Raw genomic sequence first — 72,089 nt, forward strand, 5'->3', positions numbered from 1 at the left:
CACTTTACGCCATTTGGGCACGAAAGCTCTTCGGCAGCTCCTCTCCCTGTACAACGAATCGTGGCAGAGAGGGCGCCTTGAGCCCAACTGGAAAATCGCCCGGATCTTAGCAGTCCTTAAACCAGGCAAGCCGGCAACAGATACAGATTCATACCGGCCAATTGCACTTTTATGTTTTATTGGCAAAGTGATGGAGAAGATGGTATTAGAACAGCTTGCTTGGTACCTTGAAGATAGAGGCGTTTAATCACAAATGTCCGTATTCAGGAGAAGACAAAACAGCATAAACAATATACTTTCCTTGGCGGCGGATATCTCCCGACAAAAGAAGGTGGGTGTATCACTATCGCTGTATTTTTAGACGTTAAGGCAGCGTTTGACAGCGTGGCACACAAAGCTATCCGAACAGAGATCACGTTCGTAGGGCTGCGAGAACTTATGTTCAAGTGGCTCGGCGATTACCTACAACATCCGTACGTTTATATGGTCACCAGTGATGGCTCAAGGACGAAGCATCCTGTCACACATGAAGTTCCTCAAGGCGGCATCTTGAGTCCGACTCTTTTCAGCATACGCCTTATAAGCCTGCCAATGGTTCTTCCCCAGGGTGTCAATATTTCGCTGTACGTAGATGACATTTGCATCTGGGGCACAGGTAGAAACCGCCGAAACATTCGCGCCACACTTCGGAGAGGGATCCCGGCGATGCGAAAGAACCTCAGATGTTGCGGGTTGATCTTCTCCCCTCAGAAGTGTGCAGTGGTTGCGTTCCCAAGGCGTCACATCTCGCGATATACGCTCAGTGTAGAAGGTACGCAGATACCCTATGTCAAACACCAGAAATTTCTCGGTGTCACCTTTGACCGCTCGATGTCTTGGACTCCCCATATTCGGCAGTTGAAAGAGAGGCTTTTGCCTTTCATATGCAGTACCAGTAAGACAAAGGAAGAATACGCCGTTTTTTATATTACTTTTTCTTCTTCCTCTTTATTGGATGCATCGAGTTGAGTTAACGAATTTTCTTCTAACCAATATTTCTGAATCACAAATGAGCTGCTAAAGCCGCTTCGGTATTAAGGATAGGCGGCGGACGAGATACATTAAAATTAGACCCATTGGTTACAACTGAAGCATAAATTAGTAAAACAAAGTTTCCTTGGAAATTCGCCTAAATTTTTGGTATTTCAATTTTTTTTACTTTCGTCGCTGGTACCAGTAATGTCCGATTTCAAGCAGAAAGTGGTTGTTCGCGTCTAATTTTTTCATAGTGTTTACGGTATACAGAAAATAAAAATTTAATCAAATTGCCCTTCTTATTTTATTTTTTCTAGAGGCATGGTTGATATTAGGAACAGCTCTTTCAAGCCCCATATAAGAACACAGAAGATCGCATTTGTTGTTAAAAAATGAGACTGCTTGTTGGTAGACGTAAGGTGCTTAATGCCTTCTAAAACTTTGATGAAGCCCGAGAACCTAACTCGTGACTGATATTAACAACGATAGAGGCTAGTCTAATGAAACTACTGCACAGTAGGTGTTGAGTATAATGTTCCCGGTCCTTTGCCGGGGCATCTAGGGCTTTGAGAGTCGTAGGCGCAACAACTTCTCGACATAATGACCATCCCGTTCAGAGGTATGGTGGCAGTCATATTCGTCGTTGGGGCACACTTTTTGAGCATCAAAATAGTAGGAGAAATACAGCATAGATCAACCAGATTAACCGGAAAACCGTACAGGCGTGCTCCATATACTCTACTACCTTGACGTCACCACAATGCCTAGACTGGGCGCCCGTAGCCACACCTTCTAACCATGACGTCCAAGGTGTCCCTCCAGCAGTGCTTCAGTTTGATACCTCCTGCTGTATTACCCCAATGTATTTCTATACTTTTCATAAAATTAACAAACCTTGATTTTATTTGATTTGATTTGATGGCGTCGCAAATGAGTGCACCACTCAACCATAGCAGCAGGTGGAGGGCCATCCCTGGCGATGAAAATGCTCTTCGCATTTGACACCTCCGCGTGTTGTCACCCTTGCCGTAGTTGACGAAACGCCTTTAAAAATGACGGACAAGCAATGATATATATTGTGCTATACACTACACACAGATTTTTAGGACGCCTTTCGAGAATGCCTGGCAAAAAACCACCCAATGCCACACGCTAAAATGTATTCGTACTTTGGTGTCACGCCTCCAAGAAAATAAGCACAAATCCTGCAGCATGGAAACTCCACTGGCAGCAGGACGGCACAAGAGACGGCTCTTGAGAGCCCTTCTTAAAGAAAGTTGAGAAAAGCGTCAAAGCTGGAAGTTTGATCTACTTTCCCTGAAAGTAAGTGTAATCGATCGACAACCCTTCGAAGACCAAAATCGGAAACCGAAAATGAACCCATGCCACAATTTTTCGCGAAATAAGTAAACGCATCTACGAAAAATGTAAATGTAATCGATACGTGGTTTAAGAGATAAAGGTGTGAAATTGTACTCTTTCTTCATGATCGATGCGTGCATTGTCGTGTCTCTAACTGTTCCTTTTTTGCGATTCTAAAAAGTAACCGTTTTTACAAAATCAAAGACCGGTTTCACGCACGAGTACTGTGTCCAGAGATTTTATCAGAGCTTTCCGGTCGACCAACTGGTCTATGGGAAAGTGCATTGCTTTTTTGACAGAATGACATTGGTCCCACTAAGAAAGCTTCCGCATCAAAAGTTACCACCACACAAACGGCTTAGGCAGCTCTTCATTAAGGCGTGGCTCAATACCCACTTAGTAAAATAGCGGAGAGACTTGCGCAAGCCACGGGGAGATAGATGCTCCAGATATTTATGCCAGGGCGAAGCTCTACTAATCAGCTTGTTTGCAGCCCTCAGATAATGTTTACGAAACCAACGAAAGCCCATTTCATAGTTTACACAACAGGCAAATAGTTATTGCACGTGATGACAGGTAGGCGTACTAAATACCATGGACCTTCAGCTAACATTTTACTCCAATAAACCAAATTAAGAACACCGCGTTAAATGTGATGCACCGGTGGAAGCGGAACACACAATCTGGCCGTGCCATAATTTTATGAGAAAATTTATGACAAAGTTTTACTTTCTTTGAGACTACTCAGGCATCGACAGCCCCGAGATTTAAGTCCACTGTTCGCGCGCCACGCAAGACCGAGGAGGCACTGCGAACATTCGTCGCTTTCGCTTCCCATCCTGACGGGACAAACCAAATTTTCCTTGGATCGACTGTTCCCTCAACCTGTTCTCTACCCTTACTTCTTCCCTCAAGCTTTTTTCCCCGTATGGCGCAAGCCTATATACAAGTCAAAGAGTTTCAACCGAGCAAATCAACAAATGACCGCCTGGCCTTGACTAGAAGTGGCACGAAAAAATATGGTGTCTAGGGAAATAGAAAAGCAAAGCACCTACCAGAAAAAACGACTTTTTAGGGACCGGCTGCCTCCTAAAGAGGGGCGTTTTGTCACCACCTACTTACTATTTTGGCGTAGCGCCGTTTTCAATCGCAAGGTACAGGGATCGCCTGTTCGCACACGTCATTTTAAAATTGGTACTCAGTATTTGGTACTCGTCGCTTATAGTCTCCTGCTCTAAACGTTTGAATAGGGCGTAGTGCCTCGCCTCCAGCGCAACCAAATAAACCGGTGCAGCAGAATTGGCGCATAAATGAAACAAATACCAACAACCCTAAAAAAGCAGCGTAGTAAGTAAAGCACCCGTTATCCAATTTTTTTTTGTGTGTGCACGCTAGGTCAATCCAGGAAGACGGGGTGTTTTATCCGAAGCAATATTTCGGGGAACCATTTTATTAGATGTGATGTGATAGCGATAGGACTGAGATGGCTATACGCTAGAGGAAACGTGTTATCAATTAAAGATTAACACAGTTGACACAATTCTTCGCATCCCCGTAGTCACTGTATGCGTCATCGTCCTACAGTCCTTCCCATCACGATCGTTGTCATCGGGGTAGCCGTAATCGCTATTCTAATTCCCACTACTTGCTCTACGTACCAACTACAGGTCGGTAACCCATCATAATTAAATACACAACTGCCATGGTTACCACATTATACTCCCCCAGGGACTTTCAAAACTGCAGGATGACGACGTCTGCTAAATACGTCCACTCACTTCTGTCTCGCGCTGTAGAGTACAGTCGGTAAATCGCTTGTCTATAACAGCGATTTCAACTTCAACCAGCTACATCCGAAAACTGCCGAAACATACTCGTTCCAAACATGTCGGAGGCAAAAGCGAAAGGCTAAGACTTCAGAATTCCGCAGTAGTTTTATTTAAATCCCCCACCGGCGGGGCAGGATAGGGCTGAGAGTACGAAAGCTGTGTTATAGACAAGCCTTTTACCGGCTTTACCTTCGCTATGCTCCCATTCTCTATTTATCCAATCCATCCACCTATTTTTTACACTTGTCTGGTTTACCAAATTACTACTTTCCTTGTCTATTTTTTGCGTTAGAGAGCGTGAACATATCCAACAGTTTTTTTTAGCTTGACGCCGAATATCCGATGCCTGCGTTCAATCAGGCAAGCTCCAGACCACTTCGTGTCTATATCTAAGCATGTACTCAACATTATTTGCTCCATTGTATCGTCAGTTGATGTATATTTTTTCGACTGTTCTTCCCCCTTTTTTCAAATTTTATTGAACTGTTTGTAAATGTACAAAAAATTAGTAAAACTGTTTCCCTGGCATAGTAGGTCGCAGATGTGTGTGTAGATGCATATATACCTTCGTTTTGCGTACTTTCAATGGAAGGTTCACCATCCGGATGCGTGCCCCTCAGCACCAATTATTTGCAAAGTTTATTTTGCCGGTCTTAGGTTTGATTGAGAGAATAGGTGCCATCTGTTATCTCTCTGCAAAGAATCTCTGTTCCCGACTCAGCGTAGCGTTTCGTGCAACAGGGGTCAAAGGTACGAATAAAAAGGTGTTTTTCTTTGCGGGGTCCCCCTCCGCAATTTTACACTTTCGCTGTCATCCCTCAGCGTACCGTCGACATTGCAAAAACTGGAGTATTCTCTGTTGCCTGGGTCACCCTATCAATTCCAGGGCAAAATTCATATATTTGAAAGCATGCCAGATACAAAACAGAGTAACTGTTTATAAATGAAATTGTTGCTGGCACATTCGCTGGTATGAATTCACCTTAATAGGCTCACGGGACCGACCGCTTTGGTAAGCAATATGAAATACGAAAATTGCGCTAACTGGAGATACAGAGGAAGGAAGACGAAGAATGCTCTTTGTTTGTCTTCCTTCCTCTGTATGGCTAGTTAGCGCAATTTTCGTAATTTATAATGTACCAACTAGCCAAACAGCACATTTTGGTAAGCAAGTTTGCCTCATCGATGATAAAGCTAGTATTCTACAAATAAAACACAATCTGGTGTGCTTCACTGTTAAACTTGGCAAGGAGGCATTGTTGGCGAGGAGAGACACTAATGTTGGAGCGTCTTCTATCCCTTACCTGAAAAAGCCGCATGAGGCGGCAGTGTCTTTGACCTATAAAGTCTGCTGTGCAGATAATTTGATTTCCCCTTGACACCAGATATCCCTCGCAATCGGGGCCAGAAAACGTGTGCTCATCGATTCAGTAAGTCCTTGAAAGTTCTTCGTAAAAGCCTTTGCGTGCAATGGAGAGGCCAAAGACTACTCCGGAGCAAGCAGTTGCCATCACGGGAGCAGACATGCTATCGAAATGAAATCTGTCGGCGTGTACTTATGTGTTTTTCACCATAGTAGCTAAGGCGCCAAACCTCAATGTTAAGGCACGCGGCGTAATGAGATTGGAAGCGGCTGTTCCAAAGGACGTGTAGAAAGCAAGCGGATAGAATGGTACGGCAATTAAGGAACTTGTGCAACACATCAGCGAAATGCTGGCTGCCGCCTTTTTCTATACAGTAGGTCATGATTTACCCTAAAATAAGTGTTTTGGTCATTCACTTAGCGAGAGATGCTACAGCCATAGCGCCCGGATCTTTAAACTGGTTAAATGCAAAATTATTTTAAAAATTACACTCCTCGGCGGTTCTTGAAAAGACGCAAGCATGTCGCCCCTCTCTCGCGTGAACTTGAGGCTCAGCATTACGTTAAGGCAATGCTCTCTCATCCTGTTTAGCTCCCTGCACGGGCTTCAATATCCGTTCCGTAGCGCCTGCAAGGGCGGGGAAAGTCACGGCACTCGTCAAGAAGCGCAGAGAAAGGTGGTGCGCCGCGCTTCGACTTGAGGCCACTCTGGCCACATAAGTAGAGTAGCGGAGGCCCCTCTTTCCCTTCTCCTGTTCCATGCCCTTCTATCCCTCGCTGTGTTGACAAATAAAGGGTTTCTGAGGAGCCACCCGGAAATTTTGCTGACGTGACCATTCTATTGGTCTCGGTAGAATAAAAACAGCAAACCAGTCACGGTGGGATATCACAAATATTTCGCACTATCTGACCCTGCTCGTTCACTCCAAGCTGGCAATTACCCCGTTTTTATGCAAATTGATTTTTTGCTTGTTTCACAGGCAGAGGCAAAAGCGGAAAATCAAGTAGGAAGCTTCCATACCAGCGTGCTATATTTTTAGCAGTATTGCTACATAATGCGCAAAACAAATATTGCAGCTTTTTAAATAATAATGTTTCCTGTTAGTAGTCCTGACTTTGTGACCGTGATATACTAATGAAATGCTCATATCCTGTTCATGCCCAGTTTTTTTATCCAGAAAGATGGTGAAGTTCGTAGAGAAAGCTGTCTGCATCCGCGACGCACGTTCCTACACTGTAACGCAGGAGCTGCATGATCGCCTACTGCTGGATTTTATCAGAATAACCCAACTACTCATGTTAATACGATAACCTTTTTTACCAGAGATGCATAATCGTCACCCTCGCCTTCTTCCATGCAGCAAAATAAGCGCTTAGGAAGGAATATGTTTTAGACGCAATATAGAGTAATACACTTCCCCATTGTTAACATATAACACTATGAATCGAATGTGTGCCACTGCGCCTTCGTTATTTCGGACGCCTAAACTGCATCTACATGGCTCTCGTTCCTTACTGAACAACGCTCAATAGTAAGGGTGATATGAGGTATGCACTGCGATGTTATCAACATGCAGTCCTTGCGATGTGGAATTATAATTTTCTTAGTACATTGGTGTGTTCAGTCTTGTTGTGGCATTTTCACAGCAAAAAAAAAATCCCGGGCCATCTCCACTGACGTGAACCTGGGGAGGGCGAAGCATGCAGTGTATAAGTGAATTCTTGGCTCCTTGGTATTTTCGCCAACTAAGATGAAATCCTTGGGGGTAGGGGCATACAGCTTTGCTGTAAAGGTCTCTTCTCTTTGAAGCACGAAGCTCTCCAGCGCAAGGCGTGGACGAGTGTCCCGGTGTTTTTAGAACGCGTTACGTACTAGCGCGAGGCGTAAGCGAGCTTCCCGGTGTTTTAGTACCGTGACTTTAGTAGGACCGTGAATTTACTACCGTGTCTTTAGTAAAATACGCCAACAGCCCCTGCCTCAAAGAGGCTTCACCCCTAACACTACTTTAGCGACAGTGCTAGCTCTTCTAAACACCTTTATAGCAGACTTGAGATTTACATCCTGCTAGAATACAAATTTTAAATGCGGGGTACTTGTCTCTTAATGTTATGCTTTCGTTCATAGTTTCTCCATATAGAAAAAAACAGGGGTAAATATAGCTATTCCCACTACTGCCTAAGCTCGAGTGCTTACGTGGGTAGCCGCAAACACGCGGTGTTTGTGACAGCTTGGTGTGCCTACCACGCTCTACGCTTATTCTAGAGCGTGCATTACGGCCCGCTAATCTTCAAGCTTCTGATTGCACCGTAGGCTGCACCGACGTGGTTCATCAGAGGGCGTGCGTAAGATAAGGCGCCCCAAATCCGATTCGCCTTATAAGCTGAGGTGTTACTCGCGTATCGCCCTCGGATTCCGAAAACAGTGCGTCATCTGACCACGTGCATGCATCAGGGGGCTGAAATGGAGGCTTGCGAAAATAAGAAAGCAAACGTCAGTGCTGAACCCGCACCTGGGTGAATGAAGGCAAGTTTCGCAAGAAGAATTAGGGTGACCAGAAGCAGAAATGTCGCCGTTTTGAAGTCGTTAGAATGTGAAGTTCGTAACTGTTAGTCAATGGCTCGTGAGGGATTTGTAGTTTGCTAAAATTTGTTCCAAGCATTTATGCGAGACAATAAATATTTATAAAACGCAATTCACAGCATTGCATTGAAGATACCCGGCGTTACACAGAATAACTGCTAGAAATGCACTTTCACCGAAGGAGTGTTAAATTACACTATGTATAAAGCTGCGGTCTCAGTTACTTATGGGAGAAAAATGACGTTGCATTGTTTAGTGAAATGCAGAATCGCTCAACTCAGTCGAGTTAAAAATTTACGAGGAATCCTAAGCTAATTCCAAGCATAACATAACGCTGCGAGAATATCCCTTGCGCCGGTACCGCTCATTACGGCAATAATGCTCAAAGGAAGGAATCATAACGAGGATACAATTTGAGATTTTATGCTGCCCACACTGCGATAAACAAAGGACAACCCGTTGCATGACGCAGGTTGCCATCAAATACGTTACCTTACCCCGCCCTGTAGGACCGCAAATACCCCGATAACAACTAGAGAGGAAATCGCAGGGGGTTCGAAATTAGAGCAGGCACTTTAGAACACATGATTTGCCACTGTCCCAGTTTATTGATTGATTGATTGTGGTGTTTAATGCGGTGACGCTACGCAGGCGATGAGGCGCGCCGTAGTGGAGGGCTCTGGAATAATTTTGGCCACCTAGGGATATTTAACGGTCGCCGAAATCTCGTCCAGATGGGTGTTTTTGCTTTTCGTTGCCATCAGAAAAGCTGCCCCCACGGGCGAGAATAGAACGCGTGTCCTCGTGCTCAGCGGCACGGTCCCAGTTTATTCGCCTGGTGTGTATTGCATTGTCTGTTTAAGTGTCCTCATTAGTGTCCTCACTGGATTCATCTAGTGCCCTCACTGCTACTGTACGCCAACACGCCCAGCAGGAAAGCAACTTCCTTAATGTATGATAAATGATCTTGGGTGACGCCAAAGAAAACATGCTCCCCGTGGCCGAAATCGAACGTGGGCCCTTCGCGTTATGACGTTGGCATCTATCCGATTGCTCAATTTTGACGTGGTCGACGCGGTTTGAAAAACTTCGACGACAAACAAAAAATCCGTCACGAGACGAATGACGTGCTATGCGTGCCGTAAGGCTGTCATCCACGAGACATTAGGCTTAGCTTCCCATTTTGATGTTTAGAACGTGCGTCCTAACGCCAAACCTTGGGGTTTAACACGACAAACCATCACCCACTCAAAAACCTTTTATCGCTCAACACCAAGCAGCTGGTACTGAATAACGCCGTCCAGCCCAAACCCGAACGTTGGGCCTACAGAGTGCACACCCAAGAGCTGCTGTGGGTATTTAGAAAAGTGGTGCGTATTTCCCGAGAAGCACGTTCTCGCAGTGCGGGATTGAGCCAACCAAGGAATCCATCACGAGAAAGCTTCGCGTTCAACCTTCGCCGTCGTTAAACGGAGGGGTGCATGGATTTTGTGTGTGTTCTTAATTGGGTGGCCAATCAGGAAAGTAATCTTATTGGTGTTTTCGCGTTCTCCCAAGTGCTTCGCGGGTTATACGTTGTTATGTATGTTTTTACAGATTTTTTTCCGTCTGCGTAGACTGTATAAGCACGCTTTTTTTATACCATTGCACTGTCAATTGCGTTTTGGCTATTGTGATGTGCTATTTTAGTGGTCGATGTTTGTGCGATCTACTGGGCTACCCCGTCCCTATACAAGCACTTTCGAATGCTTCTTTGGGAAGTCAAAGAAGCTGTGCTGCATACGTAAGCGAAATAAATTCAACGTCAATGTCAATTTTATAGTTAATGTCAATGTCAACCACAAGCCTTTGAGCAAGGCATACATGTAAGTAATGAGCAGTGGGTGGCTGCATTGCTCAGCTTTTCCCGGTGGGCAAGCTGATCTCGTAAATCTGGCAGAAAACGCCATCAGGGGCCACGTATTCCTGGCTCCGTCTGATGGCATGAAGATACGAGACATTACCGCACGGTGGATTCGCTTTAAAAGGGATGACATTAATGTCTGTTCTTTCGTTCTAGCTTCGAGTGATACGACTGGGGCTACTAAATTTAAGAGACTGTTGCTAAGTCTGCAACCAGAAAAAGGTTTTCTGTAGCCGTATATAAGAGTATTGTATATTGACTGCAGTCAGAAGCTGGTTTGTCGCCTTGACGTCGTTGAATGAGCCGCGGATCGGCCCCATAGAAATCTATGCCGAAAGCCGTGACGCGTCGCAGGATAATACACTGACAAAATCTTCCGCATGGCGTGATGTGAAGCAATATTTGCTTCTTCACAAACGGGAACGTCTGCTTTTTCATTTTGAGCGTAGCGCCGGTCTTATCGACAGGTCGGCAGGACGTAAATAATAACGCCCTGACAGCACAGATCATGAAAGGCACACGTAGAGTCCCGCGTTTATCCTCTAGATTCTTTGCCACTGTATATGTGTGCATTATGCCGTCCCAGTTTCAGCAAAATCTGATAGTACGAGGCAAAGCTTCTTTTAAGAATACTGGCTGCTCTATCATGCGTTCAGTGCATTCAATAGGATGTCTGCCGCCACCATCAACATGTCTTGGTCCGCCAGACTTCAGTACGGTTTTCTCAATTGACCGAAGAAGACAGCCGTTTTTTGTTTGAAATTTGTTCAGTCCCATTTAGATACTCTACGTCTGCGTCTTATCCAGTGATAAAGAAAGAAGGCGTTTAGCACAGGCATACGACTATTTTCTCGGTGCAGACGGTTGCGAAGTTTCCTTAGAGGGAAAGTGTCTGCATTGAGTGTCGACGAGCAAGCACTTCTCGGCTCCCAGATCTGATACGACACACAAGCCCGCTTTGTTCCGTAAACCAGAGGCCCAAATGAGGGCAAAGGGCTTGAAATTATAGCTTTTCTATTTTGTTGTGCATGCAATGTTTTTGAAAGAAACCTAGGTCTTTCAGGCATCGTTTTCGGATCGTTATGTTGCTTAAACCGAACTTAACTTATGGGCGCGAATAACAGGTGTGTGTTTGTAAAAAGAACCTTATAATTCTTCGGCCTTATAAATGGGCTAAAGGCACTTTTAACTATTTCGTGTCACCAGAAAAACTCTTAATGATTTACAAGTGCTTAAGCCAGCGGATATGAATATTGTTACTACCGTTGGTTGAAAATGGAAATAACTGCTCGCCCTCCGCTTCATAACGATATGTTGTAGGTGGGAAACAAAAGCCCACGCTAATTGTTATCTAGTTACTTTTACACGAATTGGGTCGTGTTTCGTGGCTACAATTTTTAAATAATCGTTTCAAATCTGCCTCCGTATAAACAAAATACCTACAGCCAAATTTGAAAGGCCGTATTCCTTTCACAGAATGTGGAGTGACACTAACCTTCTTTGAAATTACAAAGGAATTAGGGGCAGGAGATGTCTGCAAAACATTCGTAGGTCTTGAAGAAATACCCTCACGCATGAAAAATTACTGGCCACCCAGCAGCTAGAGGTAACGCATATTCTAGCCAAATAAGTAGCCGGTTTTCTTTAAAAAGGCCTTTCACCACCGTCACAAGAAGCGTTTGGTGGTACTTTTCGTGATGAAGTCACGCATTCTGCTGTGGGAAGTTTTACACAAAGCAGTGGTACTTGAAAGACGGGCTTTTAAAGAATATACTGCTATGCCTCGGATTATCCGGTTTACTACAAGTGACAGACAGATAGACAATGAACTTTATTGAAAGCCTGAGGAGCCCTACCGACGTTCAGGGCGGCAGCGCTGCGGGCCGCTCCCACGTGGGGACGGGGAGGCTGAGCCTCACCGCCGCGTCGTGGGCCCTCTGGACGGCCCTTAGCTGGTGTAGTAGATCGGGGCTCTCCAAGTGAGAGCGCGACTCTTCCTCAGTTATGCGTTGAGCGCCCTGAAGTGAGGGACACCGCCCGAGCATATGATCTAAATTGCTACGTTCGCCAAAATCCGGGCAGTCCGGTTCAAAAGCGTCCGTGTAGAAGCTGAGAGTGGATAGAGTAGAATAAGACCTAGTCTGCAACATTCGGAGCGTGGCTGCCAGCGGCCTGGAGAGTTTCTCATGCGGAAGAGGAACGTTCGCCTGCCCAGCTTACAGTGCTAAATAATCTCGTTGAACGTGAATAAAGTGCCTCTGAAGACCTCCCAACCAAGCCCGAGGAACCGCCTCCATCCGACCCGGTGCGGTGGATTATCTCGCGCGCGCGGGCGTGGGAGACAAATAAAATTTCACTCACCACAAGTACACTACACGATTCAGTCAGTTATTTGAGCAACCAAACAGGAACTCCTCAGAATTTTTTTATTGCCAGATTAATATCTAGCGAACTACATTTTAGTCTGAATGTTGTTTGTTTCTGTTTTCGGTTTGTTATTTGCGAGCCCGCATAAAATGAATTTATTTCTTTAGAGCACATGAACATATTGTAACGAATAGATTTGGGCGGTGTGCTTGGAAAGTTGATCCGCAGAGAATTTACGTTGACAAAAAAGAATTTTTACCTGTTACTTTGAGCATAACCTAAAGGCGAGTTAAGTAATATATTTTGGGAACTAACGAAAAGATCATGCACCCCTCCGTATAACCACGACGATTGTTGAACGCGAAGCTTTCTCGTTAGGAATTCTTTGGTTGTCGTCTGAGTTGACCGCTTCGACCATGTCGAAATGGAGCACTCGGTTAGACGCCGGCTTCATAACACGAGAGACGCAGGTTCGTTTCCTTCCACAGGAAGCGTTCTTTTTTTTAGATGCAGAGCATCTGATTTACTCGCCTTGTCCCTCCGGCGTCGTCGTCGTCGTTGTCATCGGCGTTGTCCACCCCTCCCCCATTCTCCTAGCCGCGCCAGCTGCGCTCTCCGCCGCTCACCCCCTCTCCTCTCCGATAGCGAACACTCTCTCGCGAGGGGCATTGGATTGGATTCGATTGTATTGGCTTGGCTTGGATTGGATTGGATTGGCTTGGCTTGGCTTGGCTTGGCTTGGCTTGGCTTGGCTTGGCTTGGATTGGATTGGATTGGATTGGATTGGATTGGGATTGGGCTGGATTAAAGTGGATTGTTTTGGATTGTGTTGCGTCATAGCCGCGGCAGACGCGCTGGGGCCGGCGCATGTGCAGTACTCTCTCTTCCGCGGTTTCCTCTCCTTCGGGCGCGCTGCGCATATAACCGGTGTGCCGTTCTCCGGCGAAGCAACATCCACGCTTGGCTCAAACACCTAGAGTCCACGCCGCTTTACAAGTACGCCAACGTCGTCATCGACTGGAACTGGCTTACGCAGTCCCCTCAACGTTATGCGCGCTATAAAACGCGGTCCTTCACCGCTCCGCCTATGCGTCGCATCTACACAGGGGTTCCCGCGAGGGGAGGTGGGAGTTTTTTACGATGGGTGAAATAGTTATTTTCAAAATACCTCTACTTGGTGAAATATTAAGACACCAACAAATAAGCAATATTACAATTGCCAATGATGGCGGAATGTATATTTTTTCTGGTGTATCTCGCATCTAATGTTCGTAACTGACGAAATTTGCGATAAATGATTTCAGAGGCAAGTGAGAATATTTCAGGCGTAAATACTATCTACGTATTAAGCAGACTCAGGAATAAATAGCAGAAATGTTAAAATTAGAACTTAGTATATAACAAAGGATAGTATTGAAAGCTTCACAAAACTTCATAATAACGAGAAGCAATATGAGAAGACTCCGCTGATAATATGGGCACTGGGCTATTTGTGAATCAAGAAGAAAACCAAAACAAACCCAAACAAAACCATAAACAAACCAAACCAAAACAAAAAAAAAAACTCGTCGTCTTATAAAACTTTGTCTTTTTATATATACCAGCGTGTCTTGTCCCTCCCTCCTCCCTAAAAAAAGACCATTCGAAAACAAACCACAATATCGGAGAACATTGACATATACTCCTTGAGGTGTTGCGCAATGTGTTATATTTGAAACAGGTTAACCTTCACATTATTTAATTGCATCATCTCCAAAAAAACCCATTTAAAAAGTCTAATATTGCCGTAGACATATCAGACAACCGTAAGATAGAAAACATTTAATCAAAGGAGCGCTCATGATTCAAACGGCAATAAAAATGTACAATGGCAAGTTTTCTGTGTTCCTTTTACAAGTGGTTTTTTTTAGCCCTTGAGTTAAGTCTTTCTTCTACTGTAGTCAAGGACGTATAGCAACACGGTACACAAATGGTTAGGCGAAAAATGCGGTTGAATGTGAAAGCAATAAATCGCTGATCGATCAAAAATCTACCGGTTCAGAAACGTAACGGATCAATTCCTAATGGCTCTAAGAAACGCGGCTCATAATTTGACATTGGCTACGAATAACTTCCTATTGGCTCGGAATGCAACAACAAAATTTATTGGCAAAGCCCTTGTTCTCATCGGCGTCTTTGCCAGACAATCTCAATTGAGACCTTGATTTGAGCACAATAGAGGGACAGGAGAAGTGGGTTTTGGACGGCAGGACTTTGGGCCGCATGTTATGCTTTGAGATGTTACTTCGTAGACCGATCCGCGCAGCCTGATGTACAATGAGTATTACGTCTGGATGTCATTGGCCTGAATCTTAAGGCCAACCTCTTAAGCTTTCACGAGTTCTTCTCCAAGACATTTCTTAACCCTGGAAATTCTCTTGTCTTCATAACATCGCTTGGCTAGAGGTCACGCGTATACATTTCGTATTGATACGCAGTCATTCCTGGTGGTTTGGAGGTGCCTTACTCTGTACCAGTTCCTTCAATCCAGGCCACGCGAAGATGGAGCATAATGTGCTTACTGAGTCATCACAAGCCTTAGTCTTCTCGTCAAGGGCCAATAGGGTGGTGGATAAACAGCTTGGATTTGTCTCATTGTGGATAAATGGGCTGTTTGCTCAAACCCCCAAATCAGTAGACCTCGGTGCTTCTTGCATCAAGCCAGTTTTTTTTTTCGGAAATTTCTTCCAGAAAACAAAAACTTCTAGTGTCCCCATACGGCATTTCGAAATTGTTCTATTCGTAAAATGCATTTCTGTTCACAAAATGTTATGCGTCATTGTCGCTGTCAAGAGTAACGGAGTAACGGTACTATGCCTTTTTCGCGAATATGATACTTATTCAGCATGCCAGTAGGACGGACATGCTTATGTCGCTCGAACTATAAACCACAACACATCGACTCTTTCTCTCACTGCGTCCCCAGCAGCAGTTTGACAAAAATGGGTGGTAGCCTGCCAATGATTTACGTCATAGAAGTGTTGCCAGTTTGGTCTTTTGAACGTGCGACAAATTCGTAGCAGGCAAGTAGTAGTAGCAGTAGTAGAAACTTTTAATGTGCCCGTGATTTAATTAAAAACAAAAGAGACGAGTGAGAAGGTGGTGTCTTCCACTGGTCTTCCTCCCCTCTTCCTCAGTCGTCAGCCAGAAGCCCTTGGACTCTGGCGGCGGCCTTGGTTATCCGGACGACCCGAAGTTCCACTTCGGGGTTGAGGCTGAGCAAAGCGGTCTCCCATTACTCCATTTTCGTTACACTAAACGAGTTGCTCCTAGCCTTTGCTGCAGCATTTTGATTCTGTCTTGCGTGGCATGACCATATCATGCGGAAGAGGTCCGCCTGACCCGCTCGTAGCTTACAATTTCCTGAGTATATTTCGGGACAGCAGCGACTAAGCACAACCGGGGTTCGAAAGGTGTTCCTCTGTAACTGCCTCCACCATACCGAGTCCCGTTTAGTGAGGCTGCGGTGCGCGGCGGGATACTTCCGTCTTGCCAATCTGTAATGATCTATGATTTCTCTGTACGACACCATGCGATCCCTTTCCGATCTGACGAGTCAGGCTTAGCTGGGCTTTATGGCATTCTTTTTTCTTATCCGCATTATGGCTGAAAAGTATTTGACTCCCAAATAAATGGTAAAACAGAGCATTCGTTGTTTCCCGCCCCAATTTCTGATCGTATTACAGTGTGTAGTAATGAGGACTTCGGACCGTGCACTAGTCACAAATACCGGCCACCTCGAAAGGAGAGCGTGGAATTCCAAGAAATAGGCAGACGCCTCAGCGGGCCCTCGTTCCGATGAAAAATATGGTTTTAATTAAGAATTCTATAGAGTGAAATTCTGAACTCCAAACTACTTTGCGGCGTAGGTGTTTCGAAGTCAGCTTTTTTTTTTTTTTGCAGAGGTTCCCACCCGAAACCGGTTGCGTCACCTAACCTGAAATAACGGAAGCAAATCGCCGAATCGCGGAGAGTTATATAAAAATTGGTGGGAGGGTGCGGGTGTCGGATGAACAGGAGAGGATTAGTGAGAAGCTGGAGATGAAAAAGATTGCTCAGGGAATACCTCCAGCCGGATTTTAATTGTCCTGTGGGTACTGGGGCGAAGAGACCCGATTCAAGTGCATTAACTTCACGGATGGGCGCATTGCGTAATACGTTTCATAAAAATACCTTTGGGCGTTCTCAATAAAATTTCGCGTAAGAATCACCTTCTACAGTTTTGATTAAAAAGGCGTGGTGCCGTAACCTGAGTTCTGGCTTCGGAGGTAGTGGAGAAGGCGAATGCCCTAGGCCGCTTTTGGGCTGTAATAAACCGGACTGAAAAGGACGCCTCGAAAAGATTGGAAATTTTAGCCGGCTGGAAAATTGGTTCTCACGTAATTATACCTCCTGGCGTGCATACCCTTTCCGAAATCTAAAGCTCCAAACAATGCTTCGAAGTGCAGCGCGGCGACAACTGCAGCCGAAGTAAGATCGCGGGAAAGGGTATTTGCTCGTTGAGCAAACGTATTTGTATGTGGACATTCCGAAGTCTCATATAAAACGTCTCGGTGCAATAGACCTGGTTTTGCAGGCGGAGGCCGCCATTACACCTTTATTCGAAAACTTTTTATTCAGAAAGAAGGTAAAACTCTCTTCCAAGTTCTCCGGCATTAGACAACTTGCAGTCACGTTAAGCCATATAAAGGATCTTTCTTCGGATTCTTATACCTCTGCTGCAATATTTAAAATTGTGCAATCAGCACTTTTTCTTCTTCCTTATTGAGAAGTTCTCTATCAGAAGTCGGTATACCATAAATGCTCTGTGGGTGCGATTGAGTAGATTAGGTCATGGCATTTCTGTTATACTCAATCCTTGTTGCCTTATGCAGCAATGACTCAGTATATCTTTCAAGTTTGTGTAGCGGAAATGTAAAACCAGCGTAATGTGCTTGCACCTCATGAAAAATCAGCTGTGAAAAGGTTCTTTACTATTGTAAGTAGATGATAACGATTGCTGTAGTAAGCTAGGCAGAACACGGCGAACTATGGTTGCCATAATGGCATCTAGAAGTTTTAAACAGTTTACCCACTGAGCCACCCGCATATAGCGACCATAGAAAACGGCGGTCGTGAAAATAGTGATTTCTTCCAGACACCTGAGTGCACTCAGTCACTTGTTCAAAGGAGATGACGCCGCTGTGCGTAGAGACGGTTTTGTAGCTAAAATGTAACGAGCTTAGAGGGCAATGCACGGCCGCTTACAACATAGCACTAATAAATATGTATTGGATGTTGGCCTGGGTAGAAACGTTGTCAGCCCATAGCTTTGTCTCTACGTGCAAAAAAATTGGCTGTCAATGCATTGGTTTCTTTCATGACTTTCCTTGGATCTAAATTTGCCAGATCGCTGCCGACATTTCTCGTCCTTCTCTATCCTCCAAGTTCATCTCCGAGCTGAATTTTAGGCGAAAGGTTCAGAGTACCGTTGTTCTTAAACAGGCATCACCCATAAAAACGTTTTGAACACGATTGGCAGTGAAGCGGTTGTGCCCCTTTCAGCCACACCCGGGTTCATCTGTACCCGGGTTCATCTGTATGCAATAATTGCAATGTTGGTGTCTTGTGCACAGGAAAGATTTGGGGGCTAATCATTGCGCTTCTTGCAAGGTTTACCTGTGGTAGGCCTTCAACGATATTGTGAAACTGACTTTAAGCAACTTCATCCAAGTCTGAGTGATAAACATCTGACATTTACTCTTGAAAGCAAGAGAATCGGCGAGGCTTTACAAAACAAGCCAGGAGAAACTATCTCCCGTGAGTTCAACAGTTTTGTTCTAATTCGTACTTCACAGTATAGTGCGCGCCAAAAATACAGGAGCCAGGATTAAGCAGAGAAAGAAGAGGATTTTAACCAGAAGGATAGCGCCCATCTTACTGTGGAATCACGTAGCCCATCACAGCCTTGTTTTGTGCGGACAAAGCCGTTTTTTGCGGCCGCTGCCAGTATTTACCGCCACGCCAATTTCTGCAAGCAGATGTTGTCTTCAAGCGGTAAAGAACAAGCGTCGGCTCGGTGGATCCGTACAGGGCTCTGTTATTATTGTTGTTGATGATGATGATGACGACGATGATGATGATGTCCTCAAGACACCGAAGTTTGGAAATTTGCTTCCTTCTCGTCAATGCACGAACATATTAGCGGATACCTACACGCAAAGATTGCTAAATGTTTTGACATGAATTAGTAAATAAACCGGTCACTTCTGTACATCGAAGTGGGGATCGACATGACAGGTAAAATGTATCAACGAAAAAGATTTCGAAGGCTTGATAACCCGGATGATCAGTTAAAATATTTCATCGACCAAATGCCCCGAAGAATTAATGGCATTCAAGAAATTGTTGACTAATCAGCAATTTCAAAACAAAATTTTGCTCGTTAGAACTGCAACTTCTATTGAAATTATCAGCCCTCTGCGTCTATGCCTACGCTTTTTACCACTGGCCTATTTTAGAGGCGTACAAACAGAGCACGCCAGCTTTAAACATACCGCAAGCTGTTGCATTACCAGCCTTCTCTTTCAGAACTGGGTCGTTTAATGGGGGCAACACTACGCGTATAATCCCTTCAGTATGGGAAATGCATACGTTATGCGTAAACATATATGGCTAGGGCCAGGCTGCATCGTCGTTTATTAGTTTATTGCCATTTAGAATCAACGTAAATGGACAAGAAACCTTATTACACCAGAGGGATTTTATTTATTTATTTATTTCATTTAGTAACGCTGATTCTTTATCGTTACGTGCCGTAAGCGGCCACGTTGCGGAAGTTTTTTCATGTATGTATGCATGTATGTGTATGTACGTATGCACGTATGTATGTATGTATGTATGTATGTATGTATGTATGTATGTATGTATGTATGTATGTATGTATGTATGTATGTATGTATGTATGTATGTATGTATGTATGTATGTATGTATGTATGTATGTATGTATGTATGTATGTATGTATGTATGTATGTATGTATGTATGTGTGTAGGTGTATGCCAGGCTGGTAACACCTCGGCGGTTTGAGCAGCAGTTGGTCGACCTCGCGCAAATACTGTGAGGGCCGTCATAAACTGCTTCGATAACGTTGCTATTCCTAACAAAATATGAAATACTGATGGTCGGGTCGTGTCATACAAGCAGTCTAGTCACTGAAAGTGGCACGAACAGCGCGTGTTCCAATGAAGAAGCCCATCTACAGTACTTCGCATACGCTGAGCTATATCTCCAGTGGGCGACTTTCCCGAAACCAACGCTCAGAGTCTAATTTGATTAGCAGTCTAGGTTAGTTCTCGGTGTACCGATGGGCCGCGAGTGAAATTGCCCTTCACAGAAAGCACACGTGCTGGGCTACAGAGCAAACCATGTCATTGGCTATAGGAAGAATGCCTACATATTCTCGTCGGGCAGTGGCCTATAGAACAAAGCGAGGAAAGCGCCAAAAGGCATGCGCGTTGGCGTTGCCATCGCAAAGCAAGCATTCATTTCGAACCACGATCGAAACAAACCCAGAAATTTGATCGAGAAGGCGGCGACTTTTGGCCCTGGCATGAGCCCAATACGATGACCAGCCAAACTTGGTTAGCGACGTCACCCGGCAAGGCCTGCTTCGCAGTTCCTGGTGCGAGCAGTATTGCGAGACATGAACAGAGATAGCCTACTATAGCGTATAATTTCCGCTGGCACGTCGGAAGATATCTCAGAGAGGGCTAGTTGAAAAACAACCACTGGATAGAGCACAGGCGATTGTTGATGTCGCAAAAGCATGTAAAACCAATACACCTGACTGCTGAAGGAAATTTGTGATGACAGCAGTACCTCAATATTTCAAGCAAACTAACCGACACTTCGGAGGAGAGTGAAAAGAAGGGACCAAGTTTAAAACGTAGCACGCGATTTTATTTACCGCTCACGGGCGAACGCGTTGCAGACTGGTAACTTTTTGGGGTGATGCATTAATTTGTGATCAACATGGTAGCTTTGATTAAAACGTCTAATTTCGCCTTATCACGTATAGAACAGGATTTTACGAAAAAAATTTGGTCTGTAGTTTTCGCGTCGCTTTTTCGTTGTCGCTGCGGCTACAGCGAAGGAGCCGAATAGTTCTCCCGATAGCGCCACGTGTTTAGCCTTAAGAGACCAGCACAATGCACTCTTACCCACACGCACACCGCAGGCATAGACGAGAGAGGCTCCATCGCAAGAATGGCGAGACCGTGTATTCGTAATTCTCTGAACTGCACTGCTGGGCGCAGGCTAGTTCGCAGACTAAGCGCAATCTAATTTACAGTCAAATTTTCTGTATTATGTTTTTCCGGAAAGCGTTAGTAGCTTCGCGAGAGCTCGACACCAAAATTGTCAGCCAACTAGGTTCCAGAGACTAGTTTCGTATGATTAAACTTAGGGACAGCGGTCCCTTCGTTGTAAATATGTGAACAGCTGCCTTATTCAACACCATGAGTAGGCGAGAGACGTAAATATTGCTTAGGTGCTAAACGGATGTAAAAGAATGCCGGCGGAGACTATTTTAATACAGAAGGCGAACGAATTAGTGATAAGCGGTGTGGAGGCGTAGCTTGAATTTCGCCAGAACAAAGCCACATTATTCACTGTGGTGCTCTCTACGCTAGTATAACTGTTAACCTAGACCCAAAAGGGGTCTGTAATTTTGAGTCTTGCTTGAGTCATACATCAATCCCACGGAAGTGGCACAATGACTACTCGCTGAAAAGGTGATATTTAAAGCTTCAGGAAAATTGGGCGTGCGGAAACAAAATCCGGGGTTTCTGAGCATTACACAAGGACCACTACAATTACTTTTACCGTGCTCTGCTTTCACCAGGGGCTGTTTTGTTTTTAACAATGTACCGCAAAAAAAGTATCAGATAAACCCTGCATGGTTACTTCAGTTGTTGGGACAGGCAATTTATCAGCGAAAAAAAAGGTTGCAATGTGTTTGGAAGAAAACTATGTCTTTTCGTATGTGCAAGGTCAGTATTTCCAAAGGCTCGTTTTGTTTTGTATGAAATGAAAGGAATACAGCACAATATTATCTGACAATGGGCGGCAAGATGGCGTGGGGGTCTTCTTTTCGAGTTTGCACAGTTGTATTCGCGGTGGTAAAGTAATGTCTAGTCTGCAATCAGTAACCCCACGGAAGCGAAAGGACATCTCACTTGGCAGCTTGCATTCTGCAGTTGGAGAGAAATCCCAAACCATTTTTTTTAAACTGGGCCACCATTTTGATTATAATTTCTCACAATTGCATGCCGGCATTGTCCCACGCTTGACCAACTGGGGATTGCCTATATGCGCCCCCCCTGGAGTACTACTGTACGAGGGCAAGATACATTTCACAAAGGAAGAAAGTGTGGTTTGAGATTTTTGGAGTGCCTGGTTTTAGACATTTTCTTAGACTCATTTTTGCGTGAAGACAGCAAGCGTTGTATGAAATACGAGAAAATGATTCGCAAACAAGCTCACCCGTTCCCACCCTACCAACTGTGCTCCGTTATTTACAAGGGGAGTTTCGAGGGAATTCACGTTCCCAAGAGGGTTTCTTTAAAAGGTTCATCTGTTCATGCAAGTGTAATTGACCAGATGGGTGGAAGCAGGTAACACAGAGCACGTTCCTGCTAAGCACAATTTCAGGTCTACTTAAAATGCTCCCTTAATCGTAGGAAGACAAGCTCTCTACAACGGATATTGCAAGGCGAAGATAGAACATAACATATTACGTTGCCCCCCGTCCCCCGGCATTAGGAGCCATTGGATCTGAATGCTCTCATTTTGAGTAGTTAAATCTTAATTAGAGAAACGATGAAGTCCAAAGCAGGAAAATAGGCATGACAGCCAGGCGGAGAAAAAACAATCTCACGTTCCGCACATGCAGTTATTATAATTTATAGCGGGATTGGAGAGATTCGCAGTGCAAGAATAACGAGTCAAGTTTCAATATTTGAACCTAGGGACGTAATCACCTCAGCCAACTACAAGAGGGTAGCTATTTCAAGATGGAGATCACATGATCGGGAACCGGAACTAAGGGCTCAGTGTTAGTCGATCTCATGAAAGGCGTCCTCAATTTGAAACAACTTACATCCCCCCCCCCACCCCCTCCAAACAAAAATGTAGCGACCTGCTGAAGTGCAGCTATACGGATATAAAAAAAATTTGGCTTCCATTAAAAAATTTTTTTCCTCTGCAGAAATTGAAAAGTAGCGTCCCCCCTTCCTCCCCCGAGATCAGGCGCCAAATTTAAGAGATGCAGCATCACAGGCCGCGTAACCATGCGTCTTATAAACCAGGTCTGCTTCATAGTCGGGATCAATAACTCATCAACCCTTCCTCCCCGACGGTTCTGGTTCAGATGCTGTGGCTGGACTCCGTGTTTGCTCCGTGTGTCAGGGTTCATACAGAGAAGTCTCCACTCAGAATCACCCGCAGACAAAAAATAGCAGCTGCTCTTGGGCCTCGACTTGCTCTTCCGCATGGGCGCCAGGGGCGATTTGAAGCACACATCGATCAGAGTTTTGTTGCCCTACTCAAAAAGTTCAAACTACAACTCTCTCACTAACCTGACAATAATTACAATTGATTTGGTCTTTGTGGCCTAATTTAACAAAACCCATGCAGTCGATATATTTCGCTCGAACAGCCATTTGTCTGACCACGCAGTAACGTAATTTAGCTTGAAAATCGAGATTTTCATATGCTATGCACTTGAACAAAAATTACGAATAGTTGCATTCCGCCAAATTTGAAGCCGGTTATCCTTCTGATAAATAAGATTGGTTTGCTTATAAAAAGTACTATTAAACACCGATATCGAAAGCATGCTTAAAAAGAACTGGTTAAGTTTGCACAAAGTCGCGCAAGGCTTGGACCATAGCGAAGCTGCATTCTTTATTTCTACCTGAGCACTAAAGGACACGTCACGACACGTTTGTACAAGTTCAAAATTGTTTATTTACATGTTCCGTGTCACCTTGCACTCCGCTGGTAGTAGTCATCGTCATATGCATCGATATCGTCGTGTTCCTCATGCCAAGAATTGCATGCGTGGTAGCGCTTCACGACAGGTGGGGCGCAGCTCCGGCGCGTAATGGAAGAACGCCTGCGCGGCGTTCCTGGAGGCGTGTCGGCGCTCCGTGGTGCAGGTGCCGGGCCAGCTGTGGCGTTGTTGATTGCTAGGCGATGCGAAGCGCTCCTCGGGATTCTCGCCAATTTTTTAAGTGCAGAGCATTTCAGTAACTCACGATGTCACCCGCGTTGACGTCCGTAGTCGTAGTCCGCACCCCTCCCCCTACACTATATAAAAAATATTACATACCGGCGCCTGGTTTCGATCCCACGACCCCGCGGGCGGGACGCAAGGTACATGGTTCTCTACCCACTGCGCCACAAAGCCGGCACAGAATGGAAGGCTACGAACGCGCCTTATAACCTTGACTCATTCAAACTACGTCAAGAAGCTGCTGATACAACGCATTCACTACCTGTGGGCGGAACGCGAGGTACATGGTGCTCTTCCCACTGCGCCACAAAACCGACACAGAATGAAAGGCTACGAACGCGCCTTATATCCTTGACTCATTCAAACTACGTCAAGAAGCTGCTGATAGAACGCATTCACTACCACCAACTCCCCAAACACTAAACGTTAACGCAATACACCCACCCCCTATGCGACGCATTTACTCGAGTCCCCCTCGCCGGGAGATGGGCCCAATTTTTTATTGCTTTTTTGCTAAATCCACCGCGTCAGCCGAGAACACTCGGCGGTCGACTCGAGGCACACGCTCACGAGTGCTTGTCATTTTCTTAGTATTTTAACGGGTTAAGAGCCACACATTACGTCCAGCTACGTCAGCTTCGCTGTTTAAAACCCTTCGATAACTGCAAAATATGACGCAGAGTTGTTCATTCCCGTGTTAATTGTTTACAGCCTTAAGTATAAATTATGGAAAAAACTTTGTTTGCCGTAATTCTCAATTAACGCCGATGTGTGCGGTGGGTTATAAGCTAATTCTGAATTTAAAGCGAAGCTTTCGGTGCATCACTAATGGCGTTTGATGTCGCTACAAAGCGCATTGTAGGAAAGCCAACTTTACACATTAGGTTTCACAAAACGATGATGATGAGAAGCGAAGGCAAATCAAGGTCCTCAAACAAAAAACGGTTCCTGTGGTAACAGAACTGGTCCCTCGCGTTATACGGCCGATATTTATCATATTGCGCCATTCAGGTGCGGTCCAAGGAGTTGTGATTTTGAACTGACTTTGACTAAGGTAGCATGGCTGAAAGCTACGGGTTTTAGCAATGATTTGCTTAAGCAAGGGGCCTGGATTTCTTGCTAATTCTCCGTTTCCTGTTTTCTGTATGTTTGGCGCTCAAGGCTGAATCTCCCGATAATATAACTGCTATACCCGTATAGACCCATTATTCCTGTTTCCATTGCTTCTGGTGGTGTGCCCATATTAGAATGCGGAAAACAAGCAGTAGTGAGAAAGAAGCTATGGCGAAAGGTCGTAAAACTCCCAGTATTCTGATCGAGGCCATCGAATTGAGTAGAATAGCTTTGCGTGCCCAGAACCGAAACTAACGAAAAGACCAAGAAACACTACACAGAAAGAACAATTTCCAGACAGGAACCCGGCGGTATGATTGAAATTCCCGCAACTAGCTTTTTTTCACCTCTCCTAGATACCACATTTCACTTCGGGGCACATGTTCTGAATCAATAAATTCCCCCTTCAAAAGAGAAAAATAAATGATATATGTGGGCTTCATAAAAGAGACGAAGATTTTTGTTCCTCTCTACATACGTAGTCTCACTGTTTAGATTAACCTGGATAACGGTTACTGCGAAAAAATGGCAATAATTATCCAGGGTATTTTAAACGGTCACACGTGTTAATAGAAATACAGCAGTCGACTCATGTTTATGTATAGAAATATGAATTGCTGTGGCAAAGACCTCGGTCTTTGGATCTATATATTGTATACAAGCCCCGAAGGCAATCAGAGGACGGTTATGTCTAGGAAAACACTTAAGTTATATAGATTTTTGTTTGTAGGCGCCAAGGTAAAACAGTATGAACCAAACAAAAAATACAGCTGACTGCAAGATTTCCAGAGTCACAAAAAAAGGCACGTAGCAGCCTTTTGCAAATACCAAGCCGATCGCATGGAGAAAAATAGCGGCAAATTGCGCGATTTGTACTCTGGTCAAGTATTTCTTCCACCAAAGATACCTCCTAAATGAAGGGCCAAGGGCGGATAGAAAGTAATAGGTGTACATGATTACGTGTACAGCGGAGTTCACACAAGTGATAAACATTGCTTGCGGCTGCGAGCCGTAGGTGACGGTTAGCCAGACGTTCCACAGCACCACGACGTGATGAAATACGTGCAGAGAGGTGACCTGGTGCAAGTTCTTGCGTAGCACAAAGAACATAGTGTCGGCGAGTTCCACGATTTTGAAGACTAGCAGCCACCAAGAGAGGTGAAAGATTCTCAGCGTAACGGAAGAGTCGCTCAGGTCGATTCCTTGAAAGATACTGTATCCTCGATCCCAGTAGGCGAGCTTAGCGAAGCGGACGGTGAAAAATGCGCTGAAGCAGGCGGCGCCAAAGTTGTATACTAAGAGGCACATTTTCAAGTTGAAGGGCTTGCGAGTGGTCATCCATTTCGGACCGGCTACTTTAGTAAGGTAGAGGTATGTTACCGTAATGGCCGCTAAGGGAAGCGGGTTTCCTGTCAACGCCCAACCTTTGGTCCTGCGGTCAGGTGAAGGAATCCAAAGAGAGTCCGGCTGGCACTTTGAAAAATCGGTGACTGGACCCATGAGAGACAGCCGTCCAGACGATCCTTTCTGCGACGCAAACGTTTCGAAAAGCAGTCCAGAGGGATCCAGTGCCGTACGCGCTGTGACGCCGTGTGTCTCACTGGTGAGTGTTGAAAGCCTATTCTCTTGCTGAGACAAAAGTTGTTCAATCGTTTGGGCCTAAAGGGGACACGTTACATCCGCGTAGCCTACTTATGACAGTGAAAATTGGAGCACAGTGTCAACTAATGAGGGCACGCACTGCAGCGCTGAACTTGTTTTCCTTGTTTGAGCGTGTGTTTTAAGGCAGGATGCTTAAGAAAGAACCCTGAACGTGCCTACATTGTTAGCAGATTATTGCAGCCCAAAAATGTCTATTACAAAGTCACAGTAAAAATGGCATTGTCTTTTCCATGAGTTGAATAGAAACTTTATATTTCGATTGTTTTTGTGTTTATAAATAGAGCGTGCTAAATACTATAGTGTTTTATTTTTTACAAGAAAATAGGACGAACAATCAACAAATTGGGGCAGGGGCACAACAGCTGCATTCCATTTGTTTGTTTTGTTTGTCAAGGGCTCTTATAATATCGTGGCAGGCGAGCGGTGGGGTTCGCTCTAGACTGGGTACCAAAAACGCTGCACGCGTGGTCTTGTTATTTCATTTCATCTCAGTTACTTACTCTCAGGGTATCATAATGATGATGATAATGGCAACCACGAAGGCGTTGGCGATATCGTCGTGATACGACTCTCTGGCTGCGCAAAGTGCGTTATATACAAAGCCGGCGTGCGTGCGCTGAATAACTGAGTTGCCACAGAACCCTTTCTGCGGTGGATAAATTATGGAACGGGGATATAAAAAGAGGATAGAGGTGAAATGGGGAGGAAATTACGCCTGCACTATGAACAAACTGGTCTCCAGTGGCAAGTATGTGGTTATGAAAGAAGCAGGAGAACTGAACGAAACACTCGACGTAAGTAGCACGGCGAGGTACAGGACAGGTGGGCAACCTTCCAAACTGAGCGAGGGTAAGATTTTTGTTGCTTATTTACCTAAGTTTTATTAGGGCTAATAAACAACCTATATTATTTGTATACCAAACGTGTGAGGATATTCTTGTTAAGCGAAACAAGTGGGGTCTGTCAGGGTATGTAGCGCGGCGCGAATAAAGGACCACAGGAAGACCTTCTGTTTGACACAACGGTTACCATGACATGAAAAAATAAATAGGGGAAGACAAAATATTTCAGGATGGGTTCAGCTATTAAAATTTGAGGGCAAAATTGGAGTTCACACAATAAAAAAAACAGGATTCTGTGAAAGAGGCTTTCATGCAAGCTGCTGATGAACATTATAAATCAAGAGTGCGGAGGAACTATTGAAACCCAAAAGAGACGTTCAGAAATAGCTTGGGTAAAACCTGAATCGAATTGTCAGGATTTTCCGGCTATCAACGAGCAGATATTTTGAAACTTCGCCAGACCATTGTGTTGACAGCACAGCTTTTGAAACAGGGTGACCCTAACTAAACTGAATCAATAACGCTTAGCGGCCTTTATGAAGCAACACAACGTTCGGGTTTTGCTAAGAAGACAGGGGAGGTCACTGTGCCGCGTGAAAAGATTCGATGAACAATGTGAAAGGATTCGATAAACACTGTCACTAAAGCAGCAACGGAAATGTAGAAATAAGTCGATGAACCTGGTGGTTTCCCAATCCCAAATCCAAAGCTATTGTAAGAAAGGTTTGCTAGGTATTTTATATTTCGGCGCGAGGTACCATCCAATACTGTCATATTACGGATACGTCTGAAATTAGACAGCCTTTTTGTACTGGTCAGAGGGGAAACACTTAAATGTTAAGAGTTTTAAACCAGTCTTAAAAAGGGCCGCAAAGCAATTTTGTTGATACTGTTTTGCCTGTCAACGCTCCCATGGTTATATCACCGTTTACAATGAGCGAACCATCCCGTTGTTTTTGCTAGCGTGAGATACCGCACAGCTACCTTGTTCGATAGGCAAAACATACAACGCCCGGTCAAACTATGCTAGCTGCATGTACAATGTTCTTTACCTCCAGTAGTGGTGACGCCGCAGCGGGCATCGTACGGGGCTGTGGAAACTAGGGAGACGGGCAAATTCGTAGGGGCAGCGACGGTAGAACTTCTCGACTTTCCTTCAGTGATGACATGGAGGGCGGTGATCGGCAGCTCACCACACGTCGCTTTTCGTCTGGCCGGACACGTGCATGAAGACGGCCGGCTGGAAACAAACGGAAGAAAGAGAGAACAAGCAGGAGGAAGCTTCCAAGCCAGGGCTTTTGATAGAGTTAGGACGTAAGGTAACACACTCCTATGCTACGGCTTGAAGTTCTGGGGGTGGCTTTAGCCTGGCATGTGTCCGTATCACCAGCACAACTTGATGTCGAGATGCATAGGCTACGGTATCAGCATAGGGCTGAAGTGTCATTCGGGAAAGCTTTCTACGCTATAGCTCAATAATGGGTCGATGATCCCACATGGTAGCTGTAAAGAAATCATTATGTAGACCTTGTTTGAACAAACAAGCATCTTGAGAATTGTATTGTTTGTGCGTACGCTAAACGTTTTGTCTGCCGCAAAATCTCCAAACCCCGATATAGGAGTTGTGCTTACTCAAGAATAAGGCCGCTTTTAGTTTACTAAGTGCCTTGAAAATTCCTCCTGCTCCATTCTATTTGTTCCGACAGCGTCTTACAATTTCGAGGGGGTTATTGGACGCCACAAGGTTGCTGTACAGAATTTCTTCTTTCGCCAAGTTTTCGCTCACGCAAACGCGCCAGCGACGCCAGGTTTTCTACCATACGGGCTGCTTAAATCAACCTGTTGAAGCAATTTTTTTTGCTTTCTTAGCACAAGCATGCCGAAACAACCACAGGGTATACACTTCATGATGGCATAGCTCATGAAAATTTGGCGATTTCACGCGGCTGCACGTGCCTCTGAGGGAAGGTCTTCGCGCGTGACTCCACAAAAATAACTGTGAAGACCTTTACTAGCTCCATCCGAAGTAAAGCTCAAACATCAGAGAACTCTCATGGTTCTCCAATCCCATTCTAGTTCAGTCTCCACAGTATGGGGAACAATACAATTAGAGTTCCCTCATGCTTCCACCGGAAATATTCCCATTCCTACTGGCTTATCCATTCTATACTTCAAGGTCCTCAGGTGACAATTGGGATGATTGCAGCTTCAATGGTTCGTGGAGGATGGCTACTTTTGTGGAGTGGTAGCGATTGATTATGGGTGCAGCATTCTTCGTAGAGCTGGTCGCAGCCCGTTCTTTATTTTATAGAGGAGGAGACCAGGGCAGGACATACCTAACACTACATTGAATGCTTTTTAAAGCAAAGCTTGATAGCTCTACCAGCCAACGGTTCTTTCGTGGAGTGCTGGTCAACAAACTCCCAACGCGTCGGAGGCGGCGGCGGGGGAAGGGAGGTGGTGTGGAGGGTTTCACTCAAGAAGCACACTAGAGATGGCGCGGTGCATTTACCCAGCGTTCCCCACGCGGAAGTGCCTGCTCGCAGGCGGCTGCGTTGGTGTTACGGCTTTGTCATCTGCTTTAGCGACGGTTGTTGTGGGCCTGTTTTGGAGCAGCTTCGCGTATATTGCGCGCTGCCTTCGCGCGGCTTGATTAACTTGTTCGACAGCACCTCCAGGCTAACCTGCACGTGATGGAATTAACTGGTCGTGCGGCAAACTTACGTTAAGGATTTCTTTGCAGGGCGGGAAAACAAAACGTACGAACGACATGTGGCCGCTAGAGAAGCGCTACCTTTTACACACTGCTTGAAACGAATGGAATCCCGTGTTCTGAATTGGTGAAAATCGATTCGGTTGAGTTGAGGCATAACAAGAGGCTACAGTAGCAACTGGTTTTAATATATAGCAATTATAAAAGCTCCCTCAGCTTTCTTGCTATGCTCAAACTTGCTAAGTAGTTTAAAACGGTATAAGTGGGAATCACTAAGCTCAGATGCCGAATTGTTTCGGTGTCTGCGCTTGCGTCGTGCGGTGGTGTATCCCCAAGCTGGCGCATCAGTATGGCTAGGTTCGACTGTCTCATCGTTCGAAAGAAGCTCCCCTCCGCGTTCTATCTCCCGACTCACTGCAGGGCTACAGCGGCGGCTTTCGCCGCTCTAGCCCGGCCGCGGATGACGCTGCTGGTGCATTCGGGGCGCCGCCCCCTCGAATTCCGTGCCACGGCTGGCAGAATCTCTGGTTTTCCTCTTTGTAGAGCCAAGTGTGTAAATTCAAGTGACGTCGCATGAGAAGTTGTTATGGGTGCCGTGTAAAGCTTTACTTTCCAACCATGCTCACAGTGTGGATTAGAGCCAATTTTTTTCTACCACTCTGATGTGGAAACCTAGCTTTGAGCGGGTCCTTTGACCGGTAATTTGGGAACTGTGGACGACGTCGCTGCTGCTGTTGGTTTGGCAGCTGCGAATATATGCCAAAGAAACTTGGCGGTAGTAAAAATGACACGTTAGAGTTCTAGGCCTCAGGTGCGGTGTCTATATTTATGTTTTAATATCAAAAGCAGGGCATGAATATCAGGGAGTTATCACATCGTTTGTTGTTCACTGCCGCCCAAACGGTTCAAAATAACACTGCCACACATTTAAATTATGAAGTACCGTGCTGGTTAGGCACGTAATTAATTTGCAATAATATGTCAAGATAATACTTTTTGGTGGCAATTATGGAGAACCACGGTCGCAAAAATAACTGTTGGAGTCGGCTTTATGAAAGTCGGAAATTTCCGATACAACCCGGTCAACCATGAATCTGCTTACTTCGGCATTTAAGAAACTCGTCTAGAGACCATTTCCGGGAGAGCGGTCCGATAAGACCCATAAATTACCCGCATCGTGACTCCTCAGGTGGCTGCTAATTTAATCCTGGCTTCTCCAAATTAGGCGCATGGAATTTACGCATGTACGCAGTTTGCACAAGGCAAGACAGCACACCGACGGTGGGCGTATTTTTTTATTTCGTAGGTGATATGACAAAGGGTGCTTGAGGTTTAAAAGCAAAAATTTTTGATGTTTTTCCCGGGTGTCAGATTGTACAAGGTTGCGAACGTACGCCATATCAGTTGGGAACAGCAGCAGCAATTACCCGCCAAGCGTTCTACAATGCAGAAAATTACTGATGCATGAATCTGTAGGCATTTGAAGGGATATGTACAGAAAGAACGGAAAACTTTGCAATCACAATAAGAAATTAGTTGTTTCAGACGACTTACTTTAATTTAAGTATGATCCCTAAAACTACTCTCATGGTTATTTTTGCATGATATGCCCCTCCCCCCCCCCCCGGAGGGGGGGCGGGATGACAGTTTGATGTAACGTAACTTTTGTATGGAGTACAAAGCGTTTAGAGAAATTTCTGACCCCGAAGAGCACGTAAACAATTTTAAGACCGCAGTGATATCTAATATTTATGGAGAGGAATGTGTGATGCGGCCGTATAAAAAATTGCCAAAACTGTCGAGGTACTTCTTGGGCAGTCATGAGTATTATTTCAAGCCAGTCACCTCGGCAAGTATGCCTCAACGTATTCAGTGCGTTTGTTTAAACCCGATTTCATAAATCTGGTGATGTCGCAGTCATGGCTATTGTCATAATCCTCAGATAATAAGGTTATTCAGCGATAATAATTTTATTCTTCGATCGGAACCGTTATGACGTACGTCTGCTGGCTGTGAAAACGTTTTCGTTCGTACGAGCATATTTATATCCCAGAATTTGTGTACGAAAAAATTATTTCGATACGAATACTCGCTTAACACATAATGCCTTAAATGTGAATCATATTTCTCAATATTAGTGGCTCCTAGGTTGCTTTCGATAAATGTTTTGTAGAAGTTGCAAGCAAGCATACCCAATCAAAATAAGTATCGTCGGAGGTAAATGCCCTCGTATCGGCCCCAGCGTAAGAGATATACCCACGCTTTTCAAACCTCCGCTCAACGAACCGAAGCGTTTAAACATTTAGAAAGTCAGCCAGCCATAATGCCGCCAGCCATGACAAAGACTTGCTTATCAAGCACACCACCCGCATATAGCAGGCGTCGAATGTTCCGCAGACCAATTGAATTTTCAAGCGCCAGGCGAAAACTTCAGAATGCATTTAAACTAGGCGTGCCCATTCTATGATTCAGCGCTTTAAAAGTGCGCCGTTTAGGCTTCCCGACAAGCCACTTGGCGCCACGACCGGTTTGATTCATTTGATGTAATGACGTGTTCAAAATCTTTGGACACAAATTGCTTCCATCCGAGCGGAGCTTTTCAGCTTGCTCCGGAGTATCCGCGTGACGACCTCACTCAATCTTGCCCACTTTGCTGCGCCTCTGGTGCTATCTGGAGAATAAATTGCTGGAGGAAAACTGCAATCTTTCTGCTCGGGCGAGAGGTTGAACGCCCAGTTTAAGCAGCCGCATTTGTCACTGATCTCCGGGAAGTTATGACGACTTGCGGCAAAGGACGCGTTCGTCGACCTCTTGGAGACAGAGATACCCCTCGACGCTCGCTTAAAAACAGCGAAGAAAACAGCACAAAAAAGAAGTCAACTCGCTGTAGGTTTTGTCGCGACAATAAAACGTCATTCTGGTGGTTGTGAAGCCGCGGTTTGGAGATCGGGTTGTTATTGCTTGTCGTATATTTCGCTCTACAGAATAATATCGGCAAAGGCAATCAGCTTCGAACCAACTGTGGTAATTTAAATTGTCTGAAAGCCCTTTGCCCGGAGTATTATGTCGAAGCTTCCTATGTGTCACTCATGGTGTGCGGCGTACGGCTAGCTCTCTTCAGGAAAATGAGCTTTATGCAAGCTCCCTTAAGAAAAGCGCTTCCCGTGGTCTGAGTCGAACCTGAGTCGCTCACATTACTAAGTCTACGCCATTCTACGTGTCTTCGTTTTGCGGTGCGGATTACGACAGGATGCCGACTGATACACGCGACAGCGTCCGAAAATCAGGGTACTGCCCTGCTGGGGTGTACGTGTTCTATTCACGTGCCATAACACCCGGATGAGACACGAAACGCACTAATATATCTTTTCGTTTCCACTTGATAGTTTTGTGAGTCTTGTGAGGCCGAACATTGCCCTGCTATGCTTCTGTTACCTGGCCAATCCTCTATCTGTGAATGTTCCTCGAAGAAAGGAACAACAACGACAACTTGAGTTCTATGCTGGCAACGTTCAGAGATAACACGTACATTATTACAGGACAATGGGTTATTACAGGTTTACAGCCGATAACAGCATCGGATAACAACACTTGGCAGCTCACTGCGCTGGTACTGTGAAAACCCGGTTCAAATACAATCAGAGCACTCAGTTGTTCTTTATTTACTCTTTACACAGGTGGTCGTTATCGTTACCGTACAACTACGGCAGCAACAATAACAACCTTGCTTTTTCGCAGATTGAAGCACTAATGGCTTTCGCCTTAAAAGAGCCACACTTTGACCTTTGTCTTCCCCAAAAGGCCCTTTTTTCACGATAGAATTAATAAAGACTATAAAAAACTGAATAAAAATAGAAAGAATTCAAGGAGGTGGTAAAAATAAGGCTGCCAACGTCGTTCTTTTCCCCTTCCCGTCGGTGTTCTTGGCTGAAAATTGTTCCGGCAAAAAAAAAAAAAAAATATTCCACGACAAAGTTAAAGGCCCCAGATATGTGAGGGACAAGAACTCCTGGTGGTTAGGGGTCTTTATTTATAAATGTTTGTCAAGTGCCTATGCCATGTAACTGCTGAGCAAAAAAAGAATTATCCGTCGTCAACCGCCACCCCGAGCTATCATCACACCTTAATCCCCTATCCTCTCCCTAATATATCCATCTGAACTCACTGTCAATGTTGCTACCCATGCAGACTTTGATCTGAGAATTGGCCACATAAACGGAGCTCAGTACCTTTCTTTTAAAAAGAGCGGGGCTGAATGAAGGAGGCAACCGATCGGGATAGTTTCTGGAAGAAGAGTGCATTGACATTGTCATACGAGGTCGAATAAAAAGAGATTACACATGACGTGAAAATTCTTGGAACAGAGAAGTGAGATGAGATTTCATTTAGACCTGTCCATTGGAAAAACCGCGTAACATTCCACTGGGTATTTCTTAAACAAGTAATCCAGGAAAACATATGTCAGTGTCTTTTTTAAGAATACTTATATCACTTAGTGTAGACAAAACATTGTTTGCTTGTTTTATTTCCAGGTAAGCGATAAAAAATTTTAACGCTGAGAAAAATCTTGACAGTTTCCATTGTAATCGCATTGCATAAATTATATATAATGCAATGTCTGTGCAGGTATTCACAGCAAATATTTCGGGCAAACATATTAGTTTGTGAGGTAACACATTGACAACGCACGTTTGAAATAGGGTCTGTGAGATACGAAAAACTAAAAACAATTTGGGATTCTTGCATCGCCGAACACTGATCTTCCTGAAAACTTTAATTGACGACCGTTTACAATATAAACTGCGTTTTACGGCCACTGACAGACCAAGGAATTCTAAAGCGACTTACACCGCATTTAGTGCTTTACGTTTTCCCATGTAGTTATTACTACATAGCTATTCTAACTACATTGCATAACTATATTTTAGCCCTGCTTTCCAAACTATTGGAGAGAGGAGACTAGTTATTAGGTAGTTGAGCAAAAAAAACTAAACGCAGCATTATTATTTTAAAAAATTGGCCAGAATCGCTTCACGCGATGAGTATGAACAGCCGGAAAGAAATCGCTCCGTTGTTTCCTCTCTCGCAGCTGCACTTACGGAGCACAGAAAAATAGACCAGACTCTTTCTGGCGGAGCCGTTCTATGTCCTCATTTGGGAGAATTATTGCCAGCTTCTTTAGGGCTTATTTCAGTCTCTAGTCGTGGAGCCAGACGCATCAACAACGCCTCCAGAACAACCAGTTAACCGCTGGAGGCTTTAAAATCCTTTTGGCTATCACAATTTTCTCATCGTGATTTTGCCATTCAGGGGGAGTATAAAGAAGGTAAAGCCGAACTCTGAGTGGAAAACCAAGCAAAGACCACGCGGATAATGTGCCACTTTGCGTCACAAAGCCGTGTGCAAGTTCTAGGTGTTTTCTGTTGCTCATGGTATACACCAGGACACTGGACATGGTGCGAGTGCCAAATATAGTGTGTGGCTTTTGCGTAGAAGTGGTCTGAAGATTTACTGCATCGTAATTTTTTCTTCCTCCGTGGGTGGGGGTATACTGCAGACTAACTTCCGCGTTTTTGGTTTCTAGATCGCATAGTTGGTAGGCTCGCGGTCTTCAAGATTCTTCCGCTTGGTCGGCTACATGTGTTTTCGTCAGACAACAACCCGCCTGTCTGTTTCTTTCCTCCCACAACCACGCCTTCACATTTTATTGCTTGCTTGATTCATGGACTGCTTGGTTACTTTATTATTTTTGTTTTGCCCTGTGACTCGTAGCCGGACAACTAACTTAGCCTTCATTTACTTTATTCTTGTGGCAAGAACACTATTGTGTGGTGCTGTTGTTGGTGGAGGCAGGAAGCCGCCATTCCCTTTTCTGGCTCTTTGACCAGCCAGAATGAACAAAAATTATGCCAAAAAAACCACTACAGTGATTCCTATTTATCACAAGAACACGGAAGGAATGAAACCGCCTTTCCGCTCACACCGCATACCTTACCGACGCTGCAACGTTCAAACTCTGCATTTTGCAACAATTGTACGATTTCGCTCACTCTTTTTGTATAATACATATTCCTGTCTCTAAAGCCTTCTGGAGTAAATAAATAAATAAATAAATAAATAAATAAATAAATGAGCAAGATACATACGTAAAAAATAAAGATAATTGAATAAATAAATAAGTTAAGAGTCATACAACGATTATGCGATGTATTCAACACATTGAACCACTGTCTCAGAAAAATGGCGGGGAATATCGCCTTGCACAAATTGTCCACGCTACCCCTTTGTTTGTCAAGATCAGGTTACAGATCATCGGCACCCTCTTCTCCTATTGATTCCGTGCCGCTTCAGTGATCACTGGTCAATACGAATCCCATGATATCTGTTTACACTGCTATGGTTCATGGGCGCCGCCACTTTGTTTATGCGTCTTAGTCGGTCAACTCTGGTAGGGTTAGCTTGTCTTCCCTGCTCGCAGCTGCGTGCGGCTGACGTCGTTCCGAACGCGACACAAAGATAACGCGTGCACCAGTATTTCAGCAGCAGAAGTATGCCCGAAGATGACCTTTTGCTGCATCTTCAGCAGTGTTGCTAACAAACCACCCGGTCGAAGTTTGCGGCGAGGCCGCAGAGGTGGCACTCTTGCAGCACTGATAAACACCAAAATGTCCGCCGTTGCTGACTTGCGTGCCTCAGGTGCAAAACTCTGATACCTGATAGAGGGACACTAATTATGGATTTTTGTCCTATTATCACGGCGGGGTGTTTCTGCTTGTATTAGGCGTATCTTGGAACGTAGAGTGCACGTGGGGGCATTAAACGGTTTTTAGAGCGTTGCATTTCTATGGTCGATACAAAGAAAGGTGTTTTTCGACAAGCTTATAATAAAAATGATTTCCAAAAATGAATGCTTTTTATTGTCAATTTATTTAACTTTCGGTAAAGGGCTCTACTTGTGTAAGAATTCGGGGTGTGTTGGTCCATGCTGCATAGCGCCTGCTATGAGTAATATCAAAAAGGAAAGGGGTGTCATGATGTTCGCTATTTACCCGCATTCGCTGACCGTCGCTATGCATACTTCTTTGAGGCCTGTACAAAAAACAGTGTTCTTGTAGCGAACGATGGGGTCGATAGTGCGGAGTATAAAAACGCCACTTTCAGCAGTTGCATGGAAATTTAAACCAACCTGACTCTCCAGCTACAAGATTTCAAAGGTATGGTTCCCTGGTCATGATAACATGACGGCAATGCTCGACCACACGCGCAGTTCTGAGGGCTCTTACGGCGTGCTCTATGATCTGGTCAAGCGGCTACTACCCAAGGACTCAATGTGGTTTATACTGTCCAGCCCGCTGATCCCATATCTACGCGCTACGCGCAATCCCACGGTGTTTTCCAACTGCTGTCCCTACCTTCTCCTGTTAGGGAACTTGAACGATTCGACAAACCCAAACTTGCTCTCTTCTCACTCCATGTCCTATAGATGATATACATTGGACCCTCTTGTGTTGCACTTCGCCCACGTCTATCTGCCTTACCTGACCTTTGCTACGCCCCCACTACTGGGTGTCAAAATACCGGACCTGCTTTTCCACTTTTTCAGTTCTGGTATCACTTCCTGGTAGGATTGCCTGGCCTAGCGTCATCACCGAGACGTCGATTCGACGAAGAAACCGCTAGCGTCGGGCCACAACCTTCAAACTTATGTAACCACTGGGAGAATTACAGACCTACCGTACACTTATGACACGACAAATCTCTGCCAAAACAGACAGACAAACTAAAGGGATATAAAGTAAAATAAACGCCTAACCCGTACCACATACGGATCACGGGTGACGCCAAATGAAAATAAAAAAAACTGGACCGAAGACACAAAGAGTTTTTAAGAGACAGGAAAAGAAGCAAGAAAGAAGAAAGACGAGAGATCTATCACGCGAAACCAAGCCAAGGGACGGGAAGGCAATCAGCGGTATCTTTTAAACGAATATGTGAAAGCACAGCTATGACTCAGCATGTCGTTCTTCATAAATGTGATCTTGACATGCAAACATGTATGCAGTTTAAGTGCTTCCTCAATGGTGAAATCTCATGCTCAATAATGACTCCTCTGTATCTTCCGTCTTGATATTCAGTCTTCGTTCTCTGCCGTGATCCTATCTTCATCTTCCCGTGTCCTGCTTGCCCTTTGCCCTGGTGGACCTTCTGTAAAACTAAAAAACTGATTGCTTCCCCAACCCCACTTCCCCGTGTTCCCCCCCCCTTTGCTTTAAATTATTCCTTGCTGTTACTGATCTTCCAACGTGAACTATCGTGATTGTGGTTTCACCTTCTTTCTGTTACTTATATGCCTACCTGAGCTATCTTGATTGTTGTTGCAAGTCGCTTTTTACGGAAATTTGTTGGACTTCCGCTACTTCCCACGCCTCCACTTATACTCCCTTTATAATTTGTACTTCCTATGTTAACGAACTTTTACTCTATTGCTCTTATGTCGTGTTTATCGTTCATTATCAGTAATATATAATCTCGTGCACCCCGTTACGCGATTATATCTGCCAACTAACCTGAGATATTTTCAAGTGAGTGCACCACTCTAACCTCTTCGTCTCTTCCTTCAACCTTACTGTACATATATCTTTCTACCCTTTTACAATAGTGTTTTTTTTTCCATCCCCGTTTTAACCCTTCCTAATTTTATGTGTACACATTTTAAATAGTCTTCTCCTTTTGTTAAAAGAGCACTAAACCCACCAATAGGTCCACAACTATTATTGTGCCCTCCTGAGTGATCAGCCCTGGTTGATATTCCTGTTTTAACTATTATTGGGCCCTCCTGAGTGATCAGCCCTGGTTGGTATTCGTGTTTTAATCCTTGCCCACCCTGCTTATAATATTTCCCACTATTCTAATAGAATTCCGTGGTTTTGGGTATTTGTCCACCTCTTGCCACGAAATGCACCTTCCCGCCTAAGTATGCCAGGGGGTCACCAACACCTCTGGCAAGACAGATCGAACTAAAGCTCGTAAACACAGTAGTTGTTCTTTCTCTTCGCTGAACTTCAGATCACAACGTTGTTGAGGTATAATCCTTTGCCAGCGGACGGTTCCGCTGAATAGGCCTGAAAGGCATACTTCCCGGTAGGAGGGCTGCACCCTTGGGATACGTACGCGTGGGCAAGGGAGGTTCGGCGGCAAAAAGGAGAATCGCCAAAAAATTCAGGTACGTAGTGTGGGGCTTGTCTAATGACATCCGGTTTTATCACCGTGATGTCTCACGGCGGGGTTTGCTCACTTTGCGCAGTTCTCAGTGGGCTGTTTTGAAGTATTCTGTCGTATTTTATTCTAACGCCATGCTGCTTTCTGGTCTTCTATTCGCCCTCCTGGCAGTTTTGTCAGCAGAGTTTTGACAGGCAGAGCTTTCTCGCGAGATGTTCTTCCATGCTGCCGAAGTTTAGAACCATGCTAATTAGGTTGCTTGACCTGAACTACAGAAAACAGGAATGGTGGTCAGAGTATTTTTGTTTGAAAAGACATCTCTGGCTTTTGTGTTAGAGAGTTTTCTTCTTTTCTTTTTTACCTTACTATAAATTATATAATAGTGTTGTTTGCTCTGGAAACCCTAAAGAAGGCTTTTGCACGGCGACAATATTCCTAGAACTACAACGTAGATGAAAAGCCGGATCATGTGTGCTGTGAGAGAAAGAAACCCTACAAAATTATTGCCATTTATTGCAGTAATGAAGTTATGTTGATGGCTGTCGCGTCCGCTTTCGTGATTTATATGGATGTATCGTGTAGTTTGGAGACGTGTAAGGAACTTTTGATGCACCTGAAAGACTATGGTGAACTAAATGTCAACACAGAACTCCATTTTGCTGACTGTTGGTAAACAGAAACACTCAGGCGGGCGTAGAAACAAGCTTGGTGAGTTAATAAGTAAGCATGCTAAAGTGCATGTGTTCAATCTGTGCTTAGATAAGGCGTACTCTCCGCGCCCACTGTTAAGTTCGACAAACGAAAATCAGTGACGGTGGTAACTGAAGCGGGCACTCAAACTTTTGAAATCGGTGTGGGAGGCACAAAAGTGGGCTCCTCAACACCTGAGCCCATCGCCCACGCCAGGTTCTGAAGAAGACTCACTCGACAGCCCGTCCTTATTTGTTTGGACGCCCACGACCAAAATAAGCCAATGTTGATATTTCTAAAGTATAGCCCAGAATCGATCTGTTTGTGCCTTGCATCTGTATTCCGACTTCGCAGAAGAGGCCGTATCGCCAACGCTTCAGAAAGCACACGTGCACAAAATTTCACTAGGAAAATAAAAAATAGGCTTTCCACGGGGGGCCGACAACGCTGAGTGCACTGTGCATCAGAAGAATTGCATCGTGGATACACGTGTTATTGCTGGCAGTGACAGAAATAAACAAACAAGGAAAGAACTAACAAGTAAGGGTACAAGCCGACGTGCAAAGAAATAAAAAAAGCAGGAAGACAGGCTGAGGCACAGGAACACAGGAAAAGGGGAGAGACCCGCAGAAAAATGGAAAGGAAAAATGAAGGCTCATTCATGTTTTTTTGTCGGTTTCAGTTTCATAAGGGTATATCAAAGGCATGCGAACGGAGGTACATTAGAGCACCCAAGGCATACACATAATTGTGACATTTAACATTCCCGTGCTACTTCCCAGTGTTTCTGTAGGCATGTACGTACCGGGGCTTGGTTAGCGGTTTTTCGAAATCTAGAAATGAATTTTTTTCGCTCCTGACTGGTTTGGAACAAAGGAGCTGATGGCCATCAAGTACCAAGCCATCCAATTGGAGGGATGCCGACGTTGTCTATATAAAGAGTTTAAAGTGCCGGCCACGCATTGCTCTGGATGTCCTCGGGAGTAGCGCCCAGTACACGCAGACGTGATCGGCGCGCAATCTTAAATCCCCCAGGGCGAATGGATAAGGGACGGTATGTCATTTTGAATTTTTTCGATGACAATACAATAACTTGGTGATGCGCGGGTGCGACGTCATGGTGAGACGTTAAGTCACGAATGATTAGGCCACGTGTGCTCTGATGATTTGTTCCGTGGCCAATATTCTATGTATGCAACATAATAGTTAAACGGCAATAAACTGTAATTTTGTCTAAGGGGATGCAGGACGTACAAAATCAGCACATGAAGCGTTGGTGTTACGAAACAGCTATTGTTTCACTCTGAGTCTTTCCTATATTCAAAACTGTTGTGCAGTGAAGGATATTTTTTTGTTCCGCTGCTTCGAGTAGTCTGCACGCACGTCAAGAAAAGAAACTACTTAGGTGAGAGATATAATCTCGGTATAGAAAAGCGCAGAACGAGCACGCTCCGACAAAGAGTACAGAATATGACCGCTGTCTAACAACTGGTAAAGCATTAAAAAGGACCGAATATAAACATGCACTTGGACGCGATACATATAGAAATAGAAACTCAACACACTGGAAACCATATAACAGGTTATCTCAGTTTCCTAATGGTTTGGGCGCAATAAAATAGTCTTTCTGCGCAGCCTACTACGTAAGGGAATGGCTAACCCACATGCCCATATTCTAACACATTGGCTACGGCTCAACAAATCCACACCTAAGTTTCAAAGCTCAGTGTCCAGGCTGGAAGAAGCGGTCATCCTAAGCCCAGCATTGCACAACCTCGCAGCGCGTAGGCAGCATGTAAAATATAAAGAAATTCTTACGAAAAAAATCGACAAACAGATGCAGTTTAGAGCCACTTCATAGGTATCTTCAATCTGTTAACAGCGCACGTACACGAGCATACCCAAGAATTAAAAAGACCGTACAAAGCGCTGAGGTTGAGAGCATTGGAATGTTTTTTTTTTGCAGTGTCCTCGTCGAAGTTTTGTGTTAACCCCTCCATGATGCTTTATCAACTAGGCGACCACGTTATCCTAGCGAATCCCTAGGTGCATCGCTTTTCCCATGGTCTTCTAAGTGGCCTTCACCGCACTCTTAAAGCTTGGTCATGCATGGGCGGCTATGCAGAAAAGACCGATAACTCTTCAAGGCACACAAAACTGAGATGCATATCAAGCACACCTTAAAGAAAATTCCTTACCGCACCAGCGTCGATTGCCGTGCGCCGTTGACTTGCGATAAAAAGTACTTCCGGCAATCGGGTGGTGTTGTGAATAAAGGGACACAGAAACCCCATAATAACTTTTAAAATTAAACTTTGCACTTACCAGCGCACTTTCGAGCATGTGGTTGGACGCCTTTTTATGTTGAAAAACATATTGTAGTGGCGCGAAAACCAGTGGACTTTAATAGTTCACGCACGTAATTTATGCAAGAATGGAATGGAATGGATGACTTTATTACAGGAGGAGGCCAATAGGCCCTGGTGTGGGGCACGGGGAAAAGGGGAGGGGAAGATTGTTCATATAAAGTCTGCACTGCACTGTGAGCGTTCACTTAGCACGATATGCACAGGTGAAGTTGTGACGAGGGCACTCTACTACGACCATGATTAGGGTATCCAAAAGGAGCCGTTCAGGAGCCACAAGGGGTGTGTTTGGGGGTACATCTAGAGAGAGGGTGAACGATCCGCCATCATACTACTTTATAGAGACCTGTTTTGAGACCGAATTCTGTAATCTTCTGTAAAAGTTGGGGGTTGTTTCTGACGTGTTGGACATGTTCTTCAGAAGTCGTCGGGCGTACGTGCGTCGTAAGGAACTGGTCGCAGTCAGTCGAGTAAGCTGAACAAGCCCAGATGAGGTGGAAAAGATTCGGTGTATTGTTGCTGCCACAGTAGAAAAAGTCCATGTGTTAGCCAAATTGTCTGCTATTGTACGAAGCCGAGAAAGGTTTATTAATGCATCTTATATATTTGGAAAACTGAAAACCTTTTTAATTACTGTTCTCCGAATATTTTCCACGTGTGTCAGCTCCAGCCGAGGACAATCCCGCATTTAATATTGTGTTCTTTCCCCCAAAAAAACCTGCTTAGGGAAGCAAGAGGAATAAACGTCTTTGTAGAGCCTTCAGCCCTAGGGAAAAGTCCCCATTTAGATTCAGCGCCCGTCATGTCACTCCTCAGTTCATTGTCGTTCTTGGTTCTTACATACCAAGATCAACACAAACCCACTAGCCCGACATTTATATTGCTGAGTTGAAATAGAGAAACTTCATGTGCAGTTGAAAAGCATTGTGAGCATTTCTGGATTGTGTTTTTTTTTTATATATGCGGCGAATTCAACGAAGATTGTCTGTAGCCTTAAGTTCCAGGTGTATTTGTTGCCTTAATTTTCTGGAATTTTACTACCTTTTCTGGGTATGAAAATTGTAAACTGAGCCCCGTCCGAGACGAATGAAGTTTCATAGAAGAATGTTGAGCAATAATGAGAATCGACAGGAAGGAAGGTGAAAAAAAAAACCTGATGCGATGATAATAATCAGAATTGCTATAGTGGCCCGTGATAGAGAAAAGCAAAAAAATTTTATTACTGGCGAGCACAACGAGGTAAAAGCAAGTTGATTTTTTCTGCACTGTTGAAGTGGGCGAGCGAGGGGTTGGCTGACCACGCTTCAGTCCCCCACCCGCCGTAGCTCCTGCGGGCCGGAGGCGTGCTCCGTTTTTATGCCTTGTGCGTCGCCAGTGAACAATGGCATATCCTTTGAACGTGCCGCTATTAGATCCATACGTACGTAAATGACTCTCGCTCTCTTTGGTGTCAGCACTGAACGAAGTACCTCAGCCAGGATGCTTTCGGTGGGCTGAAGCTCAAAAGTGAAGAGCCCATTGGGTGAGCTGAGCGCGCGGGACACCAAAGGCGTGCCTTGCCCCTTTTGTGGTTTAGTATTATCCTGCCCAAAACCTTGCCTTTCGTTGCACTCAAACACGTGGCGACATGTCCCAACGCGGAGAATCTTTAGCCTGCTGGATTGCTCTCCACTGAAACAACCGAAGGGGAAAACTGCGTGGGACATCGACACTGCAAAGGAGATTAACTCGTCACGGTATCGCACGAGAAGCAAGAAGGGTTCAGCAGTAATTGGCGCGGAAAAGACGGGAGCGCCGGTCATTAAAACGTGAGTGGCACTACGATAGTGGCCCGAAGCAGCAGAACGGCAGCGGCAGACGTCGAGAGAAAGAGAGAGACTCTTTATTACAGAGAAAGCAGAGAGGTTTGCCAGCATGAATTCGCTGACGTCGAAGACTTTTCCGGGATGTCCAAACAAAGCAATGCCTCTAGGTATCAAGAAAGATGTGTGGTTTATTTTATCTGAATGAGGGTTTTACGCGGGCAGAGGGCCTTTGTGTGTGAGGCGGACATCAACAGATGCCGCTGTTCTGCCCGTCACCCCTTCATCATCTCTCCTTCACGTCTCTGTGCAGTACGAGTGGGTGCTGTTGGTGCTGCTTATTTGGGCTAATTGTAGGTCCCAGCCTGCTCGCACGGCCTGTCACAGCGTTGTTGCAGACAGAATTATTTTCACTCCCGCAATTGCGCGTCCGTGTTTTGCTTTATGTATCCCTAGCAGAGGAAACTAGGGAACAGAGGGGAGACAAAAACACCTCGCTGAGGGTAGCGGAGCCGGTTCAAGCCTTGACCTTAACCCCGAAGGTGTGACAGTAACCAGCCCCGCTACGCAGAGAGGGCGATCGCGACAGTAACAATGATATCCAAGCGCCAACTTCGGCCTAGGTCCCAAGTAAACCCTTTTCATTGCGTCCTCGGCCAATTTCTCTTGGCGTCCAAAGAGAATAGTGTAAATGTACGGGCCTTAACCCCCAATGGCAATATTGGGCAAGGACCAAACCACCCCTTTGCTTTGTTCACGCTGAAAAGCGAACGCAGAAAGGAAGCCTCAATTTATTAGGTGTTTTTTTAACTAATTATAACTTCTTACCTGCCTTTTTCAGAATTGAAAGTTCAATGTGGCATCAGTAGTGAACTTTGCAATGTCTTGGTGTAGGTTATCTAGGAATTCGAGGTAGACCTAAGCGGAACGCCCCAGTCAAATTGCAGGATAGTACGCGACTTGACGCATACAAAGGACATTTATTCAATAAAATGGGAAACTTGACAAAGAATAATCGAACTATTTCAGATAACCAAGAGAACTGATTACAGCAGGCTGGACATTGGGAAAATACCGAAAAGTAAACGAAATTGCACATACTATAAAGCACGATTTCTTACATCCCCCGGGAGTCCGGATGGAAGCTACGAGTTCGACTGCGTTAGAAACTAAACAATAGAAGCGGGAGTTTCAACTGGCATGGCTTAACCGATATCTGCGGCTGATTTATTTCATTCTGGGTAAGGACGCAGTTTAACGTGGTAACGTAATTTTTTACTTTTTCTGCCATGAACTGCGTTTTTCTTGGGGAGCTGTGTGCCTGTTTAGGGCTGATATTCGCAAAGATTGTTGCTTTTATGACAATGCTGCCGGTATGCCACATTTTTAGCCTGTATGTTTTTATAAGACCTGTGGTTTCAGTCACACAAACGCCGGGTTTTGATGTGAAGTGTACAGAAAGAGCTCGATTGGCCTTACCTTTGAATTTATTGTACGGACCTGAAATATTTCTATACAATATGTTTATTTATGTAATGCATTTTTAAGAATGAGTAAATAAAATATTTATTACGGTCTGCGCCATTCTATTGTGGATATCACAGTCATCATAACACACACATTCATACAAAGCAAGTAACCACGTGGCACCGTCGCCATGTATCAGGAAATATAATGCCTACACAAGGTACCGGTGGGTTCATCACGTCCCGTCGCGCAGGCACGAACTTCCACAACATGACATTCTCATTTTCGTCCAGGTTACAAATTCACCTGGCATTGAAAGCAATTCTAATAAATACAATATCAAGAGGGAGACCACAAAGGCGCTTGTAAATACCGAGTGGTATTATGCGTCATCAGCAACCCTTACATCCGTCCCGGAAAGATGGCTGGCTACGCGCCTGCTGCACGGTCTTAATTGCAATGATGTTAATCTGAACGGTCACCTCGTACTGTAAATCGATGTTATAAGGAGAACAGAAGAAGTACTAATTCCTCAGCCATTGCTTTTTCGCTATCCTACGTCGTCGGCCATTGTGCACTGGTGGCGTCCTACGAATGCACCCACTAAGATGCATGACTGCACATTATAGCCGCATTTCTAGTATTGCCGCATGACTTCATCCAAAGAATGCTGACATTGCCTTATTAGACATCGGCTATATCTTGCATCGGCTATATTATCCTTGCTTCGTTTGCGTAGCTACAGCTGAAAGCTTTAAAGAGACGCTCACTTGGTCTCACTGCTTATATGTCTCACTGATGAAGTAACGCCAACTCGTCAATGATGAAAATATTCAAAAGCTATTCTAAACATAATTCGCGTCCACTGAGCTTTCCTTTAGGACCCCAGAAAAAGTGAACGCTTCCCGTAGTAAAAATCCAACCTGGGTCCCTCACATTACCAAGCCGACGTCTACCTATTTGACATTCGGTTGCGGAAAGAAAGCAAACCTTTCTCAGCCCGACTAATGGCGAGTTCGGCACAGGAAATGCACTGCAGGAAAGCAAACACGGTGATTATTATAAAAATTCAACATATTAGGAGAACGTGATCCGTGCCCAATCAGTTTCCCTTTGGGGCCTCAAAAATATCGAAGCCCCTATTCTAGAAGGCCCATGCAGACAAAACAAAGCTTTGGTTCATTCAAAGGATGACGTCGTTAGAATCACAAAGACACCCCTTTTAATGCACACTTACGTCAAATAAGCTGTATAATTAGGAAAAAATGTAGTGGCCATGCGACTCACTATGTCATTTCCCAAAACAGGGACTATGATGTCCTATGCCCAGCTGGGCGATTGGCTGAGGCCGAAAACAGCGAACGCAAATTACGCAGGGCCTATAAGCGTACCGTTCGAGCTATTTGCACATAAATGTAATGCATCTTCATTTTACAGCAGTAAGAATGGTGGGGTAAAAAATGAAAGATGCGTAAATACATATAAACATAGAAGTACCGATTTGTGCTGCTGTTGATACTGAACGCACTATGCTTCTTTTACCTCCACTGCAGTCCGCCGCTTTGGAATTGTCCCACACAACACTGGCCAATAAGCGAGGTTGTCTTACATGACCCTGTTTGTCGAGAATACCGCATGTTTCAAGAAACGATTAATTTCTACGGAAACAAAGATAATACAGGTGCAAATGCTGTCAAAGACAAAGCAAAGGCGGACAATGGTCTGTAGCTCAGTATAGTAGCGCCATCTGGGGGGACTAAAGGTCAGCAGAGCTGCAGAGCCTAATGATGCACTGGAAGTTTGTTTGAATACCCGCCCTTGCGGCTTCATGGTAGGCGTCGCGGAAACCCACAGTTTAGCTCCAGAATAAAAATTTCAAGTGAAATTGACTAATTTCTTAGTCAATACGGCATCGTTTTCTGGGGACAAAAGCAGAGGGGTCATGACACACGAAATCTTTCGAATAAAAGAAACTTGCATTTTGTCTTCATGACCCCTTTAGAAACATTTTCAACCTTAATCAAACACAAAGTTCATAGCCAACGACCCCGCAACGAATCCAAAAAACGCTGAGTGATCCGAAGAAATCAACTAAGAGAATAAAAGCGTCACACCGGGTCGTTCTGCATTTCTTGGGTTCGTTGCGTGGTAGTTGGCTTTGAACTTTGACTCATTCAGTTGGTATGGGAGAAAGCTTTGCGCTCAACCATCTTTTTTTTTAAAAATTCGCATTTATATTTTCAATTATCCTGACGTTAATTAAATATCACGTCTTGCGTTTTCCTGCTGAGCCCAAGGACGCGGATTCGATTGACGGCCGCGGCGGCTGCTTTCCTGGTGGAGGCGAAAAGCGAAAACGCCCAGGTCTTTGAGATTTCGGCGCACGTTAAAGATCCCCAATAGGTCAAAATTAATCCAGAGCCATCCGCTACGGCGCGCCTCATCGCCTGTGTAGCGTCGGTGAGGTAAGCCTCGCAATCAAATATCACGTCTTTCATGGCCGGAATTGACTGAACCCAAGACTAGTTCATTTAACTAAAACCACATTGTATATCTTTTTACACATCTGTAATCAGTATCGGTTATTTGCTTCATACCGCAACTGAAGCGAGTGACGTAGCTGGAGGTTGTTGTGACGTATTGCTGATTAAGTAAGTTGATATATGCTGTGCTCCGTTTATGAGGAGTTAGAGATGAGAGTAAGTGGAGCATAGTAGAGGCACCGCAAAGCTTCAGATGGTAACCTCAAGTTCATGGATTCGGAAGAAAACATGCAAGAAGTGTGTAAGAAACAGCACTTAAGAAGTTTGGAGGTAGCTATGCAGACAGGTCAGAAAGCATTCCGCTCAGCCAAAGCAATGCAAAGAATAACACGTAAATATAGTAAATATTTATGAGTATGTCGGGAGAAAGGACAGTTCCCATTTAAAAAAAAAACCAGCAGAACATCAGTCCTTTATATTCTATGCCCTGGCAAGTATCAAACAGGACCTGTGGCTGGATGAACCGTAGGCTCCACCTGCAACCTAAACGAACTCAGCAACAGTTCTGATAACCGCGTTCACTCTTTTTTTAGCGCCTGGAAACAGTGCGAAAGCTATAGCTATTGGCAGCGCGAGCTGCACAGCGTTACTTGCCCGTCGCAGCGGATAAGTCTTCCATTTCTGCTTTGGTACTGCCGCAACTAAAAGAAAGCCGCCCAATGGGCGCTACACCGCTGTACATGTGTAATTCCAGCCGTCGAAGAACGCCAAGAAAGGGAAAGAGAGAAATATATTTTTATCAAGTTTCGAAGTGATCTGATGGGCCCCGATCAGTAATTCAGTGCACTCTAATCCAAGTACGAGATGTGTTGGTTGACTACGTTCTGCAATGTGTAGAAGAGCCACTTTAATAAGAACGGGGTTAAGTCAATGCATACCTCCGATGATGACTTTAGTGCAGAAAGTTTGGGGGTTACTATGCACCTGGGTAAGAAAACTTAGATCGGTTCAGTTAGCCTTAAAAGGAAGAATGTCAGGAGTAACGCTTGAAGGTAGCAAACGATCGTATTGTATTAAGACGCACTGAGAAGGCTATGGGAAAGGCATCGTTTCTGCAGTATCGCTAAGAATATACGTAAATAGATAGAAACTGCTCCGGGAGCCAGATGAATTATTTGAGAAAACGGCTGACTCACGATTACAAAGAAAAACATTGATTTACTGATGTTTAGACTGGAGAGGACCAGCCTTCATATTGAACCCCGTTGAAGAACAGGCCTCTAGTCGAAACGTCAGCAAACCACTGTTTTTGTTTTAAGCGTAATATAAATAAATAAATAAATAAATAAATAAATAAATAAATATATATATATATATATATATATATATATATATATATATATATATATATATATATTTATAGGTATATACATACATACATACATACATACATACATACAGGGTGTCACAGCTATCATGCACCAAGATTATAAAAAAGAGCAATGGCGTTACTTGAACACAACGTACCGCATAATTTTTCCAATACAGTGGAATATCGGCCAATAGTTTTTTTGGTAATAAGATTTCATTATTCAATTATTTATACTGAAATATCTAACTCGAGAAGTACGGCCCTAATTATTGAAGTGTCAATGAGACATTTGTACGTACCCACCAGGAGAATCTAACGGCGGTATTTTCAGCGACGAACTAATTTCGTGCTCATTCATTGTGACTGATAAAGAAACCGCGCTAAATATAGCAAATACCACGTGACGACGTTCCCGTGCATATCAAGAACCAGCTCTCTCAAATAAGCTGATTGAAAGCAACTGCTTCGCCCGTCGCACGTCCGAAAATACAGCGCATCAACTTGATAAGGGTATGCATGGAAAGTGCAGCTACAGAAAGCTTCGCAGGGTGAGTATTGGATAAAGGGCGCCAAACTTGCCGAAATTTCTTCTTTCTTCCTTATCTCTATTTCATTCTGGCTAACTCTGGCGCAGCCTGTTCGAAGGCATTGCTTTACGATACGCGCGGAAGCGGCATCACGTGGCATTTTTCATATTTCGTGTGGTTTCTTTATCTCTCAGAATTAATGAGTACGCAATTACCTCTTCGCTTAAAATACCGCAGTTAGATTCCCCTCGCGGTTATGTACAAGTGTCTCATTGACACTTCAATGATAAGGGCAGTACTTTTTGAGTTAGATAATTATTTAAAATTAATAATTCTATCTCATCAATGAAAAAAATTAGTGTTCGTTTCTCCACAGAACTGAAGACATTATCCACTAGGGTTTTTCTGAGTAACGTGATTGGTCTTTTTTAAAATATTCGTGCATGATAACTGGAACACCCTGCATATGCTCTGTGTTTGTGTGTGTGTGTGTGTGCGTGTGTGCGCGTATGTGTGCGTGTTTGCGTGTGCGTGTGTGGTGTGTGCGCGTGTGGTGTTAGCGTGTGTTCGTGTGTGTGTGTGCGTGTGTGTGCGTGTGCGCGCGTGCGTGTGCGTCTGCCTGTGCGTATGTTTGTGTGTGTGTTTGCGTGGTGTGTGTGGGTGTGTATATGTGTGCGCGTGAGTGTGTGGGAATGTGTACGTGCGCGCGCGCGCGTGTCTGTGCGTGTGCGTGTATGTGTGTGTGTGTTGGGCGTATGTGTGGTTTTGTGTGTGTGTGCCTGTGTGCGTGTGTGCATGTGCGTGTGCGTGTGTGCGCCTGCACGTGTGCGTCTGTGTGTGTGTGTGCGTGCGTGCGTGCATGCGCGTGTGCGCGCGTGTGGTTGGGCGTGTACGCGCGTACGCGTGTTCGTGTGCGTGTGGTGGTGTGCGTGTGTGTGTGTGTGTGTGTGTGTATGTGTGCGGGCGTGTGCGTGTGCGTGTGCGTGTGCGTGCACAGGCGCGCAACATATGGGTAGTATAGAACGTGCCTTGCTTCGAACATTTCGAGAGTGTTCGGTGTTCTGAAATATTTTAAACATACAAGTGTTCTAATGGCATTTTCAACTGATGCAGCAAATTTTACAGTACTGTACCAGTGAATTTTCTTGAGTTGTTCGACGATTTGCTAAAGCCTTTGAAGTAGCCTCAGGTTTCAAGCCACGGGGACCATTCAGGTTATTCTATGTCAACATTCTGAAAACAGCGCGCCAAACAGGCATTTTTTTCTGTTTGAAGAGGTCAGTGGCATTTACCCTTTTCTTTTTGGCTGTGGATATTTCCGCCGCTTTTCAGGACATCCAGTACAAGGCCCCATGATTGAAACAGTGTCACAGGCTGCTACGTTTTGGTCACGCCCACAGGCGTGTGACGGCCGCAGCGCAGAAACTACAGAGGTACTCTATCATTTTATTGATGTCGCAGATAGGTCACGTACAGCCTGCCGTGCTTTGGTGGCGGTTCATGGTTTTTTGGTTGGTGTTTAGGTGCACAGTTCGGCCATATGTAACATGGTAAAATGTTTTGTGTTGTGTGGTTGAGACAACGCTCACTAAGCGAACCAAGGTGTCATCAAAAGCACGGTCCAAAAACAAAAAATATATATAAATGGTGTTTCGTAAACAGCCAAGTAGGGTGCACGGTTTGTTAAGGAATGCAAAAAAAAAAATAACGGTTCTATTCGGTAAAACGCCAACAGAGCGGAAGATCGACATCCTATGGTACTTGGTTTAGAGATGGGATAGACTGAGAAAATAAATTGCGCAGGAGTCAGCAACTGGTCCAGGTGTATGCCGTAGCAATACAACATCATCGCTAAATGTAGTATGCGGGGAATTTTGTTCGAAATTGTAGGTAACACATCTAATGTGCTGTGTGCAATATAAGGGAAGCATAAGCATAAACAGCACCTGTGTACGTTACGAAATTAAAACGGGATAATGTTAAAGTAGTTATTCACATTATGTATTGTGTGTAATGATTAGTGGTTATAGACGTTTTCGGCGTTCTTTTGAACGCCTGCCATAAATTCCTCTCCTTAATTTCAAACGTGCGATGGTTGCAGCCGAAATAGTACGGAAGCTGAGGATAAACTTGTAATGGGTATTATATAAATACTTGTGTCATTATCAAGTTGCGGGGGAATGTAAATCGCACCACATATCATAATATGATATGCCATGTGGTGCGGAAAATCTTAAGGCCAAAATGGCGATGCATTAAATGAAAAAGAAAATTTTATGTTTCTACAGCGACATCTTCAAAAAACGTAGATTTTAAAGTCGGCTAAAAAGTGGTTCGCATGCTGGTATTCATGAACGAAGTGATAATATACGAAACTTCCTCCTTTTTGAGTCTTTTGAATAACCACAGGGTGTGACAGAGTATGATCGGCTGTAGGTAAAGGCGAAATACAGATCAATGAAGCTAACATTACGACAACAAATTCCAACACAAAGAAGCCCTGGGATGACAAAAGAACAAAGCTTTTGTTTAAACGTAGAAACACTACCATATCAGACTTTTGCAGTGTATTTACTACAACACCTATAAAGGCACGTGCTCTCGCTGAAGTATAAGATTTCATTTGATATAGAGGCGGGGACAAGTTTGCGAATTGCTCTTTGTGGGCTGAACACACTTAGACGATTTGAACAAATTAGTGGATAGCCTGCCATTACACCTGCTTTGTTGAAGATAGAATAACTAGGTACGCAGACAGCAAATTATAATGTTTACTTAAGAAAAGTGTAAAACATATTCGTGTGCTTTGCGTACAAAACCCGTGTTTGTGGCATTACCCGGGGAAGTCATTAGGACACCTTGGAGAAAGAAAAGAACTTGAAACTGGGCGTTCGGACATCTCTGTTGGTATAGGGTGAGTGAAACGTTATTCGTCGACGGAAGCGAATAGTTGTTAACAAATTATTTATCTTTAATATGTCAGTGGTAGTCTGGTTATATTGCACAGCTCAAGTTGTATAAGGCATACGTTGTAGAAGGCCTCAAATACTTAAATAAATCTCCAGTCAGCTTAGTTTTCGTTACAAGAATATATTTTGGTATTACCAAAGAAGCATACCAATGATTTATTAGTAAAAAGCATATCAGAAGCCGATGTAACTGAATAGTAGTATGCTAAGCTTTACACTATTACGATATACCTATTTCGGTTCTTTTTCAGGCCTTTGTCTAGACATAGAACAACCGCAACTACTCGGTATTTTTTATGGTTACTTCTTAAAGGTAGGCACGGCATTAAATATTTGAAAGATCTTAGGCACCACGAAAGTGTAAAAGATCAAGTTCAAGGTATGGCTGTCGGCAGGAACGAGGGAGAAGCAAGTCAGTGTATGTTGTTTGGCACTAATAATATTTCACTGATTGTATATTATCTAAACCATACTAAGGACACAGTGGAACCTTTAGAAATACATAATAAAGCCACATTACCATGTGCACGTTTTTGAATAAAATCGTTGAGAAAACTCGCACACGGGGCACTCGTCAGGTAAGGATGTTTATTAGGTCATCGGAACATAGTCATGACTCGTACATTAGGCACTAGACTCCCGGTAAAATATTCAAGCGCAACCATTCTGTGCGACTCCTACCAAAAGTTTGACCACCTTGTATGCCGTGCGTCTCCCGTAACACGTGACAATGGGCTGCATAGCTGTTCGTAGGGCTTTGGGGTGTTTATACAAAGGCTTTAGAGTTCGCTATGATGACACAGCGTCCAATATGACAAAGGGCGTCCAATTCAAACTTACGTATTGAAGTTTGCAACGCCATCAGCCTAACGAAAGTATGCGTATGCCATATCTGACAATTCTCACTGGGGATTGTTGATAAAATGCGTATCGCTTTTGCATATCCTCAATACATTTGCCGTACGAGAACGAACGCAAAAAAATTTTAATGGGTCTTTATTTTAACGATACTGGTACTCTACATATTTCGCAAACGAAAGCGACCCTAAATGTGGTATTGCGATTGCAGTTACTATTTTGCAAGGTACTTGACGAAAGGTAACAAGTTTTGAGATGAAATTATTCTTGGTAACGAGCTATAAAATGTTTTTTTTTTAATTTGTGGCTGTTTTGGTACTGCTGGTACAATTTTGGCATAAACAAACAAGATGTCACCGCAGCACACTTGCGTCTGGAGCTGTCGGGAATATATTCACCGTTTTGCTTCAATATGAGGGCAGTGCAGATATTCTGGTTCGGCTTCCGAAGTTTGTTTTATTCTAGGATTTTTATTGGGCTGTGTATCTCCTATTTCAGCTTTTTTTGTCCTACACGAGTCTGTCCTTGAGACTTGTCTTGCATATTTATCCAACGTACCAACGTTCCCGCGTGTTTACTCTTGCCTCCAGATAGAGGCGCTCTCCCTCTGCAAACGAGTACTACAGCCACGCGCAACCGTTACGCAACGCACATATTGAACCCGTGAAGGAGGGTGGTTTGGGATGGCCCAGTAGCCTGACCCGCTGGTTTTGTCCCCTACTAGAAGTAGCGAAAAAACTCCGAATGTTATCACATACGTTAACGTACCTTTCGAACCGTTAGTGTACTTTATGGAGCCTTTGCATAATGCATAAGTAAAGGACGCTTCTGAGCTTGATGCTGCATGATAAAACACCTGGCGAATCTCAAGTAAACACTGCGTGTCTTTTAAAAAAAAATCACCAAAAAATTCGGCGTTTAGCTTTGGCAAAACCACCAAAGCAAACATACATGTTTTAGTCGTTCTTTCCAAGAAAATTTTAAATTTGGTATGCTCCCTTAAACGGTGATCGGGTTTCTATTTTCTCCGGGGTTATGCTTCCTTGAGCACTGTGGATTTAATATAGTAATATGGTTTATTCACAGGTTCCTAACAGTGAAAGAAGAAAGATAGACTAGAGGGTTGACCCCTCAACGGGGTTGCTTACTTCGAAATACTGATATTTACGATTGATACTGATAGTTACAAATGATATGCAACATTATTTTCCATTGCTAGTTTGTTTCAAGCTATTGTACATGTGGTTTGGTTGTGTGTGTAAAGGGGTCCTTGTGAGGCTAATGTCTTGTTTTGTTTTGTTCATTGCTACCCCGCAGTACCACATCTTCCCGCGAATTCCGACATCCAATTAGGTTTTCTCGAATTCTTGCTTAGAACTTTGGTGAAAGCTCGGTTGCGTTTCGTATAAATGCGTTTTATGTATTTTTCTTATCAGATATTTTTAACAGACTTTCAATATCCGGCACGTAATGCTTCCGAGTTCTTTCCAAATCACTGTATTTTTGACGTTGCGATTTCAAATGAAATCATCGTGAAGTTTTTGCATCAAATATCCTCGTCTTGTGAATGTACAATTCGTATGGTTTCGAACGATCTCACTTTGCAAACTCTTACTGCTTAGGCGCTAGCACAGTTTTGTCACGCGGCTTTCCACAAAGACATGTGACTCGAAATACGCTTTTTATGCATCATATAGTACAGGCTGAGAATACGTGCTCCAGCCCAACAAACCTGTGGCCATGCGGGTCTTTCCTACGGGCGCCTTCTGCCTCTGCTACGTGCCTTTTCTTCGGAGTGACGCGATAAAAATATGTCGAGGGACTTAGAGAGTTTACACTCATACAATCGTGGTGATTGCGCAAGCCTCCGATGAGTCACTGAATTGTGTATTTTTCAAAAGAAAAATCAGTAGCCGGAAATAGCTGGCCAGCGCAGCGTTAGAACGCGTCCATTATATGCCTGAAATGCAGCCTTCCGAAGTAAAACTCTGTTAGGTCAATATTATGTTTAGAGTCACGCTAAAATCTTTTTTATTGCACAGCATTTTCCGAACAAAGGGGGATCGAAAATACATCGCCGGCACGTTTCAGGCTTTTGGCTGTGAGATAGGCCACAATGGGGTTCTTTTTATTTTTCGCTTAATATAGAGACGTATTGAGGCTAACTGTAGGGGCTCATGGTCATAGGGAAATCCCTGAAGTCTTCCTAACATTTGTTACGATTACTCAGCCATGCGAGTGCCGCAATGCTTTCATTTGCCACATGCGTAGTTGTAGTTATGCAACTTTTGGAATATTGATATTATTCGTCTTTAGCACTCCTCCATGAACATAGTGCGACGCACGAAATACACCTAAAGCACACGAGAAGACACCATTCTTCAGTTCGAAAAAAATTCTTAGGGAGAGTTAGGCAACCATCTTGTTTTTGGAAATCTTACTTTGAATATCCCGCGTTCATCATTTTGCGCGAAAATCCCGCACACTCTTTTAAGTATTTCTTAGGACAAAATCCGGAAAAATGTTTTTGGGAAGTTTTGTAGGCAAGATTTGTCAGCAAAAACGGACTGGATACATCAACCGGCACATGATTTGCGAGGAATCTGTGAAAACAGGTGATCACACCTAACCTATTAAACCCCTAATAGGGGTTACTAGGTTTGGGGTGATTATTGTTCTTGGGTTCGGGGTGATTGCTCTTAACCTTTTAACCCCTATTAGGGGTTCGTTTCCGCAAAACAAACCCAGGAAAGCAGTATTAAGGCATACGAAGGGGTTACCTATAGCAGCAAAACTACGTCGCTATCTTATAGGCCCTGCGATATAAAAAGAAGTTATGGAAAAGGTATTGTTTAACTTTTCCTTGTGTCAGTAATGGAATGCTAACACTTTCAACCTTATTGAACTCCTACGGCATGTTGTTGCGTACTACAGAAATTTCAAGCGCCTAGGAAGAGTTCTTTGCACTGGACGTTAATATCACCTTTTAGTAATGTTCGGTCTGTTAGGGGTGTACCTGCAAAACTCCATCTCCCCTCCTTAGTGGTGTCTCAGGATAAAAGCTTTAAAATTGCTTTTTGGTGTTTTTTATGAGTAACCATTGTAAGGAAAAACCATTTCGACATACCAATCGGGGCCGACATATGTTGGGGAACCGCAAGAAATCCCCCAGTTTGGTAGGAAACAGGTATATTCACCATACGTATTGGTCAGGCTGAAACAATGCAACTACTTGTTAGAAATTTTTAGAAACTCCCTATATCATCAAAAACTGGCGATCGTGCTAATCCCAAATTTGCGAGCACAAAACTTCCCTCTTTCCCTCTTTGAGACTTCCGGAGAAGGCCGACTTAGTTGGCCCCAATGCCATGATGAAAATATACTCCGGAAATTTCAAGGGATTTGGTCCAGAAGTTTCGGCAGGGCGTTGAAGAACCAATCAGTCAGTGATTCTGGCACATGTCTTCATAGGTGTGAATTTGCATATTTATTAGAAATAATATTCTAACTCGTGACGAACATCTGAGAATGTGAAAAACTGAGTTCAGTTCCTGGTTTCTTGTTTGACCCAAGTTCCAATCATGAAAAAAAAGCTCGTCCCAGCTGTGGCCGCCACGCAACACTTCGTTGTTTATATTGCTCCTACACGTAATAAAACAGTGTGGCCCATATCTAATCTTCTTACAGGATAAGGCAAATGCACACAAAAAAGCGAGTTGTAAACTGTACAGCGAAAATTGGTGCACAAATCGGGAATATAAATAGACAATTTCAAGCTGAACTGCAGCAAGGAGCGAGAAAAAGGAACAGCAAACTTGTACAAACCAACCCACAGGAAGGCCGTAAACCACGAAATGTTTCGAGGAAATACGCGAGTAAACAAGGCCAAACACGTGTTGGCGAAGCCTGCACGGTTGAAGCACTAGGGAAAATTCCAGGAACGATTACACTAAAGCAATAAAAATCGAACGTCTGTGATAATAAAACACCTCACTTAAGGGTGCATCGTGCCTCCAATACAGGTCCGCACAAAAATAAAAGATCACGCCATCCCGTGGCCTCAACGGCATTGAAACGATGTACCTTTGCTTTAGCAAAACGTTTAAAGATGAATGCTTGCAGACATGGCCAAAAACACCAAAGTAGGAAATGCAGTCTCCTGCTAACTGGGCACGTTACAATTGTCAGAAGAGCCCGTAAGATGGCTTATCATTCATCATAATACACGTGTTTGTATCCTAGCCTTTATTTTTTGTACTACTGGGGATGAGAAACGTGGTGATTACTGTAGTGATAATAATGATGATTCTCCTGATGGGGATGATGACCTTAAGGATGATGACTTACGTAAGCAGACAACCTTTACTTCGCAAGCGGCCCGTAAACGCGAAGTTATTTTGATCCCTTAAATAACACTAGACGCATCAAGTCTCTATAATAGCAACAAACACTTAAATCAATCAATAAATCAAATTATCAATCAATCAATCAATCAATCAATTCCGACGCGGGGACAGCTGCGACTGTGTGCGAAATGGGAGCCATGCTTTGACGTCATTTCCACGCGTGAATGGTAGGCTCGAAGGAAAGCAAGCACGCTAGTGGCAGTGTGTAAGTGGAAGCACACTTCACAATCTTCTCTTAAAAGAAGTGATATGTGTCCGTAAGAAATACCCTTTATGCACTACTTCAGTGTCCGTTAAACCCACCCGACTGCTTAAAATATTAGTGAAAATGCTGCTCCTCACAAATTAATGCTGCTCCTCAAATGCTGCTCCTCACAAGTAGCTTTGGTGTGCGAGAGCCGGCATTTTTTTATCTAAAATACACTTAACTTTTTGCGTTATGGAAGCGTACCCTCTTACCTAAATTTTGCATAACAAGTATTGCTTTTGCAAAAACTTAGTAGTTTGCTTTCAGGCCCATTGATTGTTCGTACGCTATAGTATGCCCTCATATTAGGCACGAACTATCCGAAGATTGGTGCAGATTTGCCAACTGGGACCACCGGAGAATAAGAGAGCCAAAGCGTATTGACGTCCTCCTGTAGAGAAAACTAGAAACTGCACCTATATGAGAGCAGATACCCTAAGGCACCGTTAGAGCTATGACGCCCATTTGTGAGCATCAGGCTCTTCAGGAAAGCTCACCTCCCAAATTTTGCAATTCAACTGTTAGCAGTGAATACCACTATTTCTTGCTCGGCATTGGTTGGGCATCTGTGAAACAATGTAAATAACACCTTTTAGAGAAAATATATTCATAAAATTTTACTTGAATTCTCGTATATCAAAATAATAGCAAAACGTTTTGGGGACCCTCGAAAGGAATATGAAGTGTGTACTGAAGAAACTCCGTAAAAAGCGATTATCGTAGCCTTATTTCTCTGGTTTAAAATGAAGCGACATCATATGGCAACTGTTAAAAATCGCACGCCTCATATACAGCATTGCTTCCTATGGTCCGGTCCAGAAGGCAAAATGAGCGTTCATCGTCAACTTGCAATCAGTGTTCAAATAACTGGATCTTCGATTAAGGGCTTTTTAGGACGCCGATCTCAATTTGCTGTGACTAAAGGGGTCAATTCAGGTACTATTTCAGTAACATTTTATGTCCCTCAGTGCTCCGTTTTTGTTCCGCTTCTGTTCCCATCACGCTGACTTTCTATATGGATTTTTATTGCTAGTTTTGTCTTCTTGTACGAATTCCTCATATAACGGCGCATAACCAACTAACCAGGATCAACTCTTACTGCAGAAAGATTTCCAAAATGAAAAGCTCGTGCACGTTGTGCAGTATAAAAGAGAATATTCTGCGCGATCTCTCCTTACTCTTTGCATTCAACAAGCCTATTGTATTTTAAAACCTACGGCCAACTTGGCGTTTTATTTATTAGCAGAATGACCCAGGCTGAGCCGATTGCAAACCAGCACTTACGACCATTTTGATAATCATGAAACTGGCCAAAAATGGCGCATAAAACATTTGCACACGCCAAAAATTACTATCAAAGGAAACTTCCAACTCTAATGTCGTTTGTCTACATAATCTTCTCAAACTCATTCACAATATTGCACCAAGATTTAGATCCTTAAAATATAAAAATCTGTTAGTGCTTCGAAATGAAATCATCGCTAGGGCTTTCTTTTCTGATAAGCTGCATAAAAAATTCCTCGTCCTTCACAGTTCCACTAAGTATGCTTTAAATTTCATCTCATTGAACACTGCCTTCTACTTTTGCCCGTCCTCAAAAGTCATGAAAATAGGCAATTGTATGGCTATTAGCGTGGGCACGGAGTGATTACGCACATCAAAATCATTCCTAGCTAGGACTATTGGAAAGTGGTGCGATTTCATGAATTCTGTTATCAGAAATCCTAGTCGTTTTAAATACATTTCTTCATTTCTGGCTACATTTGAATATCAACAGCCCATTTTAGATGCGACTGCATCCCATTCACTCGCTTTGTCCCTCCATACGGCGTTGTTGTCCGTCCACACCCGTCCCCTACACTATAAAAAAATAATAGCGGCGCCCGGTTTCGACCGCACGACCCTGCGGTCGGACCACATGGTACATGGTGCTCTTCCCACTGCGCCACAAAACCGAGACAGAATCAAATGCTACGAACGCGCCTTATATCCTTGACTCATTCAAACTACGTCAAGATGCTACTGATACAACGCATGATGGGGCACTGATTAACTCTTGCAATAAAAGAAGAGAAGCTCCCACTCACAGCAACAATGATGGAGTAAAGGTCGTTGCGACAGCGAAGCCCCAAGAATACCACTTAGAGAGATTGACCAAGATTGGCCAACAAAACATAGTAATAATCATAAAACATAATAATCATACGCGTTCCTGACACGTTTCACGCGATTTCAGAATCAATCCAACGGAAACACCAAGTGAACCCCACGATGCGTCGCATCTACACAGGGTTCCCCTCGCGGGGAGGTGGGCGCAATTTTTTTTGTTTACCTTGTATTTTATTTTAATTGCTTGCTATGTGGTTAAGTGTTTATTGTTAAGCTACCGTGAACTTATTTTTGTTGTAAATTACTATTTGGTAGTTTTTTTTCCTCTCTAAAATCTCCTAATAAACGTCCCCCGACACATTCCTTCACGGTTGGAAATGCTCCTCCGTGTGCATATTTTTACCCAATCTGCTAGCGCGGGAGCTCGCTGAGTTCAATTAGAATTAAAACAAGCATTTCCTAAGTGTTATTTTGTCCTGAGAACTTAAGCACGATCACCAGCTTCTATATGCTCGACACTTGAACCCGATGCAGAAAGCCACACTCAGCATCAATATTAAAAAAAGCGAAGAAATAAGGAAGTAAACGCTTGATTACTTCATTATCCCAGAACGTTTGCGACCATGTCATTATTGGTTTCCGTTCATCTACGGGACGAATTTCACGGGCGAGCTGTGCTCAAATTATTCATGAACGAAGGGTAAGATGGCAAATAGAGAACTTGAAATGGATTTCCGACACCGTCTTTATCATAGGACTTCAATAAAAGAAGCACACAGCAAGCCATAGATGTGGCATATAGCCGGCCATAAACTGAATTTTACATTGGTTATCTACGGTTATCGGATTAAACCTTAATCTCATCTAGGAAAGAGCTTCGCAATTGGGTTAGGCAGTGGCGTATGATTGCGGGTCGCTGCAGAAATAAGACATTGCATTCCAGTTACATCTTTTTTTAAGCAAGTCTCGATGCGATGGAAATGTATTTTTGTTTTTTCTTTTGAAGTAGAACGCAACCAAAAGAAAGAGAGAAATTTTTTCTACTTTTCGTGGTGTACAGAAAACGGACGATATATATTTTGACATGGCGGTCTGAGCTGCGGGCCGATTCCGTGCCCCATCGACTGAAATGAATCCGTATGCGGTAGGGTTCCGGATATGTGGCAGCAGTTACAGTACCGTATATTTCGCACCGTTTGGACATCGCAAGAATTCCTCGCATGACACGTTCAGAAAGAAACATTGTAACGATTTTCCTTGTCAGTTTGCGCGGCAGTCTTGCGTAACACCAGCTTACCACCCACTGTTCTATGCGAATGTTACGAACTGTTCTAAAACCGGTATCGTATTACCTGTCTTGAGCGTGAAGGCAACCGCCTAACGCCTTCTCCTCAGCACCTACTGCTTCAGGAGCGGATTCTAGTTCTCCGGAGCATGTGTACTGCAGTGAGCGCACACCGGGACTGAAGCATTCTTGAGGATTTATGCTTTCCGGCTCGGTAGGAAGTGGTGCTGATTGTGTTCTTCGTTCTTCTTTCCTGCAGGATTGACGAGGGAACGCGTTTTTTTTTTCCGAAGCCCACTATGTTCTGTTTTTTTAAAGTTTCTCACTCCTCTTCTTAATGCCCTCCTCCCCTCATTTGCTGGGCGTCCAGCTGGTCTCGCTTTGGTACATCAAATTTCCAAAAGCTTGTTCTGGCCATCAAGAGTTTCATGTATTTGCTCAGCAGAGCTTTAGTGCGGCTTAATTAATTAGCAAATTTTGGACAGCCAATAATGACCCGCAAATGTTCTTTAACTGAATATGGGAGCCATAAAAGGCTCCACTTATTGGGGAAGAAATAAGTATTGGCAAATTTTTGAGTGTCACATAACACGGTTTTCGATGACATATTGAGCTTAATTCTTAAAATGCGGCATCGCAATAACGAAGTATAACTACGTCCTTTGACAAGGGTATTTTTTTAGTCTTTTTGTGTATTTAAGATGACTAAAAAAAGTAATAATTGTGGGTAATAGAAAAGATACCTCAATGTCGATTGACGAACAATATTCGTCTACAGTGTGGCGCGACACACCCTAGAAGCACCTTTGGCATTCCCGGTTCGAATTGCTAAAGCAAAGCTTTGTCCCTTTCACTGATGTCTTCTGTGTTCTACCCAAAACGCACTGTTGGAAAGCTAACCTGTTCTGGCTGCTATGATGATCGTTTTAGATGTGAAAAAAAAAATTACAATGGTTCCCGCAGTTTGGAACAATCGCGGGTCCCTAGCGTTATGAAGCCGATGTCTATACAATTGCGGCATTCCGTGACGTTCACAGCAGTTTGTAATTCAAAGGGGTGCATGGACATGAAAAATTAGAGAAACGATACACTACCGTACAACGTCGACGACCACCACACTGATAATGATAAGTAAATAGGGTCCGCTGGTTACAGGATGGGTTCGTTTTGTGTTGGACTTGATCTTGGAAAGCTTTTCTCACCCTCATTGTTGTTTCGACAGAGAGGTAGGCGATTTTTAAGTGAACCTTATACTCGCTCTGCAACAGTTTTGCAATAACAAGGGCTGCGTAAATTTCAAGCTGAATGGTAGCTTTCTTTTATCTGCTCAATCTGCGTTTGTCGGCTCGTGGTGTGATGTTAAAGTAAGCTACGAGCTACACTATATTGCGATGGTTGCAGTTTCGTGCTTCTGATTTTGGGCACAAGACGCCTATAGTCCGTTTTCGGTGGTTATTAGTGCCAACTCAAAAACTGAACCACCAGGACGGAGCTTGGCGAAATTGCAGAAAGGCAATTTTAGAGGTTGGCGCTATCGCAAGCATAAGTAGATCCTACTTGAAGCCGACTTAAAGAATTTGGCACTTTGCAATCAGCAGTGAATACTATTTTTTAACCCGGTCGTCCTTGTGATCTTTACCAAATATATATAAATAGGTCTGTGATACGGCATGTGATATTAAAGTGTGTTAGAATGCCTTAAAGAGAACAGTGATAAATAGACCTCCTTTTAAGCCCTCTTTAAAGGATTCGATACGTTGATTGATCGAGTCATATAAATGATAAATTTTGAACGAAGTGAATACTTGCGGCAAACGTCACTTACCGACCGACTCTGATAGCGCACTGCTCTTTATAACCCAGTAAAAAAGAAAACAGGGGCCGCCAGCACTAATTTAATATGAGCCATTTTGTCCCTTGTAGTTTTGACGCGTACAATGGGTACATTCTACGCGTCATAAATACAAGCCCAGGCCGACTCGTCATAAATACAAGACAACGAAAGCGTATTCTGCAACTGGTTGCTCTGTAGGCTTGTTACGGCGAGAGCTAGAACGCTCTTCTGCAACCGAACGTTTACCTTTTAATTGAATAAAAAATTCCGCGCATTTCCCCGAGGGGAAGAATGTGAAAGTGCGAATGCACGAGTTGAATTTGCGCGGTTCGGTAATGTTCGCGAAAGAGAGATCACACACACACACACAACTACAAAGAAAGAAAGATGCATTTATTCACAGACACAGCAGACCTCTTGAAGGATGGCGGAGAAATTGTACTTGAAAAACTGGCAAACCTGTATACGCAATGCCTAATGACCGCAATGGTACCGGAATCTTGGAAGAACGCGAACATCATCCTAATCCATAAGAAAGGCGACATGATGGACTTGAAAAATTACAGGCCGATCAGCTTACTGTCAGTCGTCTACAAGGTATTTACCAAGGTAATCGCTAACCGAATCTCTGCAACCTTAGATTTCAGTCAACCTAAAGAACAAGCAGGGTTCCGCAAAGGTTACTCAACAATGGACCATATTCACACGATCAATCAGGTGATAGAGAAGTGCGCTGAGTATAATGAACCCCTATATTTAGCCTTCATAGATTATGAGAAAGCATTTGACTCGGTCGAAACCCTAGCAGTCATTCAGGCATTACGGAACCAGGGGGTAGATGAGCAGTACGTAAGAATACTAGAGGATATCTACAATGGGTCTACAGCTACCATCATCTTCCATAGGGAGAGCAGTAAAATACCTATAAGGAAGGGTGTCAGACAAGGAGACGCAATCTCTCCAATGTTATTCACAGCATGCTTACAAGAAATATTCAGAACGCTGGATTGGGAACAGGTGGGAGTAAGGGTTAATGGAGAATACCTTAGTAACCTCAGATTTGCTGACGACGTTGCGTTGCTAAGTAACTCGGGGGACGAATTGCAAAGCATGCTTTCTGCACTGGGCGAACAGAGTAGAACCGTGGGCCTGAAAATTAATATGCAGAAAACTAAAGTAATGATCAATAACCTCGGGACAGCACAGCAGTTTGAGATAGGTGGCGAGGCAGTGGAAGTGGTAAGCGAATATATCTACTTAGGCCAAGTTGTGACCCCAGATACGAACCATGAGGCAGAGATAATTAGAAGAATCAGAATGGGGTGGGGTGCATATGGCAGACATTCCCAGATAATGAATAGCAGCCTACCATTGTCGCTGAAGAAGAAAGTGTATGACAGCTGCATATTACCGGTACTCACCTACGGGGCAGAAACTTGGAGGCTGACTAAGAGGGTTCAACTTAAATTGAGAACGACTCAGCGGGCAATGGAGCGGAAAATGCTAGGTGTAACATTAAGGGACAAGAAGAGAGCGGAGTGGGTCAGGGAGCAAACTGGTGTTAAAGACATATTGGTAGAAATTAAGAAGAGGAAATGGACGTGGGCAGGGCATGTAATGCGAAGGCAAGATAACCGCTGGTCGTTAAGGGTAACAGAGTGGATCCCTAGAGAAGGCAAGCGCTGCAGGGGGCGGCAGAAAATTAGATGGGCAGATGAGATCAAGAAGTTTGCGGGGATAAATTGGTCACGGTTGGCACAGGACCGAGGTAATTGGAGAAGACTGGGAGAGGCCTTTGCCCTGCAGTGGGCGTAGATGGGCTGGTGATGATGATGATGATTTGTGTTGTTGTTGTACTTGATTGCTAGAGCGGATCTCAGCTTTGAAATTTCGTGTCAGTACTCCTTTAAGCGGGTGCATTAGCCCTTCTCACGCCCGATTCCTGGCCAATCCCCCACGTGGGTATGTGCCATGTCAGCGGTGCGTGGGTATGTGCCGTGTCAGCGGCCAGGCAGCGCGCGCCCATCTTCCCCCGTTGCCAAGGAAGACGAGGAGATTCCTGGCCAATCCCCATCTCCCCCCGTGTCCAAGGAAGACGAGGAGATTCCTGGCCAATCCCCCACGTGGGTATGCTATGCGGACATCGCCGGTGGACGCAGGTTCAGGGTCGCTTAAGAAGTGCATCGCACTTAAAAATGAGTATTGTTGACCGAGAGAGGTATAAAATGCAACTGTATATTTCAATAAAGTAAAATACCCATGTTATGAAGATAACTACACTTTGATCCTGACATAACACCTCTTGTGCCCAACAGTTGCAGATGTTTGTTTTGAACAAAAAACAAGGTTGTCTGTTTATCGTTAGTCATTATGGGACGAAGCGGATACGCAGCCAAAAAGAACAGTTACTGCGTCTTCTCTGTTACATTATGCGATCTTTAAGCGTAACCAGCATAAATCAAACTGTGCGCGTTTATATATATTCATAACAGCGCCTTAACAAGGGGCTGTTTTGTTGGCGATAGGGATGAAGAATAAAAGGTATTTTCTATAAAGCCATAATTTATATACATACGCCCCATTGTGCTTACAAATTGCGTGTTAAAAGAAATAAAACACTTTTACACAGCGAAAAAAACATAACAAATGAAAAACTAATTTATAAAAGTGCCCCTTGCGTCCCACAATTATTGCCGTGTGTCCATTAATTTATAAATGCGTCTTCCATTTACTGTATTATGAAAACTGTTAAGTCAGATCCACCACTACCCTTCAAGTATGATATTTGGGGTGACGTACTAGTCTTCTTTATTAAGAGATAAAACACTTTTACCAGCGGAAATACTAAACAAATGAAAAAAAATTATTAGGAAAGTTCTCCTTGCGTCCCAGCATGATGGTCTTGTGTCTATGAAGTTATAAATGCGTCTTCCATACACTGCATTATGAAAACTGTTAAGTCAGATCAACCACTACTCTTCAGGTATGATATTTCGGGTGACTTACTGGTCTTCTTTATTAGCAGAGATGTGGTCTCATTGCACCCCATCTTTTCACCGAAGCTAGTACTTAACAATGTTCGACCGGAACTCGCAACAAACTTACAGATGATCGCGGGAAATTTTTCGCAACTGAAAAAAAAACTTGTAATCATGGGACACGAAATTAGCAATGACACATATGGCGACATGGGTTTTTGCTGCAATCATAAATTATTCAGCACACGTAAATATTTAACCGGAAGGAATATTTAATTGACTGTAAGGTTTAACGCGCCGACACAACGCGTGCTATGAGGCACTGCGTAGTGGAGGGCGCCGGATTAATTTTCACCACCTGGGAATCATTATCAGGACAGAAATCTCGCACACACGGGCGATTTTGCTTTTCGCCTCCATTACAACAGAATCCTAAGGGAATACATTTCATAAAAATAACGAAATAATATGTATTGTTCTAGTAGGATAGTAAGCTTCGAAACGAAAAAAATATTTATAGAAGTCCTTATGATAAATGTAAGAACACTATAAATATTAAAGGTTAAATATTACTTAAAGTTTGCTGCAAACTGCATCTTAGTGGCCTGTGTAGTGCATTTTCGGCTGCAGTGTCCCGCAAGTTGTGCTATGCGAAGCATTTTTAAAGGATGGCTCGTTATTAATGAATCAGAATGTAGTCATTACCTGAAAGCCTTCATGCAAACTAAAAATCTCTGGGGAACACGGGCTTTCTGCTGTGACGTACCGACCTTCTGTAGTGCAAGGGCTTGAGATAATTAGGAAATTTTTCAGCCCTCTGCGAAACGTTGCCCTAGAACAGCATGCGCTTTTAATGTTCCTGCATTTTTACCACACCAATTATAGCAGGAGGAGCTATCAAACTGTTTCTTATAAAGACAAAATAAATCAAATATTAGAATTTCCCACATGCTCGGTAGCCCGCACTTCTTTTCAAGAAGTACTGATATATAAACCAATAGATACATACGCCCCATTTTGACATTGCGGACTCATCTGCGGGCTGATTCCGTGCGCCGTCGACTGAAATGAATCTCTATACCGTAGGCTTCCGGACTTGTGACCGCAGTTACAGCCCGTATATTTCGCACCGGTTGGAAATCGCAAGAGTTCCTCGCATGACACGTTCAGAAAGAAACATTGTAACGATTTCCTTTGTAGGTCTGCAAGTCAGTCTTGCGTAGCGCCAGCTTACCACCCACGGCTCTATGCGAGTGTCACGAACTGTTCTAAAACCAGTATTGTTTTACCTGTCTTGAGCGTGAAGGCAAACGCTTAACGCCTTCTCCTCAGCACCTACTGCTTCAGGAGCGGATTATAGTTCTCCGGAGCATGTGTACTGCAGTGAGCGCACACCGGGACTGAAGCATTCTTGAGGATTTATGCTTTCCGGCTCGGTAGGAAGTGGTGCTGATTTTGTTCTTCGTTCTTCTTTCCTGCAGGATTGACGAGGGAACGCGTTTTTTTTTCCGAAGCCCACTATGTTCTGTTTTTTTAAAGTTTCTCACTCCTCTTCTTAATGCCCTCCTCCCCTCATTTGCTGGGCGTCCAGCTGGTCTCGCTTTGGTACATCAAATTTCCAAAAGCTTGTTCTGGCCATCAAGAGTTTCATGTATTTGCTCAGCAGAGCTTTAGTGCGGCTTAATTAATTACCAAATTTTGGACAGGCAATAATGACCCGCAAACGTTCTTTAACTGAATATGGGAGCCATAAAAGGCTCCACTTATTGGGGAAGAAATAAGTATTGGCAAATTTTTGAGTGTCACATAACACGGTTTTCGATGACATATTGAGCTTAATTCTTAAAATGCGGCATCGCAATAGCGAAGTATAACTACGTCCTTTGACAAGGGTATTTTTCGAGTCTTCTTGTGTATTTAAGATGACTAAAAAAAGTAATAATTGTGGGTAATAGAAAAGATAACTAAATGTCGATTGACGAACAATATTCGTCTACAGTGTGGCGCGACACACCCTAGAAGCACCTTTGGCATTCCCGGTTCGAATTGTTAAAGCAAAGCTTTGTCCCTTGCACTGATGTCTTCTGTGGTCTACCCAAAACGCACTGTTGGAAAGCTAACCTGTTCTGGCTGCTATGATGACCCTTTGAGATGTGAAAAAAAATTACAATGGTTCCCGCAGTTTAGAACAATCGTGGGTCCCTCGCGTTATGAAGCCGATGTCTATACGATTGCGGCATTCCGTGACGTTCACAGCAGTTTGTAATTCAAAGGGGTGTATGGACATGAAAAATTAGAGAAACCGTACACTTCCGTACAACGTCGACGACCACCACACTGATAATGATAAGTAAATAGGGTCCGCTGGTTACAGGATGGGTTCGTTTTGTGTTGGACTTGATCTTGGAAAGCTTTTCTCACCCTCATTGTTGTTTCGACAGAGAGGTAGGCGATTTTTAAGTGAACCTTATACTCGCTCTGCAACAGTTTTGCAATAACAAGGGCTGCGTAAATTTCAAGCTGAATGGTAGCTTTCTTTTATCTGCTCAATCTGCGTTTGTCGGCTCGTGGTGTGATGTTAAAGTAAGCTACGAGCTACACTATATTGCGATGGTTGCAGTTTCGTGCTTCTGATTTTGGGCACAAGACGCCTATAGTCCGTTTTCGGTGGTTATTAGTGCCAACTGGAAACTGCACCAGCAGGACGGAGCTTCGGGAAATTGCAGAAACGCAATATTAGAGGTTGACGCTATCGCAAGCATAAGTAGATCCTACTTGAAGCTGACTTAAAGAATTTGGCACTTTGCAATCAGCAGTGAATACTATTTTTTTCACCCGGTCGTCCTTGTGATCTTTACCAAATATATGTAAATACGTCTGGGATAAGGCATGTGATATTAAAGTGTGTTAAGAATGCCTTAAAGAGAACAGTGATAAATAGACCTCCGTTTAAGCCCTCTTTAAAGGATTTGATACGTTGATTGATCGAGTCACATAAATGATAAATTTTGAACGAAGTGAATACTTGCGGCAAACGTTACTTACCGACCGACTCTGATAGCGCACTGCTCTTTATAATCCAGTAAAAAAGACAACAGCGGCCGCCAGCACTAATTAAATATGAGCTATTTTGTCCCTTGTAGTTTTGACGCGTACAATGGGTACATTTTACGCGTCATAAATACAAGACAACGAAAACGTAGTCTGCAACTGGTTGCTCTGTAGGCTTGTTACGGCGAGAGCAACAACGTTCTTCTGCAACCAAACGTTTACCTTTTAATTGAATAAAAATGAGTATTGTTGCCCGAGAGAGGTATAAAATGCAACTGAAAATTTCAATAAAGTAAAATACCCATGTTATGAAGATAACTACACTTTGATCCTGACATAACACCTCTTGTGCCCAAGAGTTGCAGATGTTTGTTTTGAACAAAAAACAAGGTTGGCTGTTTATCGTTAGTTATTATGGGACGAAGCGGATACGCAGCCAAAAAGAACGGTTACGGCGTTTTCTCTGTTACATTATGCGATCTTTAAACGTAACCAGCATAAATCAAACTGTGCGCGATTATATATTCATAACAGCGCCTTAACTAGGTGCTGTTTTGTTGGCGATAGGGATGAAGAGTAACAGTCATGTCTATAAAGCCATATATTATATACATACGCCCCATTGTGCTTACAAATTGCGTGTTAAAATAAATAAAACACTTTTACACAGCGAAAATACATAACAAATGAAAAAATGATTTAGAAAAGTGCCCCTTGCGTCCCAGGATCATTGTCGTGTGTCCATTAATTTATAAATGCGCCTTCCATTTACTGTATTATGAAACCTGTTAAGGCAGATCCACCACTACCCTTCAGGTATGATATTTCGGGTGAGGTACTAGTCATCTTTATTAAGAGATAAACACTTTTACACTGCGGAACTACAAAACAAATGAAAAAAGTATTTAGAAAAGTGCTCCTTGCGTCCCAGCATGATTGCCGTGTGTCTATGAAGTTATAAATGCGTCTTCCATACACTGTATTATGAAAACTGTTAAGTCAGATCCACCACTACCCTTCAGGTATGATATTTCGGGTGACGTACTAGTCTTCTTTATTAGCAGAGATGTGGTCTCATTGCACCCCATCTTTTCACCGCAGCTAGTACTTAACCATGTTCGACCCGAACTCGCAACAAACTTACGGATGTTCGTGGGAAATTTTTCGCAACTAAAAAAAAAAACTTGTAATCATGGGACACGCAATTAGCAATGACACATATGGCGACATGGGTCTTTGCTGCAATTATAAATTATTCAGCACACGTAAATATTTAGCCGAAAGGAATATTTAATTGACTGTAAGGTTTAACGCGCCGACACAACGCATTCTATGAGGCACTGCGTAGTGGAGGGCGCCGGATTAATTTTCACCACCTGGGGATCATTATCAGGACAGAAATCTCGCACGCACGGGTGATTTTGCTTTTCGCCTCCATTACAACAGAATCCTAACAGAATACATTTCATAACAATAACGAAATAATATATATTGTTCTAGTAGGATAGTAAGCTTCGAAACGAAAAAAAAATACTTATAGAAGTCCTTATGATAAATGCAAGAACACTGTAAATATTAAAGGTTAAATAAAACTTAAAGTTTGCTGCAAACTGCATCTTAGTTGCCTGTGTAGTGCATTTTCGGCTGCAGTGTCCCGCAAGTTGTGCTATGCGAAGCATTTTTAAAGGATGGCTCATTATTAATGAATCAGAATGTAGTCATTACCTGAAAGCCTTCATGCAAACTACAAAGCTCTGGGGAACACGGGCTTTCTGCTGTGACGTACGACCTTCTGTAGTGCAAGGGCTTCAGATAATTAGGAAATTTTTCAGCCCTCTGCGAAACGTTGCCCTAGAACAGCATGCGCTTTTAATGTTCCTGCATTTTTACCATACCAATTAGAGCAGGAGGAGCTATCAAACTGTTCCTTATAAAGACAAAATAAATCAAATATTAGAATTTCCCACATGCTCGGTAGGCCGCACTTCTTTTCAAGAAGTACTGATATATAAACCAATAAAAAACCATCAAAATCGTCTAGAATTCTCGAAAACTGCCATAAAAATAACAAGGTTTATTCTCAAAGAACAAAGTCTTCGAAATCTGGTAGCTTTTTATTGCCACATTTTCAGAATCCCCCATTTGTCTAACACGCCGAGTTGTCGGGGGTGCTTGACAGAAATTATTCATGATTGCGCGGTAGCACGGGAAATTACACTGCATCACAGATATCGATCGTATTTGTAAGACCCCTTACATGAAAGAATAACGAGTCTCGGTCGAGGTTTAGCCTTCCCTGATCTAAAATTTATGTTGTTGCTCCGCGGTGAGCCCAAAAAGCCTAACCTCCCCAGGAAACG

At 43.8% G+C, this 72,089-nt stretch overlaps 1 pseudogene; it reads right to left on the reverse strand.

Annotated features, from left to right (window-relative positions):
• Positions 1 to 25,557: 25,557 nt before the first annotated feature.
• Positions 25,558 to 26,349, reverse strand: LOC144146376 (very long chain fatty acid elongase 7 pseudogene; annotated as a pseudogene).
• Between the last annotated feature and the right edge of the window lie 45,740 nt (positions 26,350 to 72,089).

This window comes from Haemaphysalis longicornis, unplaced genomic scaffold (genome assembly GCF_048455015.1).
Source record: "Haemaphysalis longicornis isolate Haplotype H1 unplaced genomic scaffold, Haemaphysalis longicornis Haplotype H1 scaffold_7, whole genome shotgun sequence".
NCBI lineage: Eukaryota > Metazoa > Arthropoda > Arachnida > Ixodida > Ixodidae > Haemaphysalis > Haemaphysalis longicornis.